The sequence below is a fragment of the Corythoichthys intestinalis genome, chromosome 3 (assembly GCF_030265065.1).
Source record: "Corythoichthys intestinalis isolate RoL2023-P3 chromosome 3, ASM3026506v1, whole genome shotgun sequence".
Lineage (NCBI taxonomy): Eukaryota > Metazoa > Chordata > Actinopteri > Syngnathiformes > Syngnathidae > Corythoichthys > Corythoichthys intestinalis.
In genome coordinates, this window is record NC_080397.1 from 7,773,572 (window position 1) to 7,845,660 (window position 72,089).

At 40.7% G+C, this 72,089-nt stretch overlaps 1 protein-coding gene across 1 annotated transcript; it reads right to left on the reverse strand.

Annotated features, from left to right (window-relative positions):
- Positions 1-21,888: 21,888 nt before the first annotated feature.
- Positions 21,889-48,908, reverse strand: LOC130913058 (proline-rich protein 2-like). The gene is made up of 4 exons (XM_057831340.1): positions 48,636-48,908; positions 48,490-48,551; positions 47,718-48,252; positions 21,889-21,963 (listed from the first exon to the last, which is right to left on the reverse strand). Exons 1-4 carry the CDS (start codon positions 48,906-48,908, stop codon positions 21,889-21,891), a joined length of 945 nt encoding a protein of 314 aa, XP_057687323.1.
- Between the last annotated feature and the right edge of the window lie 23,181 nt (positions 48,909-72,089).

Sequence of the window (72,089 nt, forward strand, 5' to 3'; positions counted from 1 at the left end):
AATTTATTTGCAAATCATGGTGGAAAATAAGTATTTGGTCAATACCAAAAGTTTATTTCAATACTTTGTTATGTACCCTTTGTTGGCAATAACGGAGGCCAAACGTTTTCTGTAACTCTTCACAAGCTTTTCACACACTGTTGCTAGTATTTTGGCCCATTCCTCCATGCAGATCTCCTCTAGAACAGTGATGTTTTGGGGCTGTCATTGGGCAACACTGACTTTCAACTCCCTCCACAGATTTTCTATGGGGTTGAGATCTGGAGACTGGCTAGGCCACTCCAGGACCTTAAAATGCTTCTCACGAAGCCACTCCTTTGTTGCCCTAGCTGTGTGTTTGGGATCATTCTCATGCTGAAAGACCCAGTCACGTCTCATCTTCACTGCCGTTGCTAATGGAAGGATATTTTCACTCAAAATCTCTCGATACATGGCCGCATTCATTCAAGCCTTTGCACAGATCAGTCGTCCTGGTCCCTTTGCAGAAAAACAGCCCCAAAGCAGGATGTTTTCACCCCCATGCTTCACAGCGGGTATGGTGTTCTTCGGATGCAATTCAGTATTCTTTCTCCTCCAAACACGACAACCTGTGTTTCTAACAAAAAGTTCTATTTTGGTTTCATCTGACCATAACCAAATGCTCTCTAGCGAACCGCAGACGGGCCTGGACGTGTACTGGCTTCAAAAGGGGGACACGTCTGGCAGTGCAGGATTTGAGTCCCTGGCGGCGCATTGTGTTACTGATAGTAGCCTTTGTTACTCTGGTCCCAGCTCTCTGTAGGTCATTCACTAGGTCCCCCCGTGTGGTTCTGGGATTTTTGCTCACCGTTCTTGTTATCATTTTGACGCCACGGGGTGATATCTTGCATGGAGCCCCAGATCGAGGGAGATTATCAGTGGTCTTGTATGTCTTCCATTTTCTAATAATTGCTCCCACAGTTGATTTCTTTACACCAAGCGTTTTACCAATTGCAGATTCAGTCTTCCCAGCCTGGTACAAGTCTACAATTTTGTCTCTGGTGTCCTTCGACAGCTCTTTGGTCTACGCCATAGTGGAGTTTGGAGTGTGACTGACTGAGATTGTGGACAGGTGTCTTTTATACCGATAATGAGTTGAAACAGGTGCCATTAATACAAGGTAATGATAATACATTATGATAATACAGGTAATGAGTGGAGCCTCGTTAGAGGAAGTTAGACCTCTTTGACAGCCAGAAATCTTGCTTGTTTGTAGGTGACCAAATTCTTATTTTCCACTTTAATTTGGAAATAAATTCTTTAAAAAATCAAACAATGTGATTTTCAGTTTTTGTTTTTTTCACTTTCTGTTTCTCATGTTTGAGGTTTACCCATGTCGACAATTACAGGCCTCTCTAATCTTTTCAAGTAGGAGAACTTGCACAATTGGTGGTTGACTAACTACTTATTTGCCCCACTGTATGTGTATTTCAATAAAAAAAAAGTTTTTAAGGACTGCGAATGTAATAATTTTGATATTAATAAGATATATATAAAAGAAAACAATGATATGTACATGTATACAAAAATGTACTGTATCTTACATTTTAAAACAAAATACTGTTATTTTTTGTAAGTGAAAAAAATCGGCGATGGACTGAGGGTGCGAAGTTTGAAGCGCGAAGTAGTGAGGGATCACTGTATTCATGTATACTGCACTGATTATGGATTAGGATTATTTGCAGTAGATTCATGTTTTTTGCACCGTTTTGCTGCACTTTTCATTCATTCATCTACCTCATACAAAATGTCATTTATGTTACTCAAGCAAATTGTTCTTTTTCGTCATTATTGGGATCAGTAACTGATGCTATGACCTAGGCCAGTGGTTTTGATGGTGGGGCCAGTGAACTTCAAAAGCCAATGGCCCTTATTTTCTACCCCTGTATAGTACTCTGCATGCTTTCTGGCGTTAGCTGCTAGACACTCAACACACAGCAAAAGTTGGACTGGCTCTGAAAAAGGTCATTAAATAGATATGAACAGGGAGCTATGGGTCCATCTGCGACACACTTTAATCCATCCTCTGAGCAGGTTTCAATCCCTCTGGGAGCTTTTTAGAAGCGGAACTGTCCGCTCGTTCTTGCTTATTTGGCCATTTTCCTTGATACTTGTGCTCAGGCCACGGATCAGAAGGCAGTGCAGTAAAATGGTTGGCCTTTTGTCTGATTTAATGGTTGTAGTTGTGTGTAATATCCATCTTTGTTGCAAAAATAAGAATGTAAAATATCAACATTTTGATCCAGTATGTAAAGGCAACTCCAGAAATCTTTCATATATTTTGACTGGGAGAGGTTGGCAGCAAGTGTTCGCTGCCCACCTCGCCCAGAAATGAAATAAAAAAATGCTTTACTATTACAAAAAAAAAAAAAACAACAACAACAGGAACCAATTACTCTCTGATTCTGATTACCAGGCAATATGATATTTAATTAGCCTGTTTCTGTTTGTATACGTAAAAAATACATATATACTAGCTAGCAGTGTGGCTAGTAAATTTATCGGGTGGGGGGGGGGCATTGCCCCCTGGACACCCTCTGGTAGCGGCATCACCATTATTGCAATTTTAGAAACTGCAGTGAAGTCTGAGGTCATACACATTCTCTTCCATGATGCTATATAAAGATATAATATACACAAAAACATAGCAGTGTCTGCAAAGCAGGTAATATAACGGAGAGGTCTACTAGGATGCCATATTTGTGATGAGTGTTGCTTCATCAGATTGAGAGACTAAATTTAAATGGGAAAAATGACCGCAACCTTGGAAGCCAAAGTCATTTTCTGAAGTGTCTGTTGTGTATTGATCAGTGTTTGCAGGAGCGCCTGTGCAACCATTATAACACAGGCTCGGTGCATTTGAAGTCATCATTCTCCACATTACGTGGAGAGAACTCTCAATTGGGTTGGATGAGAGGAATTTGCACAGAAATGAACAACCACTGTCCTCCCCAAGAATGGAGTGTCTAGGACTTAAATATAGATAAATATAGTGGTCTTTTTGATTTTTTCTTCGCAGGCATCTGGGATGTGCAGTGCACCTTTACATTGCAACATTAATGGAGCTCATTTATCTGAATTACGTAGTATGTTGACGCATTACACTGTGATTCATGTGCAAGTTTTCAGATATAGTGCATTATTACGGAGCATTTAGTCACAATGACAAGAAAAACAACAAAATGGAGCGTATAAACGCGATAAAGATTTTTCACAATTTTGATGCCTCATCTTCAATATGTTCTGATTATCTTATCACCGTTATGCGCCGAGATGCGCTGTAGCAGATGTACGAATGTAGAGAAAAAAAAATTACTTATTCTCATAGTAATATTTTTCTTAACAATGTGACCCTAACATGGTTTCATATATCATCATCTGGAATGGTTGTAAATATGATTTGTGTATTTATCAACTAAACAGTTTATCCTTCTCATTATTCACTTTTATATTCAGGAATATTTAAGAATTTAGTTTGCGATTATGTATGATTCTGAGCAAGCGACGGATGCTGGTCTTCCAATGCAGGGAAGCTCAAAGTGTGTCTGCTCGTAAGTACTTTTTGACGGTGGAGGGCTCAGCGGCACCCACTGCTCAGTAGGGAAAGAAACTGGAGTGCCAGAAGTCAAGTCTCCAAACACAAGCAGCTACATTTAAAATAAAATAAAAAATACCAGAATAAAAAAGCTCAATTTTTAGCTGGTCGTATAAAACAAACCAAGTGTTAGTTATTAGTTCAACTCAGAAAAACGGAATGAAAATTGAAAAATGCCTCCCGTGGGTGTGAATACAACAAGATCAGCACGCGCACAACTTAGAGGGAACATTTCCCAGCACCCCCTGCTGTGAGTGACTTACAGCGCCCCTGAAACCCTGTTTCACTCATTTCACTGTCAATCAAAAAGGGATTCAATCTCAGACAGATCATCCAATCGTCATGCAGGGAGCAGAACGTCTGGGCCAGTCGAGCTCTGCCCATTGCCCTTAGACCCCCAGCGTCTGGTGGGAGGTATAAACCCAGCCTTTAGCCAATGACTCATCTCTTTTCGCTATCGTGGAACAATGCACACTCAACTCTGGAGACACACCACGTCAACACTTTTTAAAGGACTGCTCGAATGAATGAAAAACAAGGCATATCGTAACCAGAGATAAGAAGCTAATTCTGAACAAAAGTTGAGCGCGTTGTAGCGCATATTTAGTCAATGACATGCACACACAACAGTATACATATTCGATCACTTATTTTCTGACATTTTGGTGGAAGCTGCTCCCTTGTAGTCTTAAAGCAATTGCCACTGTTCTGAGTGCATTTAAGATCATTCTGAGCAATTAACAGAAGCTCCGTCTCTTTATGTATTTGACCTTTTCACATTTACAGCCCATTTGGCTTTCAGTAAACACAAAGAATTTGTGAAAGAAGTGAAATTAAACTATAAATCATGTGGATGCATTTCTCAGGATGTACACTGCTGGCTAAAAGTATCGGCACCCCCTGCAATTCTGTCAGATAATGCTCATGCAGTGCAATGATTGCAATTACAAATGCTTTTGTAGTAATAGCTTCATTTATTTTGCTTGCAATGAAAAAACACAAAAGAAAATGAAAAAATAAATCATTTTCATTTTACACAAAAATCCCAGTTAAAGTTAAAATGGATTAAAGTGGACTCAACCTCTGTCCTGTGTGTAAAAAAGCAAAAGTATTGGCACCTTTAGTCTAATACTTGGGAGCACAACATTTAGACAAAATAGCTGTGAACAACTGTTTCCAGTATCCCTTAATGAGTTTCATACAATGCTCTGCTGGAATTGTAGACCATTCTTCTTTGGCCAACTGCTCCCGGTCTCTGTGATTTGAAGGGTGCCTTCTTCAAACTGCCATTTTCAGATCTCTCCACAGGTGTTCTATGGGATTCAGGTCTGGACTCATTGCTGGCCACTTTAGAAGTCTCCAGTGCTCCATTTCCAGCTCCATTTTCTAGTGCTTTTTGAAGTGTGTTTTGGGTCATTGGAAGACCTGGAAGACCCATGACCTCTGAGGGAGACCCAGCTTTCTCACACTGGGCCCTACATTATGCTGCAAAATTTGTTGGTAGTCTTCAGACTTCATAATGCCATGCACACGCTCAAGCAGTCCAGTGCCAGAGGAAGAAAAGCAACCCCAAAACATCAGGGAACCTCCGTGTTTGACTGTGGGGACCGTGTTCTTTTCTTTGAAGGCCTCATTTTTGTTTTTGTTTTTTTTTTTTCTGTCTGTAAACTCTATGTTAATGCTTTTTCCCCAAAAGCTCTGCTTTTGTCTCATCTGACCAGAGAAAATTCATCCGAAACGTTTTTGGCTTTCTCAGGTATGTTTTGGCAAACTTCAGCCTGGATTTTTATGTCCCATGGTCAGAAGTGGGGTCTTCCTGGGTATCCTACTATAGGGTCCCTTGACACTGTTGTATCCTCGGACTGAAGGACAGCTTGAACTTGTCTGGATGTTAGCCGAGGTTCTTGATCTACCATCTGCACAATCTTTCGTTGAAATCTCCTGTCAAATTTTCTTTTCCGTCCACATCTTGGGAGGTTAGCCACAGTGCCATGGGCTTTACGCTTATTGATGACACTGCGCACGGTAGACACGGGAACATTCAGGTCTTTGAAGACCGACTTGTAGCCTTGAGATTGCCCATGCTTCCTCACAATTTTGCTTCTCAAGTCCTCAGACAGTTCTTTGGTCTTCTTCTTTTCTCCGTGCTCAATGTGGTACACACATATACACAGGACAGAGGATGAGTCAACTTCAATCCATTTTAAATGGCTGCGAGCGTGATTTAGTTATTGCCACCACCTGTTATGCGCCACAGGTAAGTAACAGGTGCTATTAATCACACACATTAGAGAAGCATCACATGATTTTTGAAAAGGGGCCAAAATATTTGTCCGGACCATTTTTTGGAGTTTTGTGTGAAATGATAATGATTTAATTATTTTCCCCATTCTCTTTTGTGTTTTTTTTTGCAAGTAAAATAAATGAAGATATTGCTACCAAAGCATTTGTAATTTTATCATTTTCTGGGAGAAACTGAGCATTATCTGAGAATTTCAGGGGTGTCCAATACTTTTGGCCAGCAGTGTACTTGTGTGAGGAAATTTCCATACAAATGGAGGCAGCATCCAATTCCTAAATTCATATCTGGTTGGCGAAGGGAAAAAAAACTTGCTCTGATCTCCACATACCAATAAAGGAAACTATTGCAATCTCCATGTTAGAAAGTAGGCGTATTTTTCTCATCGCTTCATGTCTCCCATCTCTATTTGCAGTTAAGAACAAGCCTGTGGATCAATTCCAGAGGACATCTGGTAGAAACACCTTGAAGCCCTGTGCTCTTATCTGCTATGGTACAGTAGTGGTTCTGATTGACTACCAGTCTGGTGGGCTCTGTTCATTTCCAAACGATCACTTTCACCTTCCCCACTACATCACATGTTGGACCAGAAGGTAATGATCCACTTGGGTTGCTGCCGAGCGATTTTCTCTCCCCTTCCATGTCAGATGCTGGCTCACTCTCTCACTCTTGGATTCTTTTCAAGCGAATAATAGTTGTTGAGATAAAGATTTGTGCCCACAGAGAGCAAGTTGGCCTTGTGGTATGCCTGCTTGCAAGAGGTCAGACTTAAAGTGTTAGCTTTGCTGGTCACACCTATGACAGGAAGAGTAGTGTTGGTCTTCCACAAAAGAATCACTCAACAGGTAAACTGACCTCTTTCACAACTTTTATTTTTTTAACTGATTATCCTGTTAAAGTTTACAGAAAAGCTGGGAAGTATTCCAGTGGATGATAAACAAAAGTCAGATTTCACCAATGATTGAGCTGTGTATATAACGTAATACAAATGGGGGTTGGGATGTCTCTGTATCTCAAAAATAAAGAAATAAGTATGTCTCTTTCTTTATCTGAACTTAGCTAAAATGAAATTAGTGAGTGACTCAAAAAATATACTCTATTGACCTTCGACCAGGTTTCAGTGAAGTGACTATTGCTAAGTCGGTTTGGACAACAGATTGACAAAACTGGCATTAGCCTAAGTTATGCTAGCTTGCTCTATACGTGATTAAAATAACAACAGTGACAACAACTAGGCTGCAAAAACACGCAACTTAAATATCAAGTTTGAGTATCCAGTACTAAATGAATACATTTTAAAAGTCAATTTCCGTCTATGCATTTTTAATACAGAATCTCTTGCTTTTCTAATAATAACCACAAAATACACTATCTGTGCTGCTCACTAATGATGTTTTCTTACAGTTTCCTATATTTATCTTATTTCTGGTTGGTTGCTGGTTGTTGGGGCCATGGTTCTTTAAATCGACATATATGAAACCTCAAAATCAGGGCTTTCCTATAAATTTTGGCCACCAATTCAGTGCTTCCACACTAACCATCTTGGGCCGCAAGTTGTTTAATTTTGCTCCCCTGAAAAATGGTTGAAGTTTTTAATCATGAGTCTCAATGTCAGATTGCAGAACCAAATAAAGACCACATAATTCTAAAGCCTGACAACCATTGAACACCGTCAGGACCAATATAGTTATTTCCAATTCAATTTGTTAAACCCCTGACTAACCCCGATTTCTGTTTTACCCGTACAAATTCTGTGTTACTGTGCACAACAGGTTATTTACTATTTTTTTTATTTAGAAAGAAAGAAAGAAAGAAAGAAAGAAAGAAAGAAAGAAAGAAAGAAAGAAAGAAAGAAAGAAAGAAAGAAAGAAAGAAAGAAAGAAAGAAAGAAAGAAAACTCGAAGACAGAATTTGTTGGTTACATGCAGCAGTCAAAGGGTGAATAAAATCTGAGATCTGCAGAAGTAAATGCCTACATTCCAAAAACACCACTTTTGAAAGTAGCCCTATCCATGGTTTATCGATTGTCAATTTGTCGCAGTATTTGGGGACACTCTGGTGTAAAAATTTCCACGGTGACTGTCAATGACCCCCAACAACGAATGTGCCAATTTTCATTAAAATCCAACATGCGTTTGAAAGCAAATTGGAATATGTCGGTTTTGGCATTTTGTCAATTTTCTGCACTATTGAAAGCTCAGCAACCTTGGAACCTCAGAGAAAACTATTGATGTCACTCTCTATGATTTTGTCAAATTACAAGCCATTCCTTCTGCAACCCGATATTTTCGATACTTATCGGGGGTACTCCGATAGTACAAATGTGTATATATTCAAGAAAATGGGTCGAGCCATTTCAAAGTCCAAAGGGAATGAACACACACACGCAGAAAAAGTTCCATTCATAGTATAGTATAAAGATTTAGATTATGTGTGATGTGAGTACAGATTACCTATGAAAAACCTTTTTTTTCTGTCCTGGAACCTGTTTGCTCTACCCACAGTTTACTAATCTGTGTGTCCACCGACCTACAATTTTTTTAATTTTTTTTTACCATGGAACCAGGGAGTAGTCGTAGTAGTCGTACCACGTTTATTATATATAAAACCTGCTCTTGCACTCCTCTTTAAAAGAAATTGCAGTATTTTAAACCAAAACAACTGTTGTGTTTGATAGAAAAATATGTCTATATGATGCCATAGCAGATTCATGGCGCATGAAGCCCCCGAACTATTTTTAATGTGTCCGTTTTACCCTGAAAACCCCCGTTTACAGACGTCGCGCAACCGTTTTTGTTTCAACTCAGCCATAAAAAGGTAATTCATTATATTATTCAAAATGTCTGTCATTATTAGTTTAGAATCATTAATTGATGTCTCATATTTAGTTTAAAAAAAGAAAACGACTTTAAAAAATTATTCACTTGCATATTTTAAACTTTTAAACAAATTATGTCACAATGAAAAATTTGCCGTCTGTAAAAAAGTCACGGATATCTACCTCATAACTGTCGTTTCATTGTATTTTTTTGTTATTGTCGCATTTTCCCCAATATGTTGGATTAGTAATCGATCCCAACAAAGAAAATTTGAAAAATAACGTTTAAAAGGGTAGCTATATGAAAAATAAAATCTCGACCACTCCTTGTTGTCTGCGATTTCTGCATCGCGACCCTTGTTATATCACTGTGTTTCACCCATCAAATCCCCCAAAAATCTGGCTGTGGCCATTCACAGCTGTGTCTTGACACTCGGTGATACATGCTACATGGAGTTTTTGGATCGAAACAAGGTAAGTACGCGATAATATCTCGTTAAAATTGTGGCGTCTTTAATTCTGCTCTCGCGTGCTCTTGCCTCCAGTTAGGGTTTTGCTGTTTAAAAAAATTTTTCCTTTCAAAAATGCCCTCCTGTTCAAAATTTTTCTTCCCCCAGAAAATTGAGATTTTAAGCTTTCCAATGATGTATCACACATGCAAATTTGGCCAAATTGGGGGTCTCAGAACGGAATTTCAAGTCACCTGAATGACTGAGTATATATATAAATATATGGCTGCACATCCATGATGCGAATCTCCCGTTCCACCGCATCCCAAAGATGCTGTATTGGATTGAGATCTGGTGACTGTGGAGGCTATTTGAGTACAGTGAACTCATTGTCATGTTCAAGAAACCAATCTGAGATGATTCCAGCTTTATGACATGGCGCGTTATCCTGCTGAAAGTAGCCATCAGAAGTTGGGTACATCGTGGTCATAAAGGGATGGACATGGTCAGCAACAATACTCAGGTAGGCTGTGGCGTTCCAACGATGCTCAGTTGGTACCAAGGGGCCCAAAGAGTGCCAAGAAAATATTCCCTACACCATTACACCACCACCACCACCAGCCTGAACCCTTGATTCAAGGCAGGATGGATCCATGCTTTCATGTTGTTGACGCCAAATTCTGACCCTACCATCCGAATGTTGCAGTAGAAATCAAGACTCATCAGACAAGGCAACGTTTTTCCAATCTTCTATTGTCCAGTTTCGATGAGCCTGTGCAAATTGTAGCCTCAGTTTCCTGTTCTTAGCTGAAAGGAGTGGCACCCGGCGTGGTTTTCTGCTGCTATAGCCCATCTGCCTCAAAGTTCGACGTACTGTGCATTCAGAGATGCTCTTCTGCCTACCTTGGTTGTAACGGGATGTTATTTGAGTCACTGTTGCCTTTCTATCAGCTCAAACCAGTCTGGCCATTCTCCTCTGACCTCTGGCATCAACAAGGCATTTCCGCCCACAGAACTGCCGCTCACTGGATATTTTTTCTTTTTCGGACCATTCTCTGTAAACCCTAGAGATGGTTGTGCGTGAAAATCCCAGTAGATCAGCAGTTTCTGAACTCAGACCAGCCCTTCTGGCACCAACAACCATGCCATGTTCAAAGTCACTCAAATCACCAACTGTGTGATGCCATCATGTCAATATGGACCAAACTCTCTGGGGAATGCTTCCAGCACCTTGTTGAATCTATGCCACGAAGAATTGAGGCAGTTCTGAAGGCAAAAGGGGGTCCAACCCTTTACGATATATATGGCGGAAAATGCAGACAAGACTGAAAAAGCAGTTTCTGCTCTTGCACTCCTCTTTAAAAGAAAGAGACTGACGTATTTTAAGCCATAGCAGATTCACGGCGCATTAAGCCCCCGAACTATTTTTAATTGGTCGGTTTTACCCTAGAAACCCCCGTTTACAGATGTCGCGCAACTGCTTTTGTTTCCACTTAGCCATAAAACGAAGGTAATTCATTATATTTATTATTTAAAATGTCTGTCATTTTTAGCTTAGAATCATTCATTGATGTCTAATATTTCATTTAAAAAAAAAACAAAAACTTTAAAACAAATGATGTCACAATGAAAAAAATGGGGTCCATAAAATAATATCTACCTCATAACTATCGTTTAATTGTATTTTTTTTTTTGTTACTGTCGCATTTCCCCCAATATTTTAGATGATGAATAATCGATCCAGACAAAAAAAAATTGGGAAAAAATAAATAAATAAATAAAAAAAACTTTAAAAGGGTATGAAAAAGTTAAAATCGAGATTTTAAGCTTTCCAATGATGTATCACACGTGCATATCGGACAATTTTGAAATTTGGCCAAATTGGGGGTCTCAGAGCGTAACTTCAAGTTACCTGAGTGTTTTCCGCCAGAAGCTCTTGGAAGTACAACGTCTTTATTTATTTATTTTTTATTTAACTTGTCCTGTTCGCTATATTTTCATTCAAAAATGCATATTTTGCTGCCCACTGCTTTTACTATCATATGTCGTTGGATGTTCTGTCTTGTCACCTTTGTTTTCAAATTCCATGCATATCGTGTTACAAGAATGACCAATTTACTGCCATAAAGGCTTCTTCCATGCAAAACAAAGTCATATTGCTGATTACTATTTTACGATGTGTTCAAATGCTCAATTGGATGCACAAAGACTCTTCTTTAACAGATTAGGCAATTTCTCTGTGGAAATCTATATCTATGGACTTCAAAGGGGTTAAAGAGAGCTTGATGATTCCAGGAAGTTTGGCATCCTCTCCAAAGAAGAACCTCTCTCTCTGGAGTGGAAATCCTCAAGTATGTGGAGGGAATTCAAAGACTTTTCTGGAAACATGCACAATTTGAAGTTTATATGTTTCTCTTTTGTTAAGTAGTGGCTCAAAGTTACTGTTGTTGAGGTCAGAGTCATTTAATTATTGTAGCACCTGTGACTATAAAGTCATCGGATACCATTGGCTACAATAGAGATCCAATTGATTTGAATTGGAAGAATTGGCATTATCATTCATGAATGTGTTAAATTTCCATAAGTTAGCTGAAATCAGAAGGCTATTGTATTGTATTTAATGGGGAAATTTCACAGCAAAACTAATGCCCAGATATTAAACATATACAAAGAAATCTTCCATAATCCAAACATATTTTGAAATAATACAGTGGCATAGGGTTTCTGTAGGCATTTATTTATCGCTCTCACGGGTCATCAATTACAAACGTTAATTCAAATGTCGCGATTGGGTATTCTTGGCAATTTTTGGAGATTATGTCACAAGAGGGAGCCGCATGTAGGAAGTCTGTCGACTTGTGTATGCGTCAATGGTTGGGTTTTCTGCCACAATATGCCAAACTATTGCTTTTCAGGGGATGCAAGAGTGTTGCAAATTAAGATTTCTAAAAGAGGATGCATTTTGACAACTCTCGGTGAGATTTGTGCAGCAAACTCGGAGCAATTTTCGAGAACCTGGACCAGGGGTTGTCGTGTGTTCACGACATTAAGGAGTACTTGGAAAAGTGCAATGTGCTTTGAAATCTCATGCGGTGCCATCCTAGGAAATAGACATGAATCAGGACTCTGTAATGAGTTGGTTTCTCGACTTCCAGTGTTGAATAACAGGCCTAGTCCGGCCCCAGATGGGCTGTGTAGTCGCTTGGCTAGGAGGCATGGTATCCTCATTCAAATAAGTGTTCCAGATGAAATAAGATTTTCCTATTATGAAACTATGTCAAATGTGTCACATTTGAGACACTTCCTAGTTTGAAGATTCTTTCTAAAACTTGCAACAGTCCTGAAAGTTGGTTGTTCTCATGAACCAATGGAAATGTGGCTGTATATTTTGTCAATATCAATGTTTCTGTTTTGTAAACATCATGTATGTTTCTGTCTGTTTTGCAAATATGAATGAATACCTTGTAAAAAAAAATATCAATGTATATTGTGAAAGTTTTGTTTTTGTATTTTTTGTAAATATATACAAACATACTTATCTTTGAATATGATGTGAAATATAGTCAATGTTAACACAGAAATTTTCTGGTCTTTTGGTTTAATGCAAGATCTCCCCTTCCATCCGACTCTGTGAAGGGCTTGAAATATATTGGATTCATGGTTTCCAATCATGGTATTCTCTAATTACAAACTCCCCGTTCATAGAATAGAACAGAAAAGGTTTTTATTTGTCATTGCCAAGAGGTAGAAATATTATACACTATAATATATATCATCGTATACGATACTAAATATCAAATGTTACATATCTTGAATATTAAGCTCCTGAGACCAAGCTTTTTATTTTTGTTTTAATTTTATGCAATGAATTTTTCCAGCGGTGGCCAAGTCTGGTCCTCGTGAACCTCAATTCAGCCTGTTTTCCAGGCATGAATTAAATAATCAGGGCCTCATGAGGTGGTTAAGAGGTTTTAGGAGATGAGAACAAATTTTCCAGAATGTTGACGTCAGTTTCCTTAACTTCACCATCAGCGATAGTGGCGTCTGCCGTAGATTCTGCTTCCGGCTCACACATGTGTGGTGCAACAATATTGGGAAGCTTTCCACCGTTGCCAGCTCAAAACCATCTTCCGCGAAAATAAAAACATTTTCATTTGATTCAATGTCTGAATCGCAGAACAAAAATGAGTGGTCTGAAAAATCTTTTGTCTATGGTGATTGTATGTTCTGCTGCGTAAATGTTGAATTGGCCGAGTGTCTTCGGAACTCCTGCAGCGTGAGCAAGTAAAATCATTTTTTTCTTTAGGAAGTATGGAAATTATTTAACGGAGGGTGATAGGTTATTTCTACATACACTATGTAATAGTGGAAGAAACACAATAGATTTCCTCTTCCTCTTTATTTCTGCTCAATTGTTGGAAAAGACCATGAATTTTAAATGTAAAAATCCATACTTATGATCACTCAGAAAGGACGGATTAGAATGTTGTGCTGTGAGTGCAATTTTCAAACCAATGTAGACGACAATGGCCATATGTCAAGAAAGGAACTTGTTCATTTTAAACCTTTCAAGGCAACTAGGAAAAAATGCCATGCTGTCAATCAAAATTTAGTAAATCTTTTGATTTTTAAACACTTCTTACCATTATTGAAAGCCTTAAATTGTGAGTGATTGCTAGCAAGTGTTGCATGTTTTGATGTGCATTTTACACAACTGATTAAGTCAAAAAGCTAAGTTTGATGTGTAACTGATGTACACATCAAGGAATAATGACTCACAAAGCAACAGGAATATACTCATTTTTCTTCAATTCCCTGCGTTTTGATTGACACCGTCAGCAAGGGGTTGCCTGTTATTTGTATAAGCTGCTTGAGAGTTCATTAATACAACATTTTACTTTGTAATACAGTGCCATCACGTCTCTCGCTCATTAAATAACAGTTTATTTATCTGCCAGCAGCTTGGAAGCTCCTTTGTATTTTCTCAGGGTACAACATACTGTATAATAGAACCACGGAGAATTTAAAAAGTGCTTGGATTTTATAAATTAGCTTGAAATTCCAACTAAAATAGGTAACTTTATATTTCCTGTTCTTACATAAAGTGGTACGAAAAAGTATCTGAACCATTTGGAATTTCTCACATTTCTGCACAAAATCACATCAAATGTGATCTGATCTTTGTCAAAATCACACAGATGTAAAAACAGTGTTTGCTTTAACTAAAAGCACCCACATATTTATAGATTTTCACATTTTATTAAGGATAGCATGCAAACAATGACAGAAGGGGGGAAAATAAGTGAACCCTTTGCATAAGGAGACTTAAAGAGCAATTGAAACCAATATTTATCAAAGATTTTAAGTCAGGTGTGTGCCCAATTACTGATGAGTGGTTTAAAGCTGCCCTGACCTCCATATAACACACACACACCAGAAAAGAATTGTCTTAATGAACAGCATTGTCTGATGTGCATCATGGCTCGGTCAAAAGAGCTGTCTGAAGACCTGTGATCATGGATTGTTGATTTGTATAAAGTGCAGAGAGCACTGTTGCTTCTCTCCCATGGAGTAGCCTTTCAACAAAGATGACGCCGAGAGTTCAGTGAAGAATACTCAGAGAGGTAAAAAAAAAAGTGTCTGCTAAAGACTTACAGAAATCACTGGCACAGTCCACTATCTCTGTGCACACATCAACTACAGTATATACTGTATAAAACTATGGACAAGAATGGTGTTCATGGGAGGACTCCACGGAGGAAGCCACTGCTGTCATTGTTGCTCGTTTAATGTTTGCAAAAGGGCTCTCCACAGATGTTTTGGCAAAATATTCTGCGGACTGATGACACAAAAGTTGAATTGTTTGGAAGTAACACACAATGTCATGTGTGGAGGAAAAATGGAACAGCTCACAAACATCAACACCTCCCCCCCACCGTGAAGCATGGTGGAGGGAGCATTATGATTTGGGGCTGTTTTGCTGCCTCAGGTCCTCGACAACTTGCAATGATTAATGGAAGAATGAATTCAAAAGTTCATCAGGATGTTTTGCAGGGAAACCTGAGGCCGTCTGTCAGACAGTTGAAGCAAAAAAGAGTGGAGTGGCCAAGTCAAAGTCCAGACTTGAACCCTATTGAGGTTGCTGTGGCATGACCTAAAGACAGCGATTCAGGCCAGACATCCCAGGAATCGGGCTGAACTACAACAGTTTTGTAGAGAAGAATGGGCCAAAATTAGTTCGATCGATGTGCCAGACTGATCTGCAGCTACAGGAAGCGTCTGGTTGTTATTGCTGCCAAAGGGGGAGGGGAAACGGAGGGGGGGGGGGGGGGGTACAGAATTTTAAATGTGATGTTTCACTTACTTATTTTTCCCTCTTTTGTCATCGTTTCCATACTAGCCTCATTAAAATATTAAAACCTATACATGTTTAGGTGGTTTTAGTTAAAACAGACACTTTTTTTTTCATCTGTGTGATTTTCACAAAGATGAGGTCACATTTGATGGATATTTTATGCAGAAATGTGAGAAATTCCAAAAGGTTCAGATACTTTTTCATACCACTGTAGGGTGACCAAACGTACTTTTTTTCCCAGACATGTCCACTTTTTACATCCTGTCCATGGCGTCCGGCAGGGTTTTATAAACACATGAAAATATCTGGTCTTCATTATTTTTCAAGGGATCAATTAGCGTGTGTTGGAATTGACTGACGCTTTGCACAGAATACTACGGTACTGTGCTGCCTGTGACGTGTTCCCAAAGAGCCTGCCCAGGGGTTGGTTCTGCTGTGCTTAATAACAGAGAAAACAAACGTCAGAGCAGTCCCCCAAAGTGCTAAAACAATAAAGACTAAAGTGACTTTTTTTTTTTTTTGTGTTAAATTAGTATTGCTGTGAAGCTACAGTTTGATTACATTATTTCACTGGAAAGATAAAAGAGCTTTTTGTGAAAGTGGGATTTTCTACAGAAGAGTTATTATTTAGAACATTATATATTTGTACAGTAAGATTTGAAAAGGCAGCTATTCCTTTGTTCAAGGATGATTCGTTAATACACAAGAGGCATTATTTATTTTTGTTTAATCATAATTCATAATTCATTTCAGTTTCTTTTTTTTTTTTTTTTTTACATTACTGTTGTTTTATTATTTTAGGAATAATTAAGCCTGTTGAGTAACCTCTGAGAATTTGAACTTGTGCCTTTGGTTATATAGCTATTTTTTTTCTTTTTAATAAAACTGAATTTTCTATCCAGACGGACGAAACACAGTTTAAAATTTGGGATGTCCTGGTCGAATATTTTTGAGAATCTGAGGATACCAAGTCCCGATCCGACACAAATATATTTTATATATATACAGTATATTTTTTTATTTATTTTTGCGTTTATATATTTGAACTACTATTGTAAATTGTAATTGTAAATTTTCACTGAAGACATCAAAACTATGAACGAACATGTAGAATGGCAGGTTTTATTTTCTATATTCTTCAAAGTATCCACCCTTGAGGTGTCTCCAAGCTTTTGGCCTATAATGTATATATATTTACATATGTATGTATGTATATATATATATATATATATATATATATATATATAGAGAGAGAGAGAGAGAGAGAGAGAGAGAGAGAGAGAGAGAGAGAGAGAGAGAGAGACTGTAAGGCCAGGAGCACCAACCTGTGCACTGCCTGGATCGACTACAAGAAAGCCTATGACTTAATGCCACACACGGATAATGGAATGCTTGAAGCTGTATAACATCAACAGGACACTAAGGACCTTCCTCCAGAACTTCATGGGGCTGTGGAAGACAACTCTAGAAGACAACTCAAAACCAGTTGCACATGTGAGCATCAAATGCGGTATCTACCAAGGAGATGCTCTGTCACCCCTGCTGTTCTGCATAGGCCTAAACCCCCTCAGCCAGATCATCACCAAGAGTGGTTTCGGGTACCGTTTCCGAAGTGGAACAACAATCAGTAACCTCCTCTATATGGATGATATCAAGCTGTATGCCAAGAACGAGCGTGACATCGACTCCGTGATTCACCTCACGAGAATATACAGCAATGACATTGGGATGTCATTCGGACTTGGTAAATGTGGGCGAATGGTATCCAGAAGAGGCAAGGTGATCTCAACTGAAGTGGCTGAACTACCTGAAGGCAACATAACTGATGTGCAGGACGGCTATAAATACCTGGGGATCCCACAGGCAAATGGGAAACATGAGGAAGCAACTAGGAGGTCTGCCACAACCAAATACTTCCAGAGGGTGTGGCAGGTCCTCAAGAGTCAGCTGAATGGAAATAATAAGATCCAGGCCATTAACAGCCCGACCAGTAATCAGATACCCTGCCGGCATCGTATCCTGGTTGCTGGAAGAGATGCAGGCTACCGACATCAAGACAAGGAAGCTCCTTACAATGCACGGAGGGTTTCATCCTAAGTCCAGCATCCTGAGGCTCTACACAGTCCAGGAGGAAACTACATCCCTCCAAGAGTACATCATGAAAATGGCCCCCAGTGATGACCTGCTCGGTGAATGCCTCAGGCAGCAGAAGCTCAGTAAGGAGGAGGACCCTGAGGAGATATCATGGAAGGACAAGCCCCTGCATGGTATGTACCACCGACAAATTGAGGGGGCAGCTGACATGGGGAAAACATACCAGTGGCTGGAAAAGGCCGGACTGAAGGACAGCACGGAGGCACTGATCATGGCAGCTCAAGAACAGGCCCTAAACACAAGATCAAAAGAGGCCGGGGTCTATCACACCAGACAGGACCCCAGGTGCAGGCTATGCAAAGAGGCCCCTGAGGCAGTCCAGCACAGCAGGGTGGAAGATAAAGGCAAGGCATACATGGAACGACATAACCAGGTAGCAGGCATAGTGTACAGGAACATCTGTGCCGAGTACGGACTGGAGACCCCGGAGTCAAGGTGGGCGACACCTCCAAAGATGGTCGAGAACAACCGAGCCAAATCCTGTGGGACTTCCAGATCCAGACGGACAAACTGTTGATGGCCAACCAGCCTGACATAATGGTGGTGGATAAACATCAGAAGACAGCAGTAGTGATAGATGTAGCAATCCCGAGCGATAGCAACATCAGGAAAAAAAAGAACACGACAAGCTGGAGAAATATCAAGGGTTGAAGAAAGATTTGGAGAAAATGTGGGGAGTGAAGGCAACAGTGGTGCCAGTAGTGATCAGGACACCAGGGGCAGTAACCCCCAAGCTGGGTGCATGGCTCCAACAGATACCAGGAACAACGACCGACATCTCCGTTCAGAAGAGCGCAATCATAGGGACAGCTAAGATCCTGCGCAGAACCCTCAAGCTCCCAGGCCTCTGGTAGAGGACCCGAGCTTGAGAGGAGAGACCATACCGCCCGGGTGGGCGAGACAACGATTCATATACTGTTCATGTTCAATCCTCGGTTCAAGCTCAGTTGTTGTTGGTAGCGTTTGAAAACTTAGGTTAAAAGAAATTCTATATATATATATATTATATATATATATATATATATATATATATATATATATATATATATATATATATATATATATATATATATATATATATATATATATATATATATATATATATATATAATATATGTATATATATATATATTTTTTTTTTTTTTACCCAGTCCTGTTCAGCTGTTTGACACAGAGAATGGAAGTCTAAGTGCCCGGGTTGTCTGAACAGTTTTAATGTTTCACATTGAGAGTCTGATATACTCCCATTGTGATCATTCAAAATACCTTTTTATTATGACATAGCAGTGAACAGGAAGGGATTATGGGGGACAGAAGAAAAGCAACACATGAGAAGAAAGAAAAGAAACACATACACAAACGACAACAAGAAATACATAGAACATCTAGACTAATTATTAATATGCTAGTCCCATCGTCAGCGAGATGTATTTCCGGTTTACACCATGTGGGGGCCTATTGGCCAGTGAAAGAGGGGGACGGGGGTGGGGTGTCTATAAGCTAAGTGATTGAAAGCGAGTGTACACAAATCAGTTCTGTGATCTAGAACCCAGTAATCATGTGAATTTCTTATGAATGTAAGCCCGTTGGCGACCAACCCTACGCCGCCCCATCGCCAATCCCGGCACCAGGACCCCCAACCCGAGCATGCCCTACCGCATCCAGCAGAACGCGAGCGCCACCGGGCGCGCGACAGCCACGCAGACGGGCTGAGAAGCCGCGCGGGCGCCAACCCAGGGCCACGGCCCCCACCCAGCCAGCCCGGGAAGGGAGGGCAGGCGGGGGGGCTTTGGGGGGTCAAGCGCAGCCCATCCCTCCTTCCGCTGCCCAGCAAAGGAGCCATCGTCCCCCCCCGGGATCCAGGGTGGTCCCCCGGGCCACCCGTGCACCCATCAACCGGCCTTCAGGGATGGCAGGAGGGGACGCACCACCAACCCCATGTCTACCCCCGCCACCGCCCGCCCACCCGGGCCATGAGCCACAGCTGCAGCTCCCCAACCGCCACGGGACCCCCAGCGGCCCACCAAGCCCAAGGCAGGGCCCCCCGGTTAAAAGAAATTCTAAATATCCATCTTGCCTCCTCGGGTGTAGTTTTGGCTAAGCAAAGCAAAGGACAGTCTCTAAGGTGCTAGTAACAAGATCTGTTCGAAAAATGATTTTAACCCATTATGAAATACGTTATAGGATTCTTGTTCGTTTCATTAATTTTTGTTGTCTTTTTTATTGCTTTACAACTTTTATAGACAACATTTTAACGATTTAGTCTTTATTTAAAGTTTAGTTCAAAATTTTTTACATTAGTCTTAATTTTGAGTGAGCGGGGCTTTAATTAGTCGTTGCAGTTGATTTGAACAAATTCAGTGCAGTTTGTCAGTTATTTGTTAGTTTCAGGGCTCTGGAGTGGCTAAGCTAGCGCGAGTCAATGGTGGTTGAAATCAACTCCATCCATAAGATTAAGTCTTATGTGAAATATTCAATTACATGCGATAACATTTTTTTGGTTGTCATTTTTATGTTGAGGCAACAAAATTAACTGATAAGTTACTTTTAAAGTATCTTAGTTACTTTGATAATAAAGTAATCAGTGAAGTGACTAGATTCCTTATTGAAGTGTAATTATTAATCAGTAATTTTACTTTTTTAAGTAATCTGTGACAACACTGACTGAACTGCAAGTTTAAAGATGATTGGCACATTTCTGCCTTTGATCATAAAGCTACCTCTGGAAAGATCAAAGCTACAAACCTGTCAATCATTGTTAAGTCAAGTACTAAATACAAGCTGCTCTGGACAAACTGCTTAGCAGGAGCGAGGGCTTGACACTGTAAGGTCATGAAGCGGAAAAACATTACAATATTAAAAATATTAAAAACATAGTTTTTAAATTAACAATCCGATCCTTTTCACCCAATTTCGATCCTCTTAATAATGGTGCGATTTGGCCGATTTCCGATCACATGATCGTATCATCCTACTTTAAATATATTAAAGTAATGAGGCATCTTTGAGTGAACTTGGAGTAAAATTTAAGTATCTCGAAGCCGGGCCGAGTGTCCTCTGGTCACCCTGTCTTACATATGAATTTAGCTCTCTAGCTAGCATCTAGCTAGCTATCTAACATCTATCAACAGTATCCAGCTCACTATCTAAATGATTCTGAATGTGAATGATTCACTTCGCAACAAATAATAATTGATGTGTCATAGTTGGTCTCTCACTGCATTTTCCACCTGTGAAATGCAAATTTAATCAGGACAGGGTCCAACATGAACGGCATTACAAATCAGCTTATTGAACGGTCATGCCGTATGCGGCTCTCCTAACCCTCGGTCTCTGCATGTTCAATAGCTTTCTTGAGTTGGCTCACTGGCTCGGAGCTGTTGAGCAGTGAGTAGGAGGAAATTCAAAGAGAAAGCCCTGAAATCGTATGAGAGCAGTTCAATGTTTTGGTTGCACAAAGCGGAAATAGAGAGAACTTTCCACCTTGTTAACGTTTTCTCCACACATCAGACCCGAATAATAGAGACACATGGATACTTACATGACAGCAGGGTTCCATAGTACATCATTTGAAAACAAAGGAAGAAAAAAATAATTGTCAAGCGGTGAGAACATCATTCATAGTAGGAGTTCGGATACGGAGCTTTGGCTTTACACCTACTGGCTTTTGCACGTTCTCCTCCTGCTGGCATGGATTTTCTCTTTGTCGTCTAGCTTCCACCCTCATGCAATAAATGTTTCAGTTGTTTCTTTGAATGGTGTTCTACTTTATATCTGCCTTATGACTGACTGATAATCCATCTAATATTTTTGCAAAAAACAAAACAAAAACAAACAAACAAAAACAAACATTTCGATAAATTTACAATTCAATACTGGCAGCTGTGGTTGCTAAAATATAAGTAAAAAATATGCATAAAACCAGTACAGTCGTACCTTTACATCCAAATTTAAATGGGAAGTTCAGAATTTTTGACATTAGGTTTAATCTTTGCGTTAGCATGGATTTAATTAGTCGGTGGGGTTTATTTCAACATAAGCCGTGTAGTTTGCGCCGGAGTGGTTAAGCCCCCACCCCCCCAATTTTTTTTTTTTTTTTTAACAAAGCACCCTGATTGGTTCAAGTCAATTTTATGGCACTTTAAAGACACAATGTAATTCGTGATATTAATTTGAATATTCACTCAGTGAACATTGCAATCATACCTGCCTGCTCTGCACCAGTTGTAGGCTAATCATGGCTGGTGCTTGCTGCTGCATCTCCCTTGTGAGGTGCTACAAGCCGAAGTATCCACAGTTATGTGTTGTTGTCATATCACACGGTGAAAGTTGCATTTTATCCGTTATCTTGCCTTACCTCTACCATTGTAATCCTCAGTTGTTTGAGGCCGCGAGCTCCTATTAAAAAAATTGCTATATTTGCATATTTTCCGATGTTTTTCCAAGCACTGTTCTCTTTTTAATTCTAACTTCTTTGGCTCCACTTTTACTGTTTTTATCCATGAGCCAGTACAGCATCAAGCTAGTAGAAAATTTAGACTGCACACGTTAGGATGCGTCTGAAAATTTTTTTAATATATAAATGTAATATACACTGCTGGCCAAAAGTTTTGGCACCTCAGTAATTCTGTCAGATAATGCTGACTTTCTCCCAGGAAATGATTGCAATTACAAATGCTTTGGTAGTAATATCTTCATTTATTTTGCTTGCAATGAAAAAAATACAAAAGAGAATGAAAAAAAAAAAATGAAATCACAATCATTTTACACAAAACTCCAAAAATGGGCTAGACAAAAGTATTGGCACCCTCAGCCTAATACTTGGTAGCACAACCTTTAGACAAAATAACTGCAAATAACCGCTTTCGGTATCCATCAATGAGTTTCTTACAATGCTCTGCTGGAATTTTTTACCATTCCCCTATGGCAAACTGCTCCAGGTCTCTGAGATTTGAAGGGTGCCTTCTCCAAACAGCCATTTTCAGATCTCTCCATCTCTTTGTTTTATGGGATTCAGGTCTGGACTCATTGCTGGCCACTTTAGAAGTCTATAGTGCTTTCTCTCAAACCATTTTCTTGTGCTTTTTGACCCAGCTTTCTTGCCCTGGGCCCTAAATTATGCTGAAAATTTGTTAGTAGTCTTTGGACATGCACACAGTCAAGCGTCCAGTGCCTGAGGCAGAAAAGCAACCCCAAAACATCAGGGAACCTCTGTCATGTTTGACTGTTGGGACCGTGGTCTTTTCTTTGAAGGCCTCCTGTTTTCCCCTGCAAACTCTATGTTGATGCCTTTTCCCACAAACCTCTACTTTAGTCTCACCTGACCAGAGAAAATTCTTCCAAAACATTTTTGGCTTTCTCAGGTAAGTTTTGGCCTGGCTTTTTTATGTCTCTGGGTCAGAAGTGGGGTCTTCCTGAGTATCCCACCATAGAGTCCCTTTTCACTCAGACGCCGACGGATGGTACGGGTTGACACTGTTGTACCCTCGGACTGCAGGACAGCTAGTACTTGTTGGAATGTTAGTCGAAGTTTTTTTAATCCACCATCTTTCGTTGAAATCTCTCATCAATATTTATTTTCCGTCCACATCTAAGGAGGTTAGCCACAGTGCCATAGGCTTTACACTTATTGATGACACTGCACACTTTAAACACAGGAACATTAAGGTCTTTGGAGATGGCCTTGAGATTGCCCAGGCTTCCTCACAATTTTGCTTCTCAAGACCTTAGACAGTTCTTTGGTCTTCTTTCTTTTCTCCATGCTCGATGAGGCACACACAAGGACACAGGACAGAGGTTGAGTCCACTTTAACCCATTTTAACTGGCTGCAAGTGTGATTTTTTTTTTGCCACCACCTATGAGCCACAGATAAGTAACAGGTGCTGTTAATTACACAAATTTGAAAAGCATCACATGATTTTTCAAAGGGTCCCAATACTTTTTTCCGGCCCATTTTGGGATTTTTGGGTAAAATGATCATGATTTATTTTTTTTTTCCATTCTCTTTTGTGTTTTTTCATTGCATATTAATATTGTTTAATATTGCTTATTAATACTGTAGCAAATGTAATTGCAATCATTTTCTGGGAGAAATTGAGCATTATATGACAGAATTGCAGGGGTACCAATACTTTCGGCCAGCAGTGTGCAAAAGTATTCGGCCCCCTTGAATCTTGCAACCTTTCGCCACATTCCAGGCTTCAAACATAAAGATATGAAATTTAATTTTTTTGTCAAGAATCAACAACAAGTGGGACACAATCGTGAAGTGGAACAACATTTATTGGATAATTTAAACTTTTTTAACAAATAAAAAACTGAAAAGTGGGGCGTGCAATATTATTCGGCCCCTTTACTTTCAGTGCAGCAAACTCACTCCAGAAGTTCAGTGAGGATCTCTGAATGATCCAATGTTGTCCTAAATGACCGATGATGATAAATAGAATCCACCTGTGTGTAATCAAGTCTCCGTATAAATGCACCTGCTCTGTGATAGTCTCAGGGTTCTGTTTAAAGTGCAGAGAGCATTATGAAAACCAAGGAACACACCAGGCAGGTCCGAGATACTGTTGTGGAGAAGTTTAAAGCCGGATTTGGATACAAAATGATTTCCCAAGCTTTAAACATCTCAAGGAGCACTGTGCAAGCCATCATATTGAAATGGAAGGAGCATCAGACCACTGCAAATCTACCAAGACCCGGCCGTCCTTCCAAACTTTCTTCTCAAACAAGGAGAAAACTGATCAGAGATGCAGCCAAGAGGCCCATGATCACTCTGGATGAACTGCAGAGATCTACAGCTGAGGTGGGAGTGTCTGTCCATAGGACAACAATCAGTCGTACACTGCACAAATCTGGCCTTAATGGAAGAGTGGCAAGAAGAAAGCCATTTCTCAAAGATATCCATAAAAAGTCTCGTTTAAAGTTTGCCACAAGCCACCTGGGAGACACACCAAACATGTGGAAGAAGGTGCTCTGGTCAGATGAAACCAAAATTGAACTTTTTGGCCACAATGCAAAACGATATGTTTGGCATAAAAGCAACACAGCTCATCACCCTGAACACACCATCCCCACTGTCAAACATGGTGGTGGCAGCATCATGGTTTGGGCCTGCTTTTCTTCAGCAGGGACAGGGAAGATGGTTAAAATTGATGGGAAGATGGATGCAGCCAAATACAGGAACATTCTGGAAGAAAACCTGTTGGTATCTGCACAAGACCTGAGACTGGGACGGAGATTTATCTTCCAACAGGACAATGATCCAAAACATAAAGCCACATCTACAATGGAATGGTTCAAAAATAAACGTATCCAGGTGTTAGAATGGCCAAGTCAAAGTCCAGACCTGAATCCAATCGAGAATCTGTGGAAAGAGCTGAAGACTGCTGTTCACAAACACTCTCCATCCAACCTCACTGAGCTCGAGCTGTTTTGCAAGGAAGAATGGGCAAGAATGTCAGTCTCTCGATGTGCAAAACTGATAGAAACATACGCCAAGCGACTTGCAGCTGTAATTGGAGCAAAAGGTGGCGCTACAAAGTATTAACGCAAGGGGGCCGAATAATATTGCACGGCCCACTTTTCAGTTTTTTATTTGTTAAAAAAGTTTAAATTATCCAATAAATTTTGTTCCACTTCACGAATGTGTCCCACTTGTTGTTGATTCTTGACAAAAAATTAAAATTTTATATCTTTATGTTTGAAGCCTGAAATGTGACGAAAGGTTGAAAGGTTCAAGGGGGCCGAATACTTTTGCAAGGCACTGTATATATCTATACAGTGGGGCAAATAAGTCGTTAGTCAACCACTAATTGTGTAAATTCTCCCACTTGAAATTATTAGAGAAGCCTGTAATTGTCAACATGGGTAAACCTCAACCATGAGAGACAGAATGTGGAAAAAAAAAAAAAAAACAGAAAATCACACTGTTTGATTTTTAAAGAATTTATTTGTATTTGGCCTATACCAAAAGTTCATCTCAATACTTTGTTATGTACCCTTTGATGGCAATAACAGAGGCCAAACGTTTTCTGTAACTCTTCAAAAGCTTTTCAAACACTGTTGCTGGAATTTTGGCCCATTCCTCCATGCAGATCTTCTCTAGAACAGTGATGTTTTGGGGCTGTCGTTTATATATATAAATAAATATATATATATATATATATATATATATATATATATATATATATATATATATATATATATATTTATATATATATATATATTACTGATTACTTTATCATCAAAGTAACTAAGTTACTTTAAAAGTAACTTATCAGTTACTTTTTACCATTTTTTTCCTTTTGCTGCCTCAACATAAAAATAACAGAAAAATGTCATCGCGTTTAATTGAGTTTTTCACATAAGGCTTAATCTTTGAGTTAGCGGGGGTTTAATTAGTCGACCACCATTGACTCGCCCTTGCTTAGCCATTCCGGAGCCCTAAAACTAACAACTAACTGACAAACTGCACAAAATTTGTTGAAATCAACTCCAACGACTAATTAAACCCCCGCTGACTCCAAGATAAAGTCTAATGTAAAAAAATCAGAACTTCCCCTTTGAAATAGTCCTAGCCGTTAAAATGTTGTTTCTAAAAGTTGTAAAGCAATAAAACAAACAACAAAAATTAATGAAATGAACAAAAATCCTACAACGTAAAGTTTTCATAATGGGTCAAAATCATTTTTCGAACAGATCACGTGACTTGCACCTTGGAGACTTTGCTTAGCCAAACTACACAAAAGGAGGCAAGATGGATATTTAGAATTTCTTTAAACCTAAGCTTTCAAACGCTGCCAACAACAACTTGAACAGTTGATTGAACTCGAACAGTGTCAAGATGTCTATATATATATATATATATATATATATATATATATATATATATATATATGTATATATATATATCAGTATTGGCCAAAAGTTTGGAGACACCTCAAAGGTGGATACTTTGAAGAATGTAGAAAACAAAACCTGTTTTCAGTTATTTCACTTTTTTTTGCCATTCCACGTGTTCGTTCATAGTTTTGATGTCTTCAAGTGAGAATATAAAATAGTAGTGAAAATATATAAAACGCAAAATGTGTGTCCAAACTTTTGACTTTTGTTTCAGTCTTCAACATGCTTCTCCCCCCAGTCCCACAAATGTAAAACTCCGCCTATGATTACAAACTCTAACTATAAAATGTACATAATTACACATATTATAAAGGCTGGTTACAAACTGTAGAAGAGCTGGCTGTCTCTTTACCTGTCGGCTTTTTTTTTCGCAATGCGTTGTGCTGTAATTCCAAGTGCTTCCTTGTTGAATTGGATGTCGAGTATATAGCGGTCGACAGTCTTTCTAAGCCAGCGCAGAGTTTGCAACCCAGTGAGATATTTTTGTCATCTTTACTGGACGGATATGTGAAATAATGGCTGTATCTCCCGTGAGCAAATGCAGCCGTTTGTTGTATCTCTCCGGCTCCTTTACGGTTAGCATCCTGATAGCTAGCAGGCTATGTTGTTGACCGCCGTGGCAGACGGCGCGCGCACAGGTAGCATGGTATTACACGTGACCCGTTTTTTCCCCCCGATGAGAAAACGTGAGATGTGATGTCACTCCCAAACTCAAGCGCAGTATTTTCTTTTCAAATGCTCTGCGTACATGACTAAAATATTCTTCATTCTACATACAGTATGAGGCAACAACAAAATAGTAACGCACAGGCACCGAGGAAACTAACTTTAATAAGATTACTGGCCTGGAAAAATGAACGCGTTAGATTACTCGTTACTGAAAGAAAGTAATCAGATTATAGTAACGCGTTACTGACAACACTGTATATATATATATATATATATATATATATATATATATATATATATATATATATATATATATATATATATATATATATATATATATATATACTGGACTGTCTCAGAAAATTAGAATACACAATATTCTAATTTTTTGAGATAGTCCTGTGTATATATACAGGACTGTCTCAGGAAATTAGAATACACAATATTCTAATTTCCTGACTGTCTCAGGTGAAGGTCCAGACTTGAGTGGAACAACACTTCTTTATTCAGTGTGCTTCTCAATATACAGTATGTGCACACGATAGATCACAGAGGGTTCTTATTACTGTTATACCATACCCACAGGGAGTGCACAACTACGGCAACAGAAGTGTGACATAAATATGTCACAGTGGCCAAAGCTAGACTGGCCTATTGGCTTAAAGGGTATTACAACTCCTGGGGAAATGCTAATATTCCATCATTTATCCATAAACGCATGCCTTTTGGATTCATATCATGCCACTTCGTGTAATTACACACATCGCAACACCAAGAAAATGATAGAAAATTGGATCGATTGTCAAGCTAAAACGACCGGTGCCCGAGATCCCGGAAATCTAACATCTTGTGTGCGTGACGTCACAACAAGGAAACAACCGGCTCAGTGCTTAGTACTGAATGGCGGCGATGATGGCGGACAATTTTGTTTCGAGTTGCAGCGACGAATCCGACGTAACGAATGTTCTTCTAATGGTGACGAGGAGAGTTATGAACCTTTCTTTGGTGTTTTGGGTTATCAATTTGAGCCCAAACAAAAGCCAATGCAGCCTAGTGAAAGGATCATTGAGGGGAGCAATCACACTGATGAAACACCGGCAACAGATCATGTGGGAAACACCGAATGGTTTGTTTTGCATTTCTTTTTGTGAAGCTGATACACCGTGACCGTAAAATAAAGTAAATGTACAGAATAATTATCATTTATTGTGCTATCATGTTTTCACTCTGACAACAGACACATATATGAATGGGATTGGAGGATTTGTTTTATATATTTTACGAGCGATAATTTATGCATGTGTCCAGTCTTATATCCAATGCGTGATATGTTTTTTATTATAAAAGAGCATTCACTCTGGCCATTTCGAGCTTGGCTGCTCTGCTCCTTTGGTTAGCCTGGGGTGGTGGGGTGGTCTCATCAGAGCCAGTCATTGTTCTCTTTCTTGATATTTCGGGACATTTAGGTGGCTGGGCATGTATGGTGGGCTTTCAGCAGCAATTTCTTATCAAAACCTGATTTCATCTGTCCATAGTTCGAATAGCTTTCAGGTGTAAAATGCGCAACACACAAAACCGTGCCGCAGGCTGGGTCTGCAAAATTAGCCCTCTTAGCACGGACGAACTTTACTCATTGTCTGCGTAGTCCAGCTCTTTTTCTCGCGTTCGGGAACTCATGGGTACTACATTGCGACAAATGGCTATTTGTACACCACATAGCAGGACAGGTTTGAACCATTTTAGTGATTTTTTGATAAAACACGAACACAACTCTCTCGTCGATAAACAACGATGGCACCTGCCTCGACCTTTTGTTTCCTTGTTGTGACGTCTCCGCCCCATTCGGCTATTTCCGGAATACTTTCGGAAATGGTCGTAATTTTCGATATATTTTCGATAATTGCTCATGAATGTGATTTATTTTTTTGTTAATGTTATTAGGGCCCGAGCACTAGACGTGCGAAGGCCCTATTGTTTTGCAAAGGATTATTATTATTATTAGGGCCCGAGCACTCTCAGCGTGCGAGGCCCTATTGTTCTTCGAAGGATTATTATTAGGGCCCGAGCACTCTCAGCGTGCGAGGCCCTATTGTTCTTCGAAGGATTATTATTATTATTTTTTCATGGCAAATGAAAATGGCCAATTTGAAGGCCTGAACATGCTCAAAAACTCACCAAAATTTGCACATACATCCGGCTTCGCGAAAATTTCGACAATTTGGCAACGTTTACAAAAAAAATTAAAAAATGGCTCAGTGGCGCCCCCTTGCAATTTTCAAAATGCCCTTTGCTTTGATGTATTTCAACGTAGGGCGATGAAATTTGGGGAGTGGATACGTTGTCCAGAACCGCTTCAAAAAGTCTAAAGCACCCATATTCCAAACCCAACAGGAAATGGGATATTCTGGATTGAATGTTGAAAAACATAGCATTTTGGGCGAAAAGCAGCATGCACGTTTCAGACCGTTGCGCCGAGCCAGTACGTTGGATCTTCCTCAAAATTGGTGTAAGTGTTCATGAGACATATGAGATACTAAGTTGTGAAAATGGTGAGTTTTCGTCCACGGGCCTGACCTGGGCGGGGTACCAAAGTCGGGTGTTTTTTTGGCAACGCGCCAATTTCAGTAAATGATTAATAACTTCCTGATACAAGGTCCAATCTTTTTCATATTTGGCATGCATGTAAGGTGTCTTAACCTGAACACGACTGCATTGAAATATTTTCCATTAGGCCTGGCGCCCCCTTGTGGGAAGAGAAAACACCCTTTTTTACGAAAAAGGCTCCTCCTCCTGGTGAAAAACATCAATTGATCTCAAACCTGCATCAGGGGAGCCTTAAGACATGTCTTTAGGTATCTGATGAAAAATATTGAGTTTTCGTTGATGTTGCAGTATCCAAACAGGAAAGTGAAAAGACCCTCGGCATTTTCTCTCAAAATGGCAAATTTCAAGGTCTGAACATGCTCGAAAACTCACCAAAATGTGCACATACATGTGGCTTCATGTAGATTTCATGAATTTAGCAACATTGCCAAAAGATGTAATAAAATGGCTCAGTGGCGCCCCCTTCCATTTTTAAAAAAGGCCTGTCCTATTAGTTTTTTTCGACGTAGAGTGATGAAATTTGGGGAGTGGATACGTTGTGCAAAACTGCTCCAAAAAGTCTCTTGCACCCATATTCCAAACCCAACAGGAAATCGGGTATTATGGATTGAATCTTGCATTTTTGTCAAAAACCTGCATGCACGTTTGAGACCATTACGCCGAAGCAGTAAGTTGAATGCTTCTCAAAATTGGTCAGACATCCCAAAAACATGCATGGTAGGCTGATTGAGCACTCTAAATTGTCCGTAGGTATGAGTGTGCGCGTGAATGGTTGTATGTCTCCTTGTGCCCTGCAATTGGCTGGCAACCAGTTCAGGGTGTCCCCTGCCTACTGCCCCGAGTTAGCTGGGATAGGCTCCAGCACCTCCGCGACCCTCGTGAGGAAAAGCGGCATGGAAAATGAATGAATGAATGAATGTTCATGACACATATGAGATGTTAGGTTATCAAAATGGTGACATTTCATTCACGGCCCTTTCCTGGGCAGGGGAGCAAATGTGTCTTATTTTTGACAATACAATTCAGTAAAAGACTACTGTATTTTTCCGACTATAAGTCGTGTTTTTTTTTCTTCATATTTTGGTTTGGGGTGCGACTTATACTCAGCAGTGACTTATGTGTGAAATTATTAACACATTATGATAACATTTCCCATGTTATTTAGGTGTTTTGGACTAATGGTTTTGTAAACTTGTTAGCATGCTATAGTTATCTGAATAACTCTTAATAGCTATGGCCATTTTCATTTGCCATGAAAAAATAATAATAACGAGTGCGCTCCCAGTTGGGCGTGAAAGCGCCACAAACTAAATGCATCCATTTCAATATAAAAAAAGTCAATTATACAATTGAACATACATTGCCAAAGGCAGAACGCGAACGTGGCCATAGCTATTAACAGTTATTCAGATTACTATAGCATGCTAACAGGTTTACAAAACCATTAGGCCTGGTGCCCCCTGGTGAGTGAAATTATTAACACATTATGATATAATTTCCCGTGTTATTTTGGTGTTTTGGACTGATGGTTTTGTAAACTTGTTAGTTAGCATGCTATAGTTATCTGAATAACTGTTAATAGCTATGGCCACGTTCGCGTTCTGCCTTTGGCAATGTATGTTCAATTGTATAATTGACTTTTTTATATTGAAATGGATGCATTTAGTTTGTGGCGCTTTCACGCCCACCTGGGAGCGCACTCGCACTTGTTTACGTGAATAAGCGCTCGCACACCAGAAGAAGACAGACAGCCACGTAGCTCTGAGTGAGTGAGTGAGTGAGTGAGTGAGTGAGTGAGTGAGTGAGTGAGTGAGTGAGTGAGTGAGTGAGTGAGTGAGTGAGTGAGTGAGTGAGTGAGTGAGTGAGTGAGTGGACTAGTTAGCGAGAGAGAAAGACGGCTGCGAACCTACGTTCATTGTTTATGCCTTTAAAATATCTTTACAGAGGCAACGCCTGCGTGTATCATCTTTTCTGTTGTTGTGTGTTTTCCACCCGCGAGCGGACACTTACAGCCAGTTGTGTGGTTGTTTGAATGGTGTGCTAATGCTAGCGAACGCATGCTAATCTGTTACATTATTGCTGTAATAGTACGTAATTATCATTTATTTACGGTGATGTGAACCTGTTTGCTATCGAGGACCAAATTGATTCAACAAATTATGCGGACATCCAGAACTGTCTTTTTGGAGTTCGCTGTCTATAGCCAGGACCGAGCGGTAGCGTCCTGGTGAGGACAGTATATTCGCATTTCGTTGTTTATGCACTGTACACTGTACATTTATTCAGCATGTTGTTCTCTATTGTATCTTTATATTAAATTGCCTTTCAAGATGACATATCTGTTCTATGTGTTGGATTTTATCAAGTAAATTTCACCCACAAATGCGACTTATACTCGGGTAAGACTTTTGTTTCCTTAAAGCAGAGGGGTCCAATAGGAAAGTCATAATGACCGTGTTCAGGTGCCTAATAAACACTTTTGTTTTGTTAAAGCAGAGGGGTCCGATAAGAAAGTCATCATGACCGTCGCCATTTTCTCTCCCCACTAATTCTGAACATTCAGACATGCAATATATCTGCCTGGATATCTGTCTGTTGTCGACTGCCACCGCCCCGACCTGCCTGCCCTCCGACTTTGTTTGACGTCCGAGTTGCGCCATACGCGAGGGCCCGTCAGTCCTGCTTGCAGGGCTAGTTATTATTATTATTATTATTATTTTTTCATGGCAAATGAAAATGGCCAATTTGAAGGCCTGAACATGCTCAAAAACTCACCAAATTTTGCATATACATCCGGCTTCGCGAAAATTTCGAAAATTTAGCAACGTTTTTTAAAAAAATCAAAAAATGGCTCAGTGGCGCCCCCTTGAAATTTTAAAAATGCCCTTTGCTTTGATGTTTTTCAACGTAGAGCGATGAAATTTGGGGAGTGGATACGTTGTCCAGAGACGCTTCAAAAAGTCTGCAGCACCCATATTCCAAACCCAACAGGAAATCGGATATTTTGGATTGAATGTTGAAAAACATAGCATTTTGGGCGAAAACCAGCATGCACGTTTCAGACCATTGCGCCGAGCCAGTACGTTGGATCTTCCTCAAAATTGGTGTACGTCTTCATGAGACATATGAGATATTAAGTTGTGAAAATGGTGAGTTTTCGTCCACGGGCCTAACCTGGGCGGGGTACCAAAGTCGGGTGTTTTTTTGGCAACGCGCCAATTTCAGTAAATGATTAATAACTTCCTGATACAAGGTCCAATCTTTTTCATATTTGGCATGCGTGTAAGGTGTCTTAACCTGAACACGACTGCATTGAAATATTTTCCATTAGGCCTGGCGCCCCCTTGTGGGAAGAGGAAACACCCATTTTTACGAGAAAGGCTCCTCCTCCTGGTGAAAAACATCAATTGACCTCAAACCTGCATCAGGGGAGCCTTAAGACATGTCTTTAGGTATATGATGAAAAATATTGAGTTTTCGTTGATGTAGCAGTACCCAAACAGGAAAGTGAAAAGACCCTCGGCATTTTGTCACAAAATGGCCAATTTCCAGGTCTGAACATGCTCGAAAACTCACCTAAATTTGCACATACATGCGGCTTCATGTAAATTTCATGAATTTAGCAACATTGCCGAAAGATGTAATAAAATGGCTCAGTGGCGCCCCCTTCAATTTTTAAAAAAGGCCTGTCCTATTAGTTTTTTTCGACGTAGAGTGATGAAATTTGGGGAGTGGATACGTTGTGCAAAACTGCTCCAAAAAGTCTCTTGCACCCATATTCCAAACCCAACAGGAAATGGGGTATTAGGGATTGAATCTTGCACAACATGGCATTTTTGTCTAAAACCAGCATGCACGTTTGACACCATTACGCCGAGGCAGTAAGTTGAATGCTCCTCAAAATTGGTCAGACTATTATTGACACATATGAGATGTTAGGTTATCAAAATGGTGACATTTCATTCACGGCCCTTTCCTGGCCAGGGGAGCAAATGTGTCTTATTTTTGACAATACAATTCAGTAAATGACTATAAGTCGCGTTTTTTTTCATATTTTGCTTTGGGGTGCGACTTATACTCAGCAGCGACTTATGTGTGAAATTATTAACACATTATGATAAAATTTCCCATGTTATTTTGGTGTTTTGGACTAATGGTTTTGTAAACTTGTTAGCATGCTATAGTTATCTGAATAACTCTTAATAGCTATGGCCACGTTCGCGTTCTGCCTTTGGCAATGTATGTTCAATTGTATAATTGACTTTTTTAAATTGAAATGGATGCATTTAGTTTGTGAAAATGAATGAATGAATGAATGTTCATGACACATATGAGATGTTAGGTTATCAAAATGGTGACATTTCATTCACGGCCCTTTCTTGGGCAGGGGAGCAAATGTGTCTTATTTTTGACAATACAATTCAGTAAAAGACTACTGTATTTTTCCGACTATAAGTCGTGTTTTTTTTTCTTCATATTTTGGTTTGGGGTGCGACTTATACTCAGCAGTGACTTATGTGTGAAATTATTAACACATTATGATAACATTTCCCATGTTATTTAGGTGTTTTGGACTAATGGTTTTGTAAACTTGTTAGCATGCTATAGTTATCTGAATAACTCTTAATAGCTATGGCCATTTTCATTTGCCATGAAAAAATAATAATAACGAGTGCGCTCCCAGTTGGGCGTGAAAGCGCCACAAACTAAATGCATCCATTTCAATATAAAAAAGTCAATTATACAATTGAACATACATTGCCAAAGGCAGAACGCGAACGTGGCCATAGCTATTAACAGTTATTCAGATTACTATAGCATGCTAACAGGTTTACAAAACCATTAGGCCTGGTGCCCCCTGGTGAGTGAAATTATTAACACATTATGATATAATTTCCCGTGTTATTTTGGTGTTTTGGACTGATGGTTTTGTCAACTTGTTAGCATGCTATAGTTATCTGAATAAGTGTTAATAGCTATGGCCACGTTCGCGTTCTGCCTTTGGCAATGTATGTTCAATTGTATAATTGACTTTTTTATATTGAAATGGATGCATTTAGTTTGTGGCGCTTTCACGCCCACCTGGGAGCGCACTCGCACTTGCTTACGTGAATAAGCGCTCGCACACCAGAAGAAGACAGACAGCAACGTAGCTCTGAGTGAGTGAGTGAGTGAGTGAGTGAGTGAGTGAGTGAGTGAGTGAGTGAGTGAGTGAGTGAGTGAGTGAGTGAGTGAGTGAGTGAGTGAGTGGACTAGTTAGCGAGAGAGAAAGACGGCTGCGAACCTACGTTCATTGTTTATGCCTTTAAAATATCTCTACAGAGGCAACGCCTGCGTGTATCATCTTTTCTGTTGTTGTGTGTTTTCCACCCGCGAGCGGACACTTACAGCCAGTTGTGTGGTTGTTTGAATGGTGTGCTAATGCTAGCGAACGCATGCTAATCTGTTACATTATTGCTGTAATAGTACGTAATTATCATTTATTTACGGTGATGTGAACCTGTTTGCTATCGAGGACCAAATTGATTCAACAAATTATGCGGACATCCAGAATTGTCTTTTTGGAGTTCGCTGTCTATAGCCAGGACCGAGCGGTAGCGTCCTGGTGAGGACAGTATATTCGCATTTCGTTGTTTATGCACTGTACACTGTACATTTATTCAGCATGTTGTTCTCTATTGTATTTTTATATTAAATTGCCTTTCAAGATGACATATCTGTTCTATGTGTTGGATTTTATCAAGTAAATTTCACCCACAAATGCGACTTATACTCCGGTAAGACTTTTGTTTCCTTAAAGCAGAGGGGTCCAATAGGAAAGTCATAATGACCGTGTTCAGGTGCCTAATAAACACTTTTGTTTTGTTAAAGCAGAGGGGTCCCATAAGAAAGTCATCATGACCGTCGCCATTTTCTCTCCCCACTAATTCTGAACATTCAGACATGCGATATATCTGCCTGGATATCTGTCTGTTGTCGACTGCCACCGCCCCGACCTGCCTGCCCTCCGACTTTGTTTGACGTCCGAGTTGCGCCATACGCGAGGGCCCGTCAGTCCTGCTTGCAGGGCTAGTTATTATTATTATTATTAGGGCCCGAGCACTGAGCGTGCGAAGGCCCTATTGTTTTGCAAAGGATTATTATTATTATTATTATTATTATTATTATTATTATTATTATTATTAGGGCCCGAGCACTCAGCGTGCGAAGGCCCTATTGTTTTGCAAAGGATTATTATTATTATTATTATTATTATTATTATTATTATTATTATTATTATTCTTCTTTTTTCAGGGCAAATGAAAATGGCCAATTTGGAGGCCTGAACATGCACGAAAAGTCACCAAAATTTGCACATACGTGCGGCTTTGCGTAAATTTCGATAATCTTGTGTCGTTTTGAAAAAATGTCAAAAAATGGCTCAGTGGCGCCCCCTTTACCCTTAAAATTTTCAAAAAGGCCTCTCCTCTCAGGTTTTCAACGTAGAGCAATGAAATTTGGGGAGTAGATACCTTATGCCTAACTGTTCAAAAAAGCCTCTTGCACCCATATTCCAAATCCAACAGGAAATCGGATATTTTGGATCAAATGTGAAATTTTTATCGGTTCACAGTTGGAGTTTACATTTGGAGGCCTGAACATGCACGAAAACTCACCAAAATTTGCACATACATGCAACTTTATGTAAATTTTAATAATCTACAAAAAAATTTAACAAAATGGCTCAGTGGCGCCCCCTTGAAATTTTCAAAAAGGCCTTTCCTATTAGGTTTTTTCAACGTAGAACGATGAAATTTGGCGAGTCGATACATTGTGCAAAACTGCTCCAAAAAGTCTCTTGCACCCATATTCCAAACCCAACAGGAAGCCGGAAATTTTGGATCAAATGTGAAATTTTATCGATTTACATTTGAGACCTTGTCGCTGAAGAAAATAGTTGGATCGTCTTCAAAATTGGTCAGACTATTCAGGAGACATATGAGATCTTAAGTTTTGAAAATGGTGAGTTTTCACTCAAGGGTCTGACCTGGGCGTGGTCCCAAAGTCGGCCATTTTTGGGCAAAATACCAAATTCAGAAAATGATTAAAAACTCCGTGACACAACGTTCAATCTTTTTCATTTCTAGCATGTATATGAGATATCCCAGCCTGAACACGACTGCATTGAAATATTACCCATTAGGCCTGGCGCCCCCTAGTGGGAACAGGAAATGGCCTTCTTTACGAGACAGGCTCCTCCTCCAAGGGAAAAAAATCTATTGACCTCAAACCTGTTTCAGGGGAGCCTCAAGACATGTGTTCAGGTCCCTGATGAAAAATATTGAGGTTTCGTTGAAGCGGAGAGGTCCAAACTGGAAGTGAAAATGACCGTCAACAATTTGTCTCGCCAAAAATTTTGAACAGTCATAACTCGGCAGATATGCAACATATCTGCGCCAAACTTTCCGTGTTTGTTGAGAGTCATACCCTGAAGGTTCTTGTAGGGGTCATTTGCATCAACTCTACAGTGCCAACTAGTGGCGACAGAAAGAAGTTTTAAAAAAGGCCTTTCCTATTGGGTTTTTTCAACATAGAGCAAGGAAATTTGGGGAGTAGATACATTATGCAAAACTGCTCCAAAAAGTCTCTTGCACCCATATTCCAAATCCAACAGGAAATCGGGTATTTTGGATCGAATGTGAAATTTTCATGGGTTCACAGTAAGAGTTTACATTTGGAGGCTTGAATATGCATAAAAACTCACCAAAATTTGCACATACATGCGGCTTTGGATAACGTTCGATAATCTTGCAACGTTACGAAACAATTTAACAAAATGGCTCAGTGGCGCCCCCTTGAAATTTTCAAAAAGGCCTCTCCATTTAGGTTTTTCTAACATAGAGTGATGAAATTTGGAGAGTCAAAACTTTGTGCAAAACTGCTCCAAAAAGTCTCTTGCACACACATTCCAAATCCTACAGGAAATCGGGTATTTTGGATTGAATGTGAACTTTTTATCGATTTACAGTGTGCACATTTTACACCTTGGCACCTAGGGAATTAGTTTGATCATTCTCAAAATTGGTGAGACTGTTCATGAGGCATATGAAATCTTAAGTTATAAAAATGGTGTGTTTTCATTCACGGGCCTGACCTGGGCGGGGCGCCAAATTCTTCCATTTTTTCGCCAAAACACCGAATTCGGAAAATGACTGATAACTCCCTCATACAACGTTCAATCTATTTTAAATCTGGCATGTGTGTGAGGTATACCAGCCTGAGCAGGACTGGATTGAAAATTTACCATTTGTGCCTGGCGCCTCCTAGTGGGAACAGGAAATGCCCTTTTTTACGGGACACACTCCTCCTCTAAAGGGAAAAAATCAATCTACCTCAAACCTGCATAAGGGAAACCTTAAGACCTGTCTTCAGGTGCCTGATGAAAAATATTGAAGTTTCGTTGAAGCGGAGGGGTCCAAACAGGAAAGTGAAAATGACTGTCAACAATTTTTCTCTCCAAAAACTTTGAACAGTCATAACTCGGCAGATATACAAGATATCTGCGCCAAACTTCCCGTGCTTGTTGAGAGTCATACCCTGAAGGGCCTTGTAGGGGTCATTTGCATCAACCCTACAGCGCCAACTAGTGGCGATAGAAAGTCACTCGTTTTTCCAAAACATGTCCAGTTCTTTTCATGTTGGTCATAGTAGTTTCAAGACCTATTAAAATACTTTTTTACGGCCCATGTCCACGTGTCTCTGTCTGTTGCCGTGACGACCCTTTGTTCACCATTTAAAGGAAATATATTTTTTTCAGAGACTCAGGGAGCTTATAGAGCCACAATAGTTGGCACACTTGGTCGAATTGGCCCAGTTAGAAGATTAATTTGGTTTTGAATAAGGGCTTGGCTGCACAGCTCAGTAGTGGCTCCTTTTTTGTAGTACTCTCTCCAATAGGGGTTTTTATCTCTTGGGTGTGGGAATGTAAAGAGGCGACTTTCGAGCTTGTTAGGTTCTAATGAGATGATTAGAGAGGAGGATCTGCCACCACCCTGACCTGCACACAGTCCGAGTTGCGTGACGTCCGAGTTGCGCTAGATTGCGAGGGCCCGTTCAGTCCTGCTTGCAGGCCTAGTTATTATTATTATTCTTTTTTCAGGGCAAATGAAAATGGCCAATTTGGAGGCCTGAACATGCACGAAAAGTCACCAAAATTTGCACATACGTGCGGCTTTGCGTAAAATTCGATAATCTTGTGTCGTTTTGAAAAAATGTCAAAAAATGGCTCAGTGGCGCCCCCTTGACCCTTAAAATTTTCAAAAAGGCCTCTCCTCTCAGGTTTTCAACGTAGAGCAATGAAATTTGGGGAGTAGATACCTTATGCCTAACTGTTCAAAAAAGCCTCTTGCACCCATATTCCAAATCCAACAGGAAATCGGATATTTTGGATCAAATGTGAAATTTTTATCGGTTCACAGTTGGAGTTTACATTTGGAGGCCTGAACATGCACGAAAACTCACCAAAATTTGCACATACATGCAACTTTGCGTAAATTTTGATAATCTACAAAAAAATTTAACAAAATGGCTCAGTGGCGCCCCCTTGAAATTTTCAAAAAGGCCTTTCCTATTAGGTTTTTTCAACGTAGAACGATGAAATTTGGCGAGTTGATACATTGTGCAAAACTGCTCCAAAAAGTCTCTTGCACCCATATTCCAAACCCAACAGGAAGCCGGAAATTTTGGATCAAATGTGAAATTTTATCGATTTACATTTGAGACCTTGTTGCTAAAGAAAATAGTTGGATCGTCTTCAAAATTGGTCAGACTATTCAGGAGACATATGAGATCTTAAGTTTTCAAAATGGTGAGTTTTCACTCAAGGGTCTGACCTGGGCGTGGTCCCAAAGTCGGCCATTTTTGGGCAAAATACCAAATTCAGAAAATGATTAAAAACTCCGTGATACAACGTTCAATCTTTTTCATTTCTAGCATGTATATGAGATATCCCAGCCTGAACACGACTGCATTGAAATATTACCCATTAGGCCTGGCGCCCCCTAGTGGGAACAGGAAATGGCCTTCTTTACGAGACAGGCTCCTCCTCCAAGGGAAAAAAATCTATTGACCTCAAACCTGTTTCAGGGGAGCCTCAAGACATGTGTTCAGGTCCCTGATGAAAAATATTGAGGTTTCGTTGAAGCGGAGAGGTCCAAACTGGAAGTGAAAATGACCGTCAACAATTTGTCTCGCCAAAAATTTTGAACAGTCATAACTCGGCAGATATGCAACATAACTGCGCCAAACTTTCCGTGTTTGTTGAGAGTCATACCCTGAAGGTTCTTGTAGGGGTCATTTGCATCAACTCTACAGTGCCAACTAGTGGCGACAGAAAGAAGTTTTAAAAAAGGCCTTTCCTATTGGGTTTTTTCAACATAGAGCAAGGAAATTTGGGGAGTAGATACCTTATGCAAAACTGCTCCAAAAAGTCTCTTGCACCCATATTCCAAATCCAACAGGAAATCGGGTATTTTGGATCGAATGTGAAATTTTCATGGGTTCACAGTAAGAGTTTACATTTGGAGGCTTGAATGTGCATAAAAACTCACCAAAATTTGCACATACATGCGGCTTTGGATAACGTTCGATAATCTTGCAACGTTACGAAACAATTTAACAAAATGGCTCAGTGGCGCCCCCTTGAAATTTTCAAAAAGGCCTCTCCATTTAGGTTTTTCTAACATAGAGTGATGAAATTTGGAGAGTCAAAACTTTGTGCAAAACTGCTCCAAAAAGTCTCTTGCACACACATTCCAAATCCTACAGGAAATCGGGTATTTTGGATTGAATGTGAACTTTTTATCGATTTACAGTGTGCACATTTTACACCTTGGCACCTAGGGAATTAGTTTGATCATTCTCAAAATTGGTGAGACTGTTCATGAGGCATATGAAATCTTAAATTATAAAAATGGTGTGTTTTCATTCACGGGCCTGACCTGGGCGGGGCGTCAAATTCTTCCATTTTTTCGCCAAAACACCGAATTCGGAAAATGACTGATAACTCCCTCATACAACGTTCAGTCTATTTTAAATCTGGCATGTGTGTGAGGTATACCAGCCTGAGCAGGACTGGATTGAAAATTTACCATTTGTGCCTGGCGCCTCCTAGTGGGAACAGGAAATGCCCTTTTTTACGGGACACACTCCTCCTCTAAAGGGAAAAAATCAATCTACCTCAAACCTGCATAAGGGAAACCTTAAGACCTGTCTTCAGGTGCCTGATGAAAAATATTGAAGTTTCGTTGAAGCGGAGGGGTCCAAACAGGAAAGTGAAAATGACTGTCAACAATTTTTCTCTCCAAAAACTTTGAACAGTCATAACTCGGCAGATATACAAGATATCTGCGCCAAACTTCCCGTGCTTGTTGAGAGTCATACCCTGAAGGGCCTTGTAGGGGTCATTTGCATCAACCCTACAGCGCCAACTAGTGGCGATAGAAAGTCACTCGTTTTTCCAAAACATGTCCAGTTCTTTTCATGTTGGTCATTGTAGTTTCAAGACCTATTAAAATACTTTTTTACGGCCCATGTCCACGTGTCTCTGTCTGTTGCCGTGACGACCCTTTGTTCGCCATTTAAAGGAAATATTTTTTTTTAGAGACTCAGGGAGCTTATAGAGCCACAATAGTTGGCACACTTGGTCGAATTGGCCCAGTTAGAAGATTAATTTTGGTTTTGAATAAGGGCTTGGCTGCACAGCTCAGTAGTGGCTCCTTTTTTGTAGTACTCTCTCCAATAGGGGTTTTTACCTCTTGGGTGTGGGAATGTAAATAGGTGACTTTCGAGCATGTTAGGTTCTAATGAGATGATTAGAGAGGAGGATCTCCCACCACCCTGACCTGCACACAGTCCGAGTTGCGTGACGTCCGAGTTGCGCTAGATTGCGAGGGCCCGTTCAGTCCTGCTTGCAGGCCTAGTTATTATTATTATTCTTTTTTCAGGGCAAATGAAAATGGCCAATTTGGAGGCCTGAACATGCACGAAAAGTCACCAAAATTTGCACATACGTGCGGCTTTGCGTAAATTTCGATAATCTTGTGTCGTTTTGAAAAAATGTCAAAAAATGGCTCAGTGGCGCCCCCTTGACCCTTAAAATTTTCAAAAAGGCCTCTCCTCTCAGGTTTTCAACGTAGAGCAATGAAATTTGGGGAGTAGATACCTTATGCCTAACTGTTCAAAAAAGCCTCTTGCACCCATATTCCAAATCCAACAGGAAATCGGATATTTTGGATCAAATGTGAAATTTTTATCGGTTCACAGTTGGAGTTTACATTTGGAGGCCTGAACATGCACGAAAACTCACCAAAATTTGCACATACATGCAACTTTGCGTAAATTTTGATAATCTACAAAAAAAATTTAACAAAATGGCTCAGTGGCGCCCCCTTGAAATTTTCAAAAAGGCCTTTCCTATTTGGTTTTTTCAACGTAGAACGATGAAATTTGGCGAGTCGATACATTGTGCAAAACTGCTCCAAAAAGTCTCTTGCACCCATATTCCAAACCCAACAGGAAGCCGGAAATTTTGGATCAAATGTGAAATTTTATCGATTTACATTTGAGACCTTGTCGCTGAAGAAAATAGTTGGATCGTCTTCAAAATTGGTCAGACTATTCAGGAGACATATGAGATCTTAAGTTTTCAAAATGGTGAGTTTTCACTCAAGGGTCTGACCTGGGCGTGGTCCCAAAGTCGGCCATTTTTGGGCAAAATACCAAATTCAGAAAATGATTAAAAACTCCGTGATACAACGTTCAATCTTTTTCATTTCTAGCATGTATATGAGATATCCCAGCCTGAACACGACTGCATTGAAATATTACCCATTAGGCCTGGCGCCCCCTAGTGGGAACAGGAAATGGCCTTCTTTACGAGACAGGCTGCTCCTCCAAGGGAAAAAAATCTATTGACCTCAAACCTGTTTCAGGGGAGCCTCAAGACATGTGTTCAGGTCCCTGATGAAAAATATTGAGGTTTCGTTGAAGCGGAGAGGTCCAAACTGGAAGTGAAAATGACCGTCAACAATTTGTCTCGCCAAAAATTTTGAACAGTCATAACTCGGCAGATATGCAACATATCTGCGCCAAACTTTCCGTGTTTGTTGAGAGTCATACCCTGAAGGTTCTTGTAGGGGTCATTTGCATCAACTCTACAGTGCCAACTAGTGGCGACAGAAAGAAGTTTTAAAAAAGGCCTTTCCTATTGGGTTTTTTCAACATAGAGCAAGGAAATTTGGGGAGTAGATACCTTATGCAAAACTGCTCCAAAAAGTCTCTTGCACCCATATTCCAAATCCAACAGGAAATCGGGTATTTTGGATCGAATGTGAAATTTTCATGGGTTCACAGTAAGAGTTTACATTTGGAGGCTTGAATATGCATAAAAACTCACCAAAATTTGCACATACATGCGGCTTTGGATAACGTTCGATAATCTTGTAACGTTACAAAACAATTTAACAAAATGGCTCAGTGGCGCCCCCTTGAAATTTTCAAAAAGGCCTCTCCATTTAGGTTTTTCTAACATAGAGTGATGAAATTTGGAGAGTCAAAACTTTGTGCAAAACTGCTCCAAAAAGTCTCTTGCACACACATTCCAAATCCTACAGGAAATCGGGTATTTTGGATTGAATGTGAACTTTTTATCGATTTACAGTGTGCACATTTTACACCTTGGCACCTAGGGAATTAGTTTGATCATTCTCAAAATTGGTGAGACTGTTCATGAGGCATATGAAATCTTAAGTTATAAAAATGGTGTGTTTTCATTCACGGGCCTGACCTGGGCGGGGCGCCAAATTCTTCCATTTTTTCGCCAAAACACCGAATTCGGAAAATGACTGATAACTCCCTCATACAATGTTCAATCTATTTTAAATCTGCCATGTGTGTGAGGTATACCAGCCTGAGCAGGACTGGATAGAAAATTTACCATTTGTGCCTGGCGCCTCCTAGTGGGAACAGGAAATGCCCTTTTTTACGGGACACACTCCTCCTCTAAAGGGAAAAAATCAATCTACCTCAAACCTGCATAAGGGAAACCTTAAGACCTGTCTTCAGGTGCCTGATGACAAAAATTGAAGTTTTGTTGAAGCGGAGGGGTCCAAACAGTAAAGTGAAAATGACTGTCAACAATTTTTCTCTCCAAAAACTTTGAACAGTCATAACTCGGCAGATATACAAGATATCTGCGCCAAACTTCCCGTGCTTGTTGAGAGTCATACCCTGAAGGGCCTTGTAGGGGTCATTTGCATCAACCCTACAGCGCCAACTAGTGGCGATAGAAAGTCACTCGTTTTTCCAAAACATGTCCAGTTCTTTTCATGTTGGTCATTGTAGTTTCAAGACCTATTAAAATACTTTTTTACGGCCCATGTCCACGTGTCTCTGTCTGTTGCCGTGACGACCCTTTGTTCGCCATTTAAAGGAAATTTTTTTTTTCAGAGACTCAGGGAGCTTATAGAGCCACAATAGTTGGCACACTTGGTCGAATTGGCCCAGTTAGAAGATTAATTTTGGTTTTGAATAAGGGCTTGGCTGCACAGCTCAGTAGTGGCTCCTTTTTTGTAGTACTCTCTCCAATAGGGGTTTTTATCTCTTGGGTGTGGGAATGTAAATAGGCGACTTTCGAGCATGTTAGGTTCTAATGAGATGATTAGAGAGGAGGATCTCCCACCACCCTGACCTGCACACAGTCCGAGTTGCGTGACGTCCGAGTTGCGCTAGATTGCGAGGGCCCGTTCAGTCCTGCTTGCAGGCCTAGTTAATATTTGTTATCTTGCCACATAACGGTTCTTTTGATATCTCACAGCCCCTTAGTATTATAATACCCTTTATTAGTCAGCACGCTCAACTGCCACAGTACAATGTAGATTCAAACACTGGTTGAAGCGGGATGAGGAAGCACAGTGATGCTATTAAGGTCATCAGATTGGTTACACATGTATACTTTTTACGGTGATTTACTTTAAAACAAGTTAAAATGTAGTTCTTTCAGTAGTAATGTGTTGTTAATTTACCGCATGTGTGATTATTATTATTCTAATAGTACCCGCCCCCCCACACTGGACAAAACACAGACACAAAATCCAACGGTGTACATCTCTTTTAACTTAATGCGTTTGCTACAGTCAGCAAGAACACAAGCACGGGTGGGAGAGAGAAAAAAAGAAATAAGGAGACAACTGCGGGACTACAATTTTAGCAAGCTTTTAAATCATACCTATCCATAATTAATTTTCCTACACTGGATAATTTGGGCAGACAGTTGCTAAATGTATGCAGCAGGCAATTCTGAGGAAAAAACTCGCTACTAAAATATAGAACACCCCCCTTCTCCATAATACCTTGCTCACTTGGTCCCATTGGGTCTAATTTATACAATTTTCACCATCCGCTCCATATTATATTTAAGCATGTTAAGGCTATGTCCAAATTGTGCTTAAAGTATTAATGCAATGCCAGATAAAACTATCTATTGCCTGCCTTTGGCATTTCCAATCATGTGTTAACATTAAGCTAAAGTTATACAGCTGTTTGGAATGCACAATTTGTCATTCATGATAACTATACAACAATCATGGTCAGAGGTGGGTAGAGTAGGTAAACATTTTTCTCAAGTAAGAGTAGCGTTACTTCTAAATAGTGTTACTCAAGTAAAAGTAGTCATCCAAGTCATCCAAGAATTTACTCAAGTACCCCCCCCACCCCCCGATTGGCTGGGAAAGGGCCATGGATGTGTTGGATGGGACTCACGCATGACAAGGTGAAATGGCGTACCGCAAGCAACACGTCACTTTCGCTCATTAATATTCATGACATTAGCTACTGTTGCTAAAGCAAGTACAAGCCACCGTTTGTCCCTAATAGGAAATGAATGGAAATCGTGTACGAAGGAGATGTTTACAGCGCTAAACCTACCAATTCTCTCCGAAAATGATGTGCCTGGTGCCAAATTGACTGGCATTGATGTGGAAGAATATAAAAATGTTCAGTTAAAGAGATGGCTTTAGTGTCGAAGGCTGAAAAAGACGAAAAAAAACGAGCCGACCTAAGCATAGCTTTAGCTTTTTTTTTATCGACGCGACTGACAATGACATTCTCCGGTTTCAACAAGCTATCCTTTACCATCAGCCCTGTCTTTCTTATATATCCTCTGGTTGTCCTACGTCTCTTACCGTTCTTGAGGGTAATTTAGTTAGCTTTGTGTAGCGATCGCAAATGCTACTCAGTGACAGCCAAAGAACACTTTTAATTTTTTCATTGATAACACATCTTAATCCTATAATTTATTTACACTTCCCCCTTACTAAAGTTGTTTTTTATATATATATAACAGAAACGGCAACAGTGGCAGTATGATACCATTGTAATTTTTTTCAGGTCATTCATTGTCAGACAGAAGCAGTACGGCACAACGTTACGCTAAAAAAATAAAGTAAAAATATAAAAATAGCTTACCTCTTTGTCCTCTGAAAGACCATGCCAACCCAACATAATGTTTACTGCATATGAAATGTGAATGGATTCGCCGAGCTGGTGTTAAAAGTCCGCGCAAGTTGATTCGGTCTTCACATTTTTTCCTCCCGAGTTTTTGGTTTCCGGGAATGTTTGAAGAAAACATCCTTCATGGTCGTAATGTTTAGAGTCGTTTCTACAAGTTCCAAAAAAGCAATGCGTGATCGGCATGTTCGTTTTTGAAAGATTACCGGCGAAAAGTAGCACTTTTTACGTTGGGTCTATGCGAGGGCGGGTCTATAATGTCCCACTTCGGCTTTACTTCCGCTTTACGATGCGACGTCACGGTCTAAAAATAGCCAGCCTAGACACACTCAAGTGGAAAACTCCGGTGTCAGGATTAGCGATGAAACAGCATAGAATAGGATACCAGAATACACTCACAAGGAATACACACAAAAACTGGGTTTTAGACCACATGGCTGATATGTGAACACTCCACTTCTCCCAATCACTTATCTCTCAGACACCCGCCCCCCTCACCCCCCGTTCCTTGGTTATCAGGCCCCCCACATGGTGTCAACCGGAAATACAACTAGCTAACGATAGCTCCAATATATTCATAGTAAGTTAGTGTAGGCATTCAATGTACATTATTTCTTGTTGTTGTTTGGGCTTCTTCTGTCTCTCTCTTCCTCTTTTCTTGTGTTCCCCCATAACCCCTTTCAGTTCGCTGCTTTCTCATAATAAACGAGGTACATTGAATGATCACAATGGTATGTCATACTCCCATGTGATTAAAATTGCCCTCTAGCGGAGAAAAAAAAAGTTACTTCTTATTGGAGTCATGTGGCAACTACTAGCTGACAAAAACGCGTCACGCCAACACCAGTGACTCTCTGATGAAGGCGGAAGTTTTCGCCGAAATATGTCAGGTATTTAAACCACCTATAACTATTGTCTGGGATAAAAGAAACATTCAACTAATCTATAAGTGTAGACAAAAAGAACTCATTTCAACTAAACAGACAACTACTGTCGACATCTCTGGCAATAATAAAGTCAATATTTAGAATAAAAAGGGGAAAATGTAACAGCTGTAGTGCAGCCCAAAGTAACGGAGTAAGAGACACACTTGAACTGCATTTTCACACTCCCAGTGACATTTGATAAATAATTTTCTTCCTTCAAAGTTTAGTCAGTCATTGGGTTTAATCTACATAGAAACCCAAAGACAATTTGGTTGCCAGCTGCTGGGGAATGTATGCATTTCTTTGAGATACCCTATATATGAATTACCAGATTTAGAACAATTAAGGAACTATTATAATATTTAAATAATACACTTTACTGGTCCTTGGCACACATCTAAGGGTGTTTGATAAATCTCTTCTTCTGTCAACTTCACAGGTGCTAGGTGGAGTTTGTTGGCGTCCTGCCCTGTGCTGTCCGTCTCTGGTCCTGGCCCCGGGGTTTTTGGCATGGGCTTGTCTGGTTGCATCTGGTCGTGTGTGGGTCCCATTGGGTGTGCGGTGGTCTTGCGGGTGGGTTCGGGTGTTCGGGGGGGTATGCACCGGCAACAGGTCCCTCCCGGGATGTCCCGGCCGGAGCCATGTCTCCTTGTACCGGGTACCGGGGAGGTGCTCCCTGGTGTCATACCGCGCACCCCTCCTTGCCCTTGGGTGGGTTGGGCGAGTCGCGTCTCCATCCCTTTGGTCTGTCTACGGCCCTGTCCGCCTCTCCGGACCGCGGCAGCTGCCGCTGCCCTTCTGTCAGCCGGGTCGTCGACAGGACCTCGTGGGGCCCACGGGGGTTGATTGGGGCCCTGGCGCTTCTCCCGCTCCGCGGCTGGAGGTTCTGGCAAGCGGGGCTGCGCCTGCTGGAGCCTGCCCCTTAATTCACACACTCCTCACTCTGCACTGTAAATAACTTTCACCCCGGCACCTACATATTCACGGTTACCTCATGACAGGTCCAGCCATTCCCGCACCTTTTTGAACGCACCACACACATTATACTCCACAGGGGAGCTCCGGCAAAGGGTGGTGGGACGGGTGGCTGGGTAGACATTCCATGCAGCGGTCCCACTGCCCCATGCCGAGCTCTCCTATTTCAATGCATACATTGCACTACTCTCCCCACATGTTCCCATTACGGTGCTGGGTAATGGCTGCCAGCCGGGAACCTGGCAGACACAGGAATAGGGTGGTAGGTGGGTCTCACACTTTTTCTCTATAGCGTGGCTCCCGGGGCGTGGCCTCCCCTCTGCCTGGGCTGCGGGAGTGGGGGGAGGGCCCAGGCTGCGATCTCCCGTCGCCCCACTGCAGTTCCTCGACGATTTCCTGCTTCCCCCTTCCCCTCTCTCCTCTGACTGGGTATCCACCCTGCGCTCCGCCGCTGGCTGGATGCCGGTGTATTGGCTGGGTGTCGCCTGCTCCAGTGGGGGACCCTGCCCTGGGCTTGGTGGGCCGTTGTGGGTCCCATGGCGTGCTGTGCCAGTTGGGGGACTGCGGCTCGTGTGAGCGTGGGGTTGGTGGTGCATCCCCTCTTCCCATCCCTGGAGGCCGGTCGATGGGGGCGCGAGTGGCCCAGGGACCACCCTGGATCCCGAAGGGGGGCTCCTTTGCTGGGCTGCGGGAGGAGGGATGGGCTGTGCTGGCTCGCCCCCTGTCTGCCCTCCCTCCCCGGGCTGGCTGGGTGGGGGCCGTGGCCCTGGGGTCGCGCCCTCTCCTCTCGTCTTCGTGGCTGTTGCGTGTTTGGCGGGGGTCGCACACGGCTGGATGTGATCGGGAGCTCTCAGGTGGGGGGCCCCGGGGCCGGGATTGGCGGTGGGGCGGCGTAGGGTCGGTTGCCGACGGGCTTAAATTGACAAGGGATTCACACAATTACTGGTTTCTAGATCACAGAGCTGATTTGTGTACACTCCACCCCTCCGAATCACTTAGCTTATAGACTCCCCCACCTCCCTCCCCTTGATGGGGTTAACCTGAAATACATCAAGCTGGCGATAGTACCCACATATTCATAGTTAGTGTAGGCGTTCAATGTATTTCTTGTTGTTGTGTTTCTTTCTTTTCTTGTGTTTCTTTTCATTTATTCTGTCCCCCATAACCCCTTCCTGTTCGCTGCTTTGTCGTAATAAACGAGGTATGTTGAAGGATCACAATGTCACGTCACACTCTTAATGTGAAACATTAGAACTGTTCAGACAAAGCGGACACTTAGACTTCCATTCTCCGTGTCAAACAGCTGAACAGGACAGATTAAAAGAAAAAAAAAAAAGTAACAGAGTAAGAGTAGTGTTTATTGACATACTTACTCAAGTAAAAGTAAAAAGTATTGCGTGGTAAAACTACACTAAGTACATTTTTCTCTAAAAGTTACTCAAGTAAATGTAAAGCATAACTAATCATTTCTGCTTATGGTGCAAAACCTTTGCACCATAAGAAGAACGATGGCTCAAGTCACTCATAATTCAAGGCACAACTTTATCCATGTTTGTAATTATAACACAGCTTAGGCATAGACTTGTTTCTGTTCTAGTACATTTATGATGCAGCACTGAACGTTTATATGTTACTGTAGGCGGATATGGTCCACGGGTGACAAAACTGTCGGCCCTTAAGGCAACACAAGACGACATAATCATACAAGATGTTTGTAGTTTGAGCTTCTGCATCTAAAGCCCACCGTCAGCTGTGTCCTGTTCAAACATTAATGCAGTGTTTTCCTGGCCATGCTCCCTAGACGTCAAATGTCTAGACACCACATTTGAAGCTCTTCTAGGTGATCAATTATTACAAGGATTTTAAGAATCTTTCCTGCAGAGTGCCACTTTCTTTCAAATCATGGTTTGTTTGCTTGGTTTCAATTTGCTGGATCCATTTCCTCACCTTTTCATAAGAAAAGCTTTTAAGTTCAAACTTCAAGGCTTAAACTTTTGATTCGCAAATCTATTTAATCGCTTTTGCTCTGTTGACCCGAACACAAGTCCGCCTAAAAATAAAATATAAAAGATTAACCTCATCTGCAGGTAGGCAACTCTAAGCAGATATTTGCTTCAGCGCTTCAATTTGAAATAAACTATTTGGCCTGTGTCGATATGTCATCCTTGAACTGCATCATCATTCCTTTAAAGCTGTTTTATTTTAACCGGAGTCTTGTTTGTTGCACAGCTATCAAATGGCATTAATTTAGTTTTACCACTGCATCCATGCTTGTGGTCAACCCTTTATTCACACAGCATTGGCGATGAAATCTGACACAGCCTCCACGCCAGTCCTTCGGGTATCATTAGGGGCAGTATGCATTGATTAGTCGCCATCCCTCCGCCTTTCCTAAGAGGCCGCTAGTCCCAAAGGGAGGTGGTCATTACACCACAGCTGGCCACAGGGAACGTTCAAGGACAATCAGAGCAAAGAGACACCATACGCGTACGATCACTTAAGTGGGAGTGCTTCGGGCTGGACTGGAACAACTAAAAGTGAGCTGTTTTGGAGACATAGATGAATGGAGGAGGTATTCGAACAATAGCTATGATCTATGAAGGGATCTTTGCAGTCTCACAGATAACTGGATTCAGAGTTAAGAGAGTTAAAGCAGTGCATCGTTTCAGTGTGCCGAGCTGAGTCTCCAATTGTTCAATGTGATTACAGTTCAATGTGCTGATATTGACATAAAAGAATAGGGGAACCTTTGTCAAGGTTGTTCACAATGGGGTGTTTTTTTTACCTTGCACCTAATCCAGAAAATGCATGGAGCATATTCCCTATCATAAGGATTTGAATGTCGCATTGGTTAAGAGACTAACGGGCCATTCCGACATGCCGCAGCTGAACAAAAAACGGACTTTAATGTAAACCAATGAACCACCTGTGAGAAATTTACTGAACTTATAATGTTGTTTTCCAAATTGTTCCCTATTTGCGCTGTTATGTGAAGTTTACACTTACTAACAGAGCTTCAATTCATCCTATTCGCAGTTTTGTATTTGCTAGGTTTTTTTAAATTTAAAGACACTGGGCCAGGTGTACGTTCTTCTGCATGCGATGATGAACCAAGTGTGACAGAAGGGACATAACGTTGGATTTCCAAGAGCTTCTGGTGGAAAATACTAAGGTGACGTGAAGTTCCGCTCTGAGACCCCAAATTTGGCCAGATTTCAAAATTGTCCGAAATGCATGTGTGATACATACATATACAGTATACTTGAGATGTAAATGTAAATAAGTCACAGCAAACATACGGACAACATAAATGCACCAACCAAAAATACGATATAAAGTTACATAAAGCTGGCAGTTTTTGGCAGGCTGGGTCACCGCGTCGTGTGGCCATTTGGTTCTGAACACACACACACTTGTCTTGGAGGTTCTTTTCAATTTTTTATGCACTCGCTGACCTCCAGCCTCATATTTTATGCAATCTCCTTAAACGACGAATTGCTTTCCATTTGGCAATCTTTATAATGCTTTGACGAAACATTGCACAGGTGTTCGTACTGGCGGATCTCTTCTGTGATCCTCTCATCGGCTTGGTCCATTTTTGAGTGTAGCTCAAAAATGTTGGTAAATGGCGGCCATTTCGCGCTGAACCGGAAACAACAGTCTGAGCGGACCAATCACAGTCCATTCGCGTCATGCCACCACGCTTTGATGGGACGCACAGTCAGGATTCTGTGGATCTGCATGTCAGGCTTCGGCCCAGGGTTGTAAATCGGGTCTGACTTGACAGTGTAGGTCTGCCGCAGAAGCAACAACTGCGCATGCCCAAATTGACGTGTACGCGCTGACGTCATCGGAGCGAGAGCATTCCATGGATATGGTTGCGGAGCGATCCCCCCAATGGCGTACCGCACGCATGCTATTTTTAGACCGTGAAGTCACATCGTAAAGGGAAGTAAAGTAGAAGTGGGACATTATGGACCTGCCTTCGCATAGAAACCATGCTAATTCTACTTGCACAGACTTTTAACAGCAGCTCGGTGAATCCATTCCCATTTCATATGCAGTAAACATTTTGTTGGGTTGGTATGGTCGTTCAGAGGACAAAGAGGTAAGCCATTTTGATATTTTTAACTTATTTTTTAGCGTGACGTTGTGCCGTGCTGCTTTTGTCTGACAACGAATGACCTGAAAAGAATTAAAATGGTATCTGACTGTCACTGTTATCTTTTCTGTTGTAAAAAAACAACTTTAGTAAGAGGGAAGTGTAAATCAATTATAGAATTAGGATTTGTTATCAATGAAAAAATTAAAAGTGTATGTTGGCTGTCACTGAGTAGCATTTGCGATAGCTACACAAAATATAAATTACCCTCAAGAATGGTCAGACAATATATAGGAAAGAGGGGTGCTGGTAAAGGATAGCTTGCTTAAACAGTGTAATGGACAGTCGCGTAAGAAAAAGGTGTCGATAAAAAAGCTAAGGCTATGCTAAGGTCTGCTCGGTTTTTTTTTTGTATTTTCAGCCCTCAACACTCAAGCCATCTCTTTAACTGAACATTTTTATGTACTTCCACATTTTTGCAATTGAATTTGGCACCAGGGACATCATTCTCGGAGAGAATTGGTAGGTTTAGCTTTGTAAACATCTCCTTCGTACACGATTTCCATTCATTTCCTATTAGGGACAAACGGTGGCGTATCTTCCCTTAGCAACAGTAGCTAACGTCATGAATATTAATGAGCGGAAGTGACGTGTTGCTTGCGGTATGCCATTGAATCATCCCGCTTTGGAGGCCGGAATCAAAACTTTGCGTCTTCGCCTTCCATTTTCGCCCGTCACCATGTAAAGCTGAGGCCATTCCGCAACACAATTGTTGCGTCTTGGTGAAGCAGCGTCACCATGTAAACGGCTCATATAAAAGACGTTTAATCCATTTGAAATGGAAGAAGCTGAAAGCTAACGATCGAACAGAATTTGTTTTATATCAGTGATCATCCACGTCCTGCTAGATTGGATTACTATCAATGGGTTGCAGTGAGTTAAACCCTGAGAAGGAATGAATATTTGACAACACTTAAAAATAAACACGCAGAAGTCCAAGGAAGTGTTTTCACTGCTCATCTTTGAAAAAGGATACGCTGTCACCTCAGGCGGATTTCCAAACACTTGAAATGAACGCAATCAAACGAGCTGTCAATACTGCTCACTGTGTATTCTGCAAAGTGGAAAAATTGCTAGTACTGTCCAAATGAGTCTGAATAAAGATTTTTCCCCCCTCTTTTGTCTCATCCAGTGGAGCAAAATAGGGAGTGTGCAGAAGCAGGAGAAAGATGAGAGATTCTCTTCTAATGAGTGTCTGCTGGGTGTTCTCCCAGAGTCGTGACTTGTTTGTTCTTCTATTATTTTTCGACTCTTCCATCCCTCCATGAGGAATAAGATGTCGCCACAGCGCCCGTCACGGACTCCCGTCACTGGCCGCTAATTGGATGCAGTTGAATTGACCTCTTATCCGCTGGTCATCTCGCGTGTGACCTAATCTCTCTGAGAAGCCACTCTGACATTTATTTTGACTACTGGGCTTCCACACTGCAAAGGACATGACTGTGATGTGGACACGGGTGTCTCGGTGCTTAAATGGCGGGAGAAGGAACAAGGGTGTTTGAGCATTGTTCCATATAGAGTTACAGAAGAAATATGTGCAGAGATGGATTAATAGCATACCAAAGCATAGGTTAGTCACACTACGCTACAAATGATTCAGAGCCCCTTCACTGTATCTCTTTAGGAACCTGAGAAACCTGGAACTTCTCACTATTCTGTTTCCATCACACGTAACGGTGCAATTTCAACAGTTAGCAAATATGATTAATTCTTTGAGTGGAACTTGTGCTTAAGATATATTTGCACTCATTTTAAATTTGATGAAACTGGAATTAAACTTGAAATCACACAATTTCCATAAGCAAATGGTGTAATATCTGTTATTAGGGATGGGAATTGAAATCCGATTCCAATTCCGAACCGGTTCCTAGTGTTTCGCGGCCTCGACATCAAATGAAAAAGCATTAACGATCCCTTTAGCGATTCCTAAAGACGCGTATTGCGTCATCACGTGACGTGACGTCTCTTGTTGTCCAGACGCATCAAACTAGCATGGCGCCAAAAACCACTCGCTCCATAGTTTGGCTACATTTCACCAGGAAAGAGGGTAAAAATGAAAGGTTACGATGGTTTAGCACGAGCATTGCAACCGTAAACATAACAATGACAGCACGTAGGTTCAAAAGCTCGAAAGTGTGTCATCACTTCACGAGGAAAAATTACAACAAAGAGACTTGCAGTCATTGCATGGTGGAGATAACTGCGTCTGTACTGTACTGTCTGTACAGTACAGACTGTACTGTCCTCACTGAGACGCTAAGGCTCAGTCCTGGCTGTACAGTCAGCTAAACTCCCAAATGACGATGCAAAACACGTTGATATAATATGCTGACTTTATTTAGCCGTCGTTATGACACCATCCCTTGTAAAGTGAAAATAAAAATAGAAACAAATCAATTTCGTCCCCAATAACAGATTTGCATCAACATAAATGAGCGATGATTAGCTGCTAATACAGTAATAACACACAACAAACATTTAGCATGCGTTTGCTAGCATTAGCACATCGTTCAAACCTCTACACAACTGGATTTAAGTGTCCGATCGCGAGCGGAAACACATAACAACAACACAAAATATGATTCATACAGGCGTTGTCTCTGTAGATATTTTACAAACATTAACAAAGAACGTAGGCTTGTAGCAGTGTTTCCCTCTCTCGCTAGCTTGGATGCATTGTAGCTGCACTTCTTCCCGTGTAAGCGCGCGCTTCTTCACGTGAGCGCGTTCTTCTTCACGTGAGGAAGCGCAAGGGCGCCCCCACATGAGCATGAAAGCACCTTAAAAACTAAAAGGCATGCATCATCAATTCAATTTTAAAAGATGTCCGTCGTTTGGGTATGTTTGTTAGCACTGTTGTAAAATGATGTCGTCAGATGGCCACACGTGAAGCGTAGTTTTCATTTTATTGAAACCAATGATATAGGATGTATTTAACTCAGTACTTCTCAAATAGTGGGGCGCGCCCCCCAGGGGGGGCGCATGTGACCTCGGGGAACATGTTTTATGTGTTTTTTTTTTTTTTTTTTTTTTTTTGCCGTACTGGAATAAAGTGTACTTGCACATCCACTCAGTAGGTGGCAGTGGCGCTCTCATTTTCAGAGTGCGCGCAGTATTTTTGAACTAAGGAAGAGCACTCAGCACACACAGACAACAGATATGAAGAGCAGTGTGCCACCGCTGTTTTCGAAAGCCGTTTTCCGATCGGACTCACTCACGCAGCGACCCACTGTCTTGTCCGGTTCTCACGTCGCCGCCCGAGAAGTGCCATTTTCGGCTTGGGATCGTCACGACGACTGCCCTCACCTACGGTTCTACCTCGGCCGCCGTGAATGCGCTTTTTTTCGTGCCGTTTGCCTTTTAGCTTTGACTTTTAATACAGTGGGTAATGATGAAAGACCACTGTTTACTGTGTCTAAAAATAATTATAGCAGATAGCAAGAAGCCAAATCAATCATTGTTAAGCCGCTTGATTTTTTCAGTGAAAACGTGCCGTATATTGCCAACAATCGTCCTGCTTTGTCAGTGTTATATCAGTAAGCCAGTGAGCATTGTTAGCATGCTAATTGAAAAATAACTCCACATCATTGCAAAGGAGGTAAATACTGTGAGCAGCAAAAATAAAAACTGTCCTGTCCAAGGACACTTTTTTCCCCCCTTTTATTCAGATTTGTTTTTTCGGTCAAATTTTTTGGCACATTGTCCTCATGAGTGAATGTTTCTAATCAATTTTAATTTGGTATTATTTACTGATTTTATTACATTTTATTTTTCTGTATCAAATGGTCAAAAATGTACCTTGAGTGTATTTTTTTAGTTTGGATGTGAATTTTTTTTTTAATTCAGGCAAATTGATGCACATCAAGTCTTCTCTGTTACAAACAAAACAATGTTTATAATAAAGTTATACTTTATTATAAGTTGATCTATGTTACTTTTTTTCTTTATTAGAAAAAAAGGACACAATGTTAGGCAGATGCGTATTTATAATAGTAATTTTATAGACAAATGATAATATTTACAGTGGCGGCAGAGAGTTTGGGGGGGCGCGAAACATTTACGTCTTCCTTGGGAGGGCGTGACAGAAAATAATTGAGAAGCACTGATTTAACTGAAGCCACTGCTGGCCAATCAAAGACCAGTTGTGACAACCGTGGGGCTGGGTTCCGTCACATAAACTGAACTGTGGCCCATTTTCTTTAAAAGCTGGACAAATAGCGTCCGGCTAATCGGTTGAGCCAGACGCCGGAGTTTGCCAGAGTGAATGAAGACAAAGACCAGGACTACTGGAATAATGTTGTTTGGACAGATGAATCTAAAATTGAATTTTTTAGACACCAGAACAGAGGACATGTTTGGCGTAAACCCAATACAGCATTGAAGCAAAAGCACCTCATACCAACTGTGAAGCATGGAGGAGGAAGTGTTTGGGGATGCAGCAGGACCAGGCCAGCTCACCATCATAGAATCCACCATGAATTCTACTGTCTATCAGAAGGTGCTTGAGGAACATGAAAAAATTTAAGCTCAAGCGAAATTGGACCCTGCAACATGACAATGACCAGTAAATCCACCAAGGACTGGCTGAAAAGAAAGAAATGGAGAGTCCTGGAATGGGCGAGTAAAAGCCCAGATCTTAATCCCATTCAGTCCCATTCAGTCCGTTTCAAGTACACAGTACATGCAAGAAACCCCTCAAACATCTCACAGCCAAAAGTATTCTGCGTTGAGGACTTGGGCAAACTTTCTTCAGACCCATGTCAAAGACTGGTAGATGGCTAAAAAAAAGTGTTTCACTGAAGTTATTTCAGCCAAAGGGGTTAACACTAGCTATTAGGTGGTACGGTGTCCTAACTTTTTCCACAGTTAGACTATGCATTTTTGTTGATATTTTTGGTTTAATGAGTAAAACAATGTTAATTTTAGTTGTTTACCTTGAATTAAATCACTTTCTTTTCCAGAGATAAAGCAAAACAAGCTCAGACAATGACATGTGAACCTTTCTTAATAAAGAACTGAATATTTCATGGGGTGTTCTAATTTTTTCACATGACTGTACCTTCCATAACACAGCGGCAGCATGCCTACATGAACGCCAGACACCCGCCATACATGTACAAGCTGCAGTTTTGACGTCTCCCTCCGTTGTTACCAGCACCAATTGTTTTGTGGTAGGGAGCATCGAGGCACTGGCTTGGTTCCACATCCGCCTTCATGAAGACAAAATTCCCTTGTTCGTGTATGAGGACACATCCAACTTTGTGGCTATGAAGGTACTGAAATACCTCAGAGCTTTTCAGGTTCCGGATGGTGTTTTCCATCCACTGCCATAGAGTCAATAAAATATGATAATATTTTACTTGTGGTCACCCTTGGCCATTTTTTTATGTTACCTTCCCATGACGAGATGGCAGAAGGATGCGGTATTTCCAAATAGTGTTTCCTCAGGGTTTTTAGTGAGTGATGCCACTCCAGCGCCAAGCTGTCAATGTAAATAATGTAAAAATGGAAGTCGTGAGCAGAAAGCAGGAAGTAAAGGGGGAAGTACCTCAGACACTTGTCTATATGCTGCAAATATTTAATTTCACATCTGACATTTATCACCCTAGTGTTGCTCTTTCTTGATCAGCTGTCAGATCACAAATGAGTAGATCAGACTGGTCAGGTCTAAGCTTTTTCATCCAGGTTTCATACTGGGGAACAAAGTTTGAAAAGAGGATTTTCTTTCATGTTGGTGGTTTTGAACGAGTTTTCCCTGGCTGTATTTGCTGTTACACCCATCTGGAATTCATGTACATGTCAGAGACGGCTTCAATTTTGAGAATTGTCTGATCAAATTATACTACAAAACTTTTAAAACAACATCAACTGGCTGCTGTTAACTGAAGAATGGTATGGTGTGCAGAGGTGTCAAACTGCATTCACTTAACAATTAAAGAGGAGCCTCAGGTCATCCAATAAAAGTTTAATGACTTCAATTGACACATGGCAAGGAAGCTTCCTGTTGTGTATTCAGAAAAAATGAAGAAAGTACTTGCAGTTTGAAATCAAACAGTAGCAGCCAGGATTTGAGGGACATTTTCTATTCATGACTTACACACACTCACGCCCAACAACAAGGCGCTCTTAACATGCCCCAGTCCATACTTTTCTGTCGCGTCTCGCTTGTCTGCCATTTACTGCATGATGTGTACACACTGTCTCCGCAATTTCACGTGAAAACGATGTAGTATTGATGGCATCCTCCTCAGCTCTAGTTGCCACATACTGTACATTGTTTTTTATTTCTGGCTGCGGAATTGGAGTGGCAGCCTTGCAGTTGTTTGGACAGACGAAAAACTAGAATACATTGCGTAAGAGTGTTTGCGTATATGTGTAAAAGGAGAATAAAAGAAAATTGAGATGTAAAACATCTTTAATTTTTCAACATACAACACAATCATACACAAACAAAAGCAGCAATAAAATTAAAACTTTCCTCTAATTGTTGACGAGGCTCCTGAAATAATCTGGTGGTCCACCCGTGAGCGTAGCAACCGCGTACGCAAGATTCATCAGTGCAGAAAGAAAACTGGTAACACGGAAATTTGGACGTGCATAGCCGCCAATGGCATAGCCTGACTTGGGTGTCAAGTGAATGTCAATGTGCTCTAATGTAAAGTGTATGGTCAAAAATCACAACCACACGTTTTTCTGCCCTTTAAAATGAATGGAAAATTTGACGTGGATAGCCGTCAATGGCATAGCCTTACTTGGGTGTCAGTTGAATGTCAATGCGCTGTAATGTAAAGGGTATGGTCAAAAATCACAGCCACACGTTTTTCCTGCTATTTAAATTAATGGAAAATTTGGACGTGCATAGCCGTCATTGTCATGGATGTGCATGGCCTGCAAAACTGCCATATACCCCAACAAAATGCCACATACCCCCCTAAAAAATGCCCCAAACCAAATTCTATTTTGGCACATACCAAAAAAAAAAAAATGCCACATCCAAAATTCGTTTTGCCACATGGCAAAAAAAAAAAAACTGCCACATGGCAAAAAAAATGTACATGGCAAAATCCATTTAGCCAAAAAACATGCCACATGACAAAATACATTTTGTCACATGGCAAATAATAGTTTTGGTGCTTGCTGTCTCTCCACAACAAGGTGCTCCAAAGTGGCTAGACTGTACTCAGGCTGGATGACCGGTTGAATCATCAGGAATTGTTTTAGCCCCAGCATTATAAAACCCTAAATGCTATAAAATAATTTAATGCTGTATTTCCGTACTTTAGAACCAGCCCTTCAATATTTTCCTTTTTTTAAACAATGATCTTCAAACATTATATTTAAAACAATTCTCAGAATCAGTGGGGGATGCTGGTCTTTCAATGAGGAGAAACTCAAAAGTTTGTCTGCCTTTGACGGTGGAGGGGCTCAGCGGCACTCGCTGCTTGGTAAGGAAAGAAACTAGAGTGCCAGCAGTCAAGTCTCCAGACACAAGCAGCTACAATAGAAAAAAAACACCAGAAATGAGCCTGATTTTTCGTTTGTTGTTTTAAACTGAACAACTGTCACGAGGATGATTTGGAAAGTCTTCGGTTCATCTCGGCACAACGGAATGAAAATTGAAAAATGCCTCTCCCGCAGATGTTAATACGACAAGATCACTGATCCGCTCATTCCGCTCTTAACAAAAAGGGATTCAGCCTCAGACAGATCATCCAATCATCATGCAGAGAAACGTAGAATCCAGGACAGCCGAGCCACGCCCACTGCCCATAGACCCCCAGACTCACAGCGTTCCATGGGTAGAATAAACCTAGCCAATTGCCAATGACTCGTCTTGTTTCACTGTAGTGGAACAATGTGCTCTCATCTCTGGAGACGCACCGCATCCACACAATTTAAAGGACTGTGAAGCAGCTGGAATGAATGAGAAGCAGGCCGCATTGTATCAAGTGATAAGCTAATTCTGAACAAAAATTCACCGCGTTGAAGCTCATTTGGTCAATAACATGTACACATTATACGTTTGATGATTTTTTTTTTTTTTTTTGCCATTTCGGGGAAAGCTGAGCTTCCCTTACAGTCTTAGAGCAATGGGCTCTTCTCAGAATCAAGAATCTTTGAGTTCTGCTTCATGACAAATCTGCTCATAACGTTGAGCAGTTGTTGTACTAGCTAACTGCATTTACCACCAAAGATCATCTAGTGATATGAGTTGTGTCCAACGCAGTGAATGCTCCACACTTAACACATTTTGTCAATCACTATATCCCACTACGTACAGTATCTTCTTATAATTTCTCATGTATGGATAGATTCCGCACTGGAGTGGGACCGACAGCAACAGGAGGTACAGACCATGGTGAGAGCGTATAGCATCATCTTTTTTAATTAGAAAGAATATAAAACCGAATGATTTATTATGAAACCTGCAGGAGAAACCTTGCCATGCTTGAAGTTGCCAGCCAGTGTTAAATAAATGTGTTGCTCGCCTGCCCTCAGCAGTGAAATAAATAATGAATACAACTCTGAAAGGAAGACCTACCTCATTTAAAAGCAAAACAAAAGTGTTATTTGCAAACAGACATGTCTTCATACCAATCTAGTGTTTGTTGCCAAGGGGCAGCAAATATGGAGGTCTCTGATAAACCTCAATGGTGCAAAGCAGGTGAAGCTGCTCTGCAGAGTTATGCGTCGTGTCAACACTGCAGAAAGATGATCAATACGGCGCCTGTGCAGGGCAGCTTCCCATCTTTCGACGTCCCTACGGTGCTATTTTTCCCCCAACATTTTCCCTCCACCTATGACTAGACTGTGAGATCTCCTATTCGCAACTAAATTAGCTCTCTGCTGTGTTGTGCAGCGGCGAGAAACAATTTCTATTAACATGCCACTCACGGGCACCATCCTGATCCTGCCTATTAATGATAATTTGATTTTTGATCGTGCTGGGGAGTCCGCAACTCATTGCTATGCTTCACCAAGAGGCGATTAGAGGGTCAGCTTCAGTGGACATGAGGTTAGGGGACAGGGTGAAAAAAGTTTGATGAGTCATTGAGATGAGACAACAATTATGCCATCTAGCGTCTCTTGAACACAGGAAATCAATTAAAATACAGCTTTGTTTTTTTCCTAACTAAATGCCTTCAAGACCATATGTATAGTTGTTTAAATATGCTACTGCACTAGCTGACAGTGTGAGGGCTAGGCTGACCACCTGTCCGGTTTTAGGATGGATACTCAGCCTTTTAAGTGATGTGTCCGGCATCCGGCATAACCCATTAGCCAGACGCTATTTGTCCAGCTTTTAAAGAAAATGGGCCGTGGTTCAGTTAATGTGACGCAACTCAGCCCCACGGTTGTCACAACTGGTCTGGGATTGGCCAATAGTGGCTTCAGTTAAACACGTCCTAGATCATTAGTTTAAGAAAATGTAAACAAAGCTTCGCATATGGCTATCTGATGAAATCATTCCCTTGCCGAGATGTAACAAAACGTCGGACATCTTTTAATATTGAATGAACAAAAGTTTACGATTTCCTCACCAAAAGCAGTCGAGACTCGTGCCACGGTTTCTTCACGCTTCCGGGGTGTGATATGGACGTGAGCAGCAGGAGCACAGACAGAATGAGGCGAATAGCAGGTGCGTCGACAATGAAAACATTTTTTCGAGAACACTCATCGCCTCTGGATAACGAAATAACTGCAGCGGAACTTTGTAAAGTTGTTCCTCTTATAAAGGGTTCACTTCTTTTGAGTAGTTCAATGCTTACATTGTTTTTACACAAATCTTGTTCTTAAGAATTTTGTTTGTTACAAATGTTCCTTGTTAGTACTGTTGTTCTGCCAAAATATCCTACAGACCCACAAGCATCAGTACCTCGGGAATTGGCATCTGAGGTGTCCTGTAATGATTTCGCAGCATTCTTTACACACAATGTACTAAAGCTTAGACAGTCTGTGTGCAACTCCAGATTAACAATTGTTACACTAAATGCCTCCCAAAATGTCCCCCACGTCGATTTTAGACAGTTTAGCCTTTTGGACTATGGCACTTTAAAAGAAGTTGTGTCAAAATTAAACTCCACAACATGCTGCCTTGACATCCTTCCTTCAAAGTTTTTCAAAACTGATTTTCATTGCATAGCCCCAAACATACTTCACATTATAAATACTTCTCTCCAAACTGGGGAGTTTCCACAGACTTTAAAAACTGCAATGATAAACCTCTTCCAAAAAAACTAAACCTTGATGCCTCAACCATTAGTAATTATAGGCCAATATCAAATCTGACATTCCTGTGGAAAATTATCGAGAGGGTTGTGTTCAAACAGATCCAGGTTTTTATGTTGCAAAACAATCTTTTTCACTCATTTCAGTCTGGATTTCGGCCACAACCCAGCACTGAAACCTTGCTTATCAAAGTCCTAAATCAGGGGTGCCCAATCCCGGTCCTCGAGAGCCCCTATCCAGCTTGTTTTCCGTGTCTCCCTCCTTTAACACACCTGAATCAAATGATCAGCTCATCAGCAACCTCTGCAGCAGCCTGATAACGATCCTGATTAGTTGATTCAGGTGTGTTAGAGGAGGGAGACATGGAAAACAAGCTGGATAGGGGCTTTCGGGGACTGGGATTGGGCACCCCAGTCCTAAATGATATTCGTCGGACTACTGATGCAGGCAAATCATCTATTCTGCTACTATTGGATCTCAGCGCCGCATTCGACATGGTTGATCACAACATACTACTCAGCAGATCAGAACAGTGGATAGGGTTTACTGACACTGTTCTTCAGTGGTTCACATCTTATTTACATGATAGGGATTTCTTTGAGTCAATTGGAAACCATCAGCCAGAATGGACCAAATTCACGTGTGGAGTCCCTCAAGGGGCCTTTCTTGGACCACTCTTATTTTACATCCATATGCTTCCTCTAGCTCAGATTATGGAACAGTATGACATCTCCTATCACGCCTATGCAGATGACACACAACTCTACATTTCCGTGTCCCCACATGATTATAGTCCTTTAGTCTCCCTGGGTAAATGCATTCATCAAATCAATGGATGGATGTGCCAGAATTTTCTCCAGCTAAATGTGGAGAAGAAAGAAGTCATCATTTTTGGGCCAAAAAAGGAATGGTTAAACATAAGCAGGCACCTTAGCACAATGTCACTTACAGCTACAAATCAAATCAGAAATATTGGCGTAATTATTGACTCACACCTAAAATTTGATAGCCATCTGAAGTCTGTCACTAAATCTGCTTATTACCACCGAAAAAATATAGCCAGACTTAAGGGGCTTCTGACTCAACAAGACATGGACAAATTTATGCATGTATTCATTTTCAGTAGATTGGACTATTGCAACGGTATATTTTTATAGCAGGGCACGTAAATGGACATCTTTCGTTCGCACGAAGCGAATGAATTTCACGCCATCATCGAGTAGTGTTCTCTGCTACAAACACTTCGAAAATGCCTGATTCCTTAACCGGTCTGCTTATGATCAAGGATTTGCCAAAAAGTAAGTGTGATTTTTGGATAGATAACTGATGACTTTGTCAAAGCAGAGCTGCCAACTGTTGTGGAATGAACAGTATAAGCTAGCGACGTTAGCCGAAAGTTAACTCGTGGCAATCCCCGATCATAGTTGTTGTTGCGTTCGCTAGGTTGAGCGTGTTTAAATTGTGCGTCATCTACGATCTTGTCCGAAAGGGTTAATCCACTGTCAATCGGGAAAGGGGTGTGGATGTGCACATAAGCGGGTCGGCGTCGCGGTAATTCACGGTCACGTTGCAGTAAGAGACACACACCGCCGGTGAGTTTGTGCACATTTATTTGTATTTGTATTATGTATTTCCACCTTTATGCTTCTAGCATTGCATTGCATTTGTACGGTTCGGCGTTTCTTTCACGGTGATCGCTTGATAGCCTTCTAGTTTGTTTCGCGAGAGCCGCTTCAAGTGACAATTTAGTGTGTTGGCAATGAGTCAATCTCGCAACGAATCAGCGAGCGCGCAGGTCACGCAGTGAATCATGGGAAATGTAGTCTCGGGACAACACTAAAGTGGTGCTTTGTAATCTGTTCACTTGTGTGAAAAAATTACATTTCCTCACGCCATTAGACGCCACTTTGTTTTCTTATTGTTGCCACAATAAAGTGGAGAAAGCCATCGACGACTGTGATATAGTGGATATTATTTAGTTGTAATACGGGAGTTCACCAGTAGAGGGTACGCATGTCATTTAGATGTGTTATTGTTTGTGCCTTACTAAAAGAGAGAAAAGTTGTTGTTCAGACTCACTTGGCAGGACGTTGAGTAAAGTTGTAAAAGCCAATAACGGTGTCGTGTGGGTCACTCGGTCAAGATATAACAACGACTCATCTCCTTCTTTCCCCCCAACGTTTTTATATTATTATTTTATATGCACGAGAGCTGCCGGATCTGCCAAAATGAACATGAAGTCTGATTATTATTTTTTTTAACAATGTCATCAGATAGACAAAAACATAAAATTATGTGTAAATGCCTGCATCTTCAAATCATGAAAATAATAACAGCCTATGTCTTACCAATGTTGTAATCTCGTTGGGTCTTGTATCCATTCCATGTCAGGTAGTCTAGGCACATTGTTTGCATCCTGATTAGCTGGCTAATACATGTTAGGTCCAACATAAAATTCCAAGCTCCTCTTCTTCCTCCAACTCTTCAAAAACTTGGATCTCCTCCCTTGCGCTCGATCTATCGCTTATATCGCTGTTTGAATCATTGTTTGAAGGGCTTTGTATGGCGGCCGTATGTATGGAGGTGCCATCGCGTTCCCGGTGTGACGTATCACTTCCGGGTTCGTCCCCTTTCAGGCTCGAACTTCGGAAACGCGATTATTTTGTCAAATATACAACATATAAATTATTTTTTCATGCTTTATTTGTTGGACAATGTTTAATTACTTCACTTGTGACCCTATTTGGCATGTGAAGAAATTACTTCACATTACTGCTTTAATACGGAGAAGTTAGAGAACATTTAACTCACAGACTGCCATTGATGGCAATTGACGTCATTTTAACTGGGAGGGTCGGCAGTAGGCCTGTTGCGATAACAAATTTTAGTGTGCGATAATTTATCTCATAAATTATTGCGATATGTGATATTATTGTGCCCCCTCCATTTTTTTTTAAACCAATTTACAATAACACATTGAGGATACAGAATATATTAATTGATCAAGTACCCCCATTTAAACGCGATAAATATTTACTCTTAAATTCAAAAATACTTTTTAAGAAATTACTACTAAAAAAACAATAGACCATGTCTCTTAAGTAAAAGACAACAATATTAATACCGCAAGGAAACAAAGAATGAATTAAATGTGTTTTTCAAGAAAAATAAATAAAATTGCACTTAATAACTTAAGCATTTAGGCAAATGAAAACTTTTCCCCTCATAGCTTCTGCTATGGTGTTCCATACGGATGCAACGATAAGATTTTCGATACGGACACAATTTTCGATTCAAAACATTTAATGCTCTGAAAAGAAAATAACAATTGAATTTTTTTTAATTTTTTTTTTTGCCAACGAGCAAACATTAAACTGCCATCATATAAACATGCATTTTAGTGCATTATATTTATGTGCTTACTTCTTACTGATCTGAAGAAATTTTGTATAAAAGTGCTGAGAACAGTCTTTACTGTTTGTAAAGTGAGGCGGGGCACACTGTTGATTGCTATTACTCTCTTAGCAGGTGACTAGAGGTCATACCACATGTGAAAAACATCCTATTAGTGGTCCAAGTCCATCTGTGTTACGTAGTGAATTAATAATATTTGCAGCATTATCTATAGTCACTGGTATAGATTGATTTGGCCTTCTTAACTTCCATTCAGTCATGGCGGTTTATAATTCATCGATGTAGTATATGGACTACGTGTCCCATCCCTCTGGGCTCACGTAGCCAATGGCATGGGAGAAGCACATCTAGTTTGCTATTTCATGATATCTATTGTGTGCGCGCATTAAAAAAAAGTTAGCAAACGCCACAGAACAGTCACGTCTGCTCATTACTGCACATTACAACACCAGCGACTTTCATAAACAGGACAGGTTTGAAGCACAGCGCTCTTAATTTGCCACTCAATGTTCATCATGTCCTTTGTCAAAGCGAGGTTGTTCGTAGCATCCAAGTCGGTAACAATGTTTTGGCGGACTTCTTTGTAAATATCCGGTGGTGTGCCGAAAAATAGCCGCCCCGCGTGAAATGTCACCCCTGACGGGAGCGCACACACGTCAACAACACTGGCACGCCGGAGATGGTCCGCAGTCAATCCGGAGCACTGACGCGGCCGGTATACGTTGAACAATAGGATATAATGGGAACGATTGGCTCCGGCGCTTTTTTTTTGCCGGACCTGGAACGAAGATGCATGTTGCGCATTTGGTAACAAGGAATCCGAACTTTCAACAGCACGTCTGCCGCACGTGCACACGCACGTGCACGCGAGGCGATAAATTGCAGTGGAAAAATGACCGCCTCCATTTTTATTTATCGTGCGATAAATGGAATTATTGCATATTGCGACAGGCTTAGTTGGCAGAGGTATGGTCATTGATAAAATGCTTTTTCTTGACAAGTATAAACGAGCGTGATCATTCACTGGCCCTCCCAGGGCCAAATGTATTGTTAAAAATATGTGTACTGTGTACTGTACTGTGGTTGTTGTTCATGTGTAATCCGATTTAGAAATATAATTTGCACATATAGTTTGGTGAAACCACTGACAATAATCCATAGCTACCGTGTGTATGAATGTATTCACACAATACAGTCAACATTTGAATAACGCTATCCTTCTTGATGGAGACGGAAAACAGAGGCTAACCACTTTGAACAGATCCAAGTAATTACTTCAACGGAGAGCGCCCCTCCCCAGGAACTAAACTCTTCTTGCTAGTCAAGGCAGTAAACAAGCGGTGGAAATTGAGGCTGAGGGAAACCTTTGAAGTGGTGTTTAAAATAGTCACAGTAGTGTGCCTGTTTGCTGCTGCGAGAGCATCAGCCTCTCATACAGGAAGCTCTGTAGTTCTGGCATGGAGCTCCAGTGGCGCTGGACGAGAGCCTTGTCACAGGAACTACTTGGTAACCCACTAATAGGCCAAAACTCTCACACGCACCCACGCATACACGCACAGCTGTGTTTGTGAATCAACCATCACCAGCTGGCCTTAGCAAAGCATTGAGAAAGGTCATGCAAAGTGCACAAGGTCCAAATTATAAAGAACATGTGTTAAAGTTAGGGCACGGAGGCCAGATCTGGGCACCCACATTGCTTTATGAGGTGGAGAGATACCTTGCAACAACACTCGCAAATGACTCCGTATTTACACTGCACCAACCGGACTTTCTTGGTAGCATCACATGGACGACAGGCGCATTCATTGACAACATGGACAAATTTTGAAAAAGAAAATACCTCCCTCTTGGGAGGGGAGGGAGTCCAGAGTGTCACAGCAGCTGTACGTTATGTAGCATAAGAGCACCCTGGTTCACATGCATTCACAAGCGAAGCAGATTGCACTTAAAGCGGACCGAGACCAATGACTTCTAAGCAGACCAGAGTTAATTTGTTTGCTACGAACTAGAGTTCGAATTTGCATTCACATTTAAAAAACTAAGCAGACTACCTGAGAAAAAGAACTCTGGTCCATTTAAAATTGACTAAGCAGTGCTAGTGTGAAAGTGCCATTAGCTCATTCACTCCCAGCCATTTTCGCCCTTCGTTCCTGGCCGTTTTACTGGATTTTGACTGATTTTGCAAGGCTCACAGAAAATTCTGCTCTTTTGCTATATAAACATGGAACCCACCAAAATAAAGATTAGACTCTCTTCTTTCAGCAGAAAAAAGGAAGTTCATATCTTTTTCCATTCTTTAGAAAGCAGCATTAAAAAATAGCTTAGTCTGAGCAATTTTCCAATTTCTGATGAAAAAACTGAGAAAATGAGCTTTTTGTAAACGCATTTCAAACATAACTTTGACTTTAACACAGCTATTTTTTGCTTTAGTTACATCCCAAACATCTGAATAATAATATTTCCTTTTACAAAATATCATAAAGAACAAGACAAATAGAGCTTTTGATAGCAAAGTAACAATTTATTTACACTCGACTAACTGAGAGATGACGCTGTTGTCGCCGCGTCAGCCAGGTAAACTTTTCCCTCATCGTTGCCTGTCTCATAAAGATGTTTTTTTTTTTGAGTCTTTGCGGGGTCTGCTCGGCGAGCCCACTGCACTGGTGGTCCCAGTCTTTCTGCTCGGTCGTCCAGTGCCTGGCATCCCTGGCATCCTCTCAGTTGTTCTGCTCGGTCGTCCAGTGCCTGGCATCCCTGGCATCCTCTCAGTTGTTCTGCTCGGTCGTCCGCCGCCTGGCATCATTCCGCCAGCACTCCGCCCGTGCTGCCTGGCCATTCGTTGCTGTTGAATCAGGTTGCGGGTCTTACCAAATGCGCTACTGCCCTCCAGTGGCCAGTTTTATTGCTTTAAAATTGATTTTCAGCTTTGTGCTTTGGAGCTCAGTTGAATCAGGACCCAGAGATGTATTTTATGAAAATAAAACGTAAAAGAGGTATAGATACGTCTTTGGGACACTGAAACAATTAAAAATAGAACATAATTATACGTTTTTGGGAGCAAATGAGTTAGAATACTGGTGTGGCATACATGACCTAAAATGCGTTGTCCACGTATGTGGGCACCAGGTCTCAGTTATAATCATATATCATATACTGTAAATATATGCACAAGATGACCCTGTTTTTTTTAACCTGTTTACACATGCAGTAGTACCTTGACATACAACCCTTTCGACATCTGACGTCAAATTTGACTCATCATTTGTCTCGACATAAGACGACATGTTAGATATATGACAATTTATGACAGCATTGCAACTTCATTGCAACATCTATGACCCTCTGATTTTGTTTTTGAAAAAATTTCTTACAGTAGTATATAACTCATTGCCTGCAATTGGAAACGACAGACGTCCAATTCATGTAAACTTGGACGGTGCTAGACGTCCAATCCTTTTTGACTGGGAGGGCTAGGATTATTGTCAGCCTCTCCCAGTCAAAATGGACTGGAGGTCTAGTGCTGTCAATGCTCGCCAATGAATTTAATGAGTGTCCTATAAAGAGTTAATGATACAGTCTGTGGTTGAAATGTTTAATCCAGTGGGTCCCCAAAATAAATAACTACACATATATCCTGTAAATAACTAGATGTGTATGATCACAATATGATAATGATTATCCCAGAGCAAAAACAGATTCCCTTGCTTACTGAGTAACTTGTGTTTACCCACGCCTGCATAGAATTTATCCTAATTAAATGTATTTAAAGATATTAAAAGACTAACATGACATGGAAATTAGCCAACAGTTCATAAGGATGCAGCCAGGAAATTTCTAGATATTTTTGCCAAGAAAATTTTAACTCACAAGGTCCATATTTAAGTGCTCAAAATAGTGAAGTTGCTATAATTCCATGCAATGCCACAAATGTTTGGTCTCAGGGAGGAAACGAGAGCTTGTATTAAGTCGTAACTCTCGCAGCTTTTCCCCACAACAATCAGCGAGCTTGTTATGCTAATTGCGGCTTTTAACCAACTGGGCTTTGATCGTTTAAATCTTAATTATATTCACAATTCTTGCACTCCCGTGCGTAAAATCAAGTTTAAGATTTGTACTTTCACTGTTTTATTTAAACATAAACATATTTTTCACACACTGAATTAACAACCCCCACAACCCTTCTCAAACGAATGTTTGTAAAAATGCAGTGCTATGAAAAATAGCTGAACCTTTTGGATTTCCTCACATTTCTGCATAAAATCACCATCAAATGTGATCAAATGATCTTTCTCAAAATCACACAGATGAAAAAACAGTGTCTGCTTCAACTAAAACCACTAAAATCACCCAAACATTCATAGGCTTTCATATTTTTATGAGGATGGTATGCAAACAATGACAGAAGTGGGAAAAATAAGTATGCGAAGCATCACATTTGATCTTTTGTGCAACCCAGACTCTTTAACCAGCTTCATGCTCACATTTTTCCCGTACGATAGTCAGAGGTGGGTAGAGTAGGCAAAAATTTTACTCAAGTAAGAGTAGCGTTACTTCAAAATATTACGACTCAGGTAAAAGTAAAAAAGTGTTTGGTGAAAAGAATACTCAAGTAATGAATAACATTGTGAGTAACTGCTTATATTTTTGTTGGATTTTTTTTTTCTTCAAACAATGGTATGTTTTTTTTCTGAGCACAAAGTTATCTATATGGACTGTTTTTATAAAGATTGTGTACAATAACCCATTACACACACATTAAACCAAATAAATACAAAAAAAAAAAAAAAAAAATCATTGAATTTCAACGAGAGAAAAAAAGATAAATAAATGAAGCATTATTCGTCCAAAGAGCATGACTGCCCTCTGGTGGAGAAAATAGTTCTGAGGTTGAATAGTGAAGCGTGCCTTCATATTTACTAATTTGTAATTAAAAGGTTCATATCTCCGGTTTTCCGTGGTCATTCGGTGCCAAAAAAAAAAAAAAAAAAAACTGGGAAAAAGGTTAAAATCCACGCTTTCGAGTTATGTTGAGAGCAGCTCTCTATATGGAATATTTAATTTTTTATAGTGCTTTAAAGAAACCACATGATTGAACAGGTTGGCGTGAATTTGGTATAGTATAATGGAGTCATTTGATTATTGTTGCAACGTCTCATTGATGAAACTTTTTGCAAAGGGGGCCAGATTTGGTGTGGTAAAAATGTGGGGGGTCGACCTTGGCTGGCGTCCTTTACGGAGAACAATATATTTAAGCAAATTTTAGCAAGCCATTCTGTGTCTCACATTTGCTTTATTATTTTTTTTAGATAAATAATTTCAACAATCTCGCAACTTGCCTTTGTGGCGTTCTCTTTTGACTCTACTATTATATACTATTATATATATATAAATACTACTGTGAAATTAAACTAGCTTCAACTTGCTTCAATTTCTAGCTACGTATCTCCCCTGTAATCTTGTCGTACCTGTCAGCGTGTCTTGTTTGGTAATATCGCCTCACATTGAACTATTTAAAAACAGTGACTGTCTCTTTGCAAATGAAGCGGACACAGTTGTTGCATATTTTTAGTGAAGAAATTGTCCAAATACCACCTATCCTTGAAGTGCTGGCTGTCGCAGTCAACTTTTTTTGTTGTTGATTATAGCCATTTTAGAAAATTGGGAGTGCAGGGTCACAAAGGGTAATGTTGCTTAGAGTGCTGCTGCCTTTTAGTAGGTAAATGATGAGCAGCATTTAGTGTGTAAGCTACTTCATATGCTGGTAGCAGTACTGCTGACCAATTTATTAAGTCTGTGTGCGGGTTATTGATTTTATGACAGAGGCTGGGGGCCGGATGAAATTTGACCACGGGTTATATTTGGCCCCCGGGCCGGACTTTGGACATGTCTGATGTAGAATAAAGAGGAAAAATGTAACGACTCTTGTGTACCCCAAAGTAGCGGAGTAAGAGTAGCGTTTTTTTTCTTCACA

What these genes read in the sequence shown, in the direction of transcription:
- LOC130913058 (XM_057831340.1), bottom strand. Translation starts at nt 48,908, where the DNA reads ATGCACCACCAACCCCACGCTCACACGAGCCGCAGTCCCCCAACTGGC. An exon ending in CCCCCACTCCCGCAGCCCAG is followed by an intron (nt 48,552 to 48,635) that starts GCAGAGGGGAGG and finishes TGTGTCTGCCAG; the next exon opens with GTTCCCGGCTGGCAGCCATT. An exon ending in TAGATGTGTGCCAAGGACCA is followed by an intron (nt 21,964 to 47,717) that starts GTAAAGTGTATT and finishes TTCGGCTTGTAG; the next exon opens with CACCTCACAAGGGAGATGCA.